Source organism: Apium graveolens, chromosome 1 (genome assembly GCF_009905375.1).
Source record: "Apium graveolens cultivar Ventura chromosome 1, ASM990537v1, whole genome shotgun sequence".
Lineage (NCBI taxonomy): Eukaryota > Viridiplantae > Streptophyta > Magnoliopsida > Apiales > Apiaceae > Apium > Apium graveolens.
Window position 1 is genome coordinate 9846292 of NC_133647.1, and position 72089 is coordinate 9918380.

Consider the following 72089-nt stretch of genomic DNA (forward strand, 5'->3'; position numbering starts at 1 on the left):
TTGGTACACACAGATGTATGTGGACCAATGTCTACGCAAGCCATGGGTGGATTTTCGTACTTCATTACTTTCATAGATGATAGATCTAGATTCGAATATGTGTATTTGATGAAACACAAGTCTGAAGCCTTTGAAAAGTTCAAAGAATATAAACATGAGGTGGAGAAACAAACCAAACACGGTATTATAACTCTTCGATCAGATAGAGGTGGTGAATACTTGAATGGAGAGTTTTCTAGATTATCTCAAAGATAATGGTATAGTCTCCCATTGGACTCCTCCATATACTCCACAGTTGAATGGGGTATCTGAAAGGAGAAATCGAACTTTGTTAGACATGGTTCAGTCCATGATGAGCTATGCGAATCTTCCAGTATTCCTATGAGGTTATGCATTGGAAACCTCAGCATATTTACTGAATAAGGTGCCTTCCAAATCTGTTCCTCAAACACCATAGGAGATATGGAAAGAAAGGAAACCGAGTCTTAAACACGTTAAGATTTGGGGATGTCCAGCTTATGTCAAGAAAGTTGACCCAGATAAGCTGGAATCTCGATCCGTAAAATGTAATTTTATGGGATATCCTAAAGAGACTTTGGGGTATTACTTTTACACCGATCATCGGGTGTTTGTCTCCAGACATGCTACCTTCTTGGAAAAGGAGTTTATCCTTGAAGGAAACAGTAGGAGCAAAATTGAACTTGATGAAGTTTAAGAAGCACAAACTACTACGGATCAAGTGGAAACACCTGTTCAGACTGAACAACCTTCTGTGGACCAGCCCATTTGTAGGACAGGGAGAGTGTCTCGCCAACCTGAGAGGTATTATGGCCTTGTCATTGAGAATGGCAATGAGTTGTCAATCATTGATGATGACGACCCTGTGACCTATAATGAGGCTATGAGTAATGTTGACTCAGAGAAATGGCATAGTGCCATGAAAACCGAAATGGAATCTATGTATATCAACCAAGTATGGACTCTGGTTGAGGCGCCTGAAAGTGTTAAGCCTATTGGGTGCAAATGGGTATACAAGAGAAAGATTGGAGCAGATGGCCAGGTGGAGACCTATAAGGCCAGGCTCGTGGCAAAAGGATTCAAACAAAGGCAAGGGATTGACTTTGATGAAACTTTTTTGCCTGTAGCCCTGTTAAAATCAATTCGGATTTTGCTTGCAATTGCTGCTTACTACGACTATGAGATCTGGAAAATGGACGTGAAAACGGCCTTCCTCAATGGGGAACTTGAGGAGGAAGTGTATATGACACAGCCAGAGGGTTTTCTTTCCAAGGGAAATGAACACCTAGTGTATAAGCTGCTGCGAACCATATATGGTTTAAGGCAAGCTTCTCGTAGATGGAACATCCATTTTGATGAGACAATCAAAGAGTTTGGTTTTATTAAAAACATAGATGAACCATGTGTCTACAAGAAGGTTAGTGGGAGCGCGGTAACATTTCTTGTATTGTATGTGGATGACATAATTCTTATAGGAAATAATTCTTATCAAAGTATGACTATCAAAGAACTTCACCATGAAGGACTTGGGAGAAGCATCCTACATTCTCGATATGAAGATCTATAGAGATAGATCTAGAAGAATGATAGGTCTTACCCAGGGTACATACATCCAGAAAGTGCTTAAAAGGTTTAGCATAGAAAACTCCAAAAGAGGTCTCATACCGATGAGCCATGGAGTGTCCCTTTACGAAAAAATGTCTCCTAAGACACCTGAGGAAAGAGAGCGTATGAGTAAGATTCCTTATGCTTCAGCAATAGGATCTATCATGTACGCGATGTTGTGTACAAGGCCTGATGTTGCTTATTCAATTAGTGTGACGAGCAGATATCAGTCCAATCCAGGTGAAGACCACTAGAAAGCAGTGAAAAACATCCTTAAGTACTTGCGAAGGGCTCATGATATTTTTCTTATTTTTGGTGGTGAATCTGAGTTAAAAATAGAGGGTTATACTGACTCTAGTTTTCAATCAGAAAGTGATAGCAAATCCATATCACGGTACGTGTTTACTCTGAATGGTGGTGCGATTAGTTGGAAGAGTTCCAAACAGTCTACAACGGCTGACTCCACAGCGGAAGCAGAATATATAGCTGCAAGTGAGGCTGCAAAAGAAGTCGTTTGGATGAGGAAATTTGTTTCTGAGTTGGGAGTTGTTCCTAGCTTTGAAGAGCCTATTGTGTTGTATTGTGATAACAACGCAGCAATAGCACAAGCCAAGGAACCTAGGTCTCATAAAAATTCCAAACATGTCCTGCGGCGCTTTCATCTGATTAGGGAGATTGTTGAAAGAGGATATGTCAACGTCAAGAGAGTTGACACACATAACAACGTAGCAGACCCACTCACAAAGCCACTCTCTCAAAGTCACTTTGATCGTCATAAAGACAAGATGGGTATTAGATACCAGAGTGATTGGCTTTAGTACAAGTGGGAGATTGAAAGAGATATGTCCTAAGTCCAATCATGTATGAGGATTTAGGAATAACTTTTATATAGTCTGTTTTGATTTCATTGATATTAATAAAAGACTTGTTTTATTTTTATTGCGGGCTCTATCTATTTAAATGTTTAAATAAGATATACCACAGTTTAGAGTAAAGCTTTTTATGGATTGTGATGAGATCATAATAATGAGACCTAAAAGATGACAACTCTAAACTTAAATAGTTCCTGGTCGTAGGATTACTAACTGGTAATTAATAATCCGCAAAGATCGGTACATACTATACTTGCTTCATTATGAATGATGTATGTTCTCATAGACATTTGTTTGGTGACACTATAGCTAGTATGTAGGTGCTTATTATAGAATAAGTTCACTGAACATGACTCACACAGCTGAACAACTGATGGAGTTCACTCACATGTCAGCAGTTGTTCACATAGTGATAGTTGTACAAGTATCCTTAGACTTGAGGTCATCATAGTCATCTTATGTACACGGAACTATGTTTTGGTTTAGTTCTTAGTCTCAAGGGACAATTATAAGGGCTCTACTGGGTATATGAATTTGTACACGAAGATAGTATATGATCAATAAAGGATCTACCCCTTCCAGTGCAGGAAGAGAATGTTCAATGCTGATCCACTTATGTTAGTTCAGGAATCTCTAGCCAGAGTGAATGAAATTAGAAAGGAGTTTCTAATTTACATTAAATAGAACTAAGCATAGTGAATGGGAATGCAAGTGATTAAATAAGATAGGCTTGACACAAGTTTCATGCCTTGTATTTAATCGTGACATTGCAGGGTAGAAGGAATTAATTGTGCGGTAACTACTCACTGAATAGGTTCTTGGTATTCTAAGCAGTGAATTCGTATTATCCGGATAGTCGCGATATGCTGAGAAGTATCCCTCACGATGTAGAATAAATATGATTAATTAATTAATCATATTTAATGAATTAGAGAATTTATATAAATAATGATAAAATAGTTTTATTATTATTTATTTCTACTACCGGCTTAATATTGAACCTACAGGGTCACACCATAAAAGAGAATGATTTAATGGTGGAGGAATTAATTAATAATGACTGATAATTATTTATTTATGAAATAAATAATTAATTGGCAAATTTAATAATTGACTAAATGAGATTTAATTGATTATAAATTAATTAAGAAAAGGTTCTTAATATTATTAATTAAGAATTTAATTTTTGGAAATTAAATCAAGAGAGAGAATTATTTCTAAAGTGTTTAGAAAAAGGATTAATAATTAAAAGGTGTTTTAATTATTAATGAGAATAATAAAGGGTTAATAATAATAATATTTTATGGAAAAAATTTCAGCTGAAAATTTTGCCTTTAAATATACTATTATAGACCCTATTTTTGCCTAAACCAAAAAGATTTATAAAACTCTAATTCTCTCCATCTCCTCCTCCTTCATTACATCATTTTATTGGTGGATACCGGTGGAGTGCTTCACACTTGAGGAGCAGCTGCTAAGGATCTCCGTTCATCATTTTTGGATCGCCTTTAAAGACCTCCATCTTTCCATTAACGTAAAGCTTCTTAAGGTAAACATACTGAACTACGAATTAAATATTATTTTTCGCATGGATCCTCCGGAGGGTTTCGATTTTTGTAAGATTTAAATTTACGTTTTCGCTGCGTTTATGTGCTAAAAACCCTACAACTTACACTAGAAAGAAGATATCAAAGACCCTTGGGGATGCACAAGGTTCACACACTGTGCAAACTGGTGCTAAAGACACAGTCACTGCACCTTCTCAAAGTCAGGTTGATGTGTCTCCAATAAATGTGGAGTCACAACCAAAATCTTTAATAATAGAAGGACCTGAAACACCAAATTCTCTCACACACTCTTTGGATGTTGACATGATAAACACATCACTTCCAAATTCTCCATCTTTACCTCTCTTGGAGAAGCCAAAAATCCAAGCAAGTGAGCATCATCTTTTAGATGATTTGTTGGCTCACTTGCCATTCCTTTCTGAAGCTGATGAGACATCTGTGCCAAAATTTTCATCAATCTGCACAGAGTCTACAATAGTTTCCACTCCAAACTCATTCATTTTTACTCACTCGATGGATATTGTTCGTCCGCCAAATAGTGATTGTATCCCGACGGATAAGCTTAACAGCAGTTATCCATCGGATAGTCAAACTGCTAACCCGACGGATATTCCTTATCTGTCGAGTGTCTCTGCACAACTTCAAATTTCATCAATTATTACAAGTGCAGAAGACTTAGTAGTAGTGCAATCACTCCTACGATTGAGGGAAGGGAGTGAAATGAGTGAGAGTCTGGGTTGCTCCCAGGAAAAAGGAGAGGAAAAGAGTGAACCTATACAGTCCATTTCTTCAGGACTGGCAAAAGTGTTGTGAGGAGTCCCACCTTAGATGGTGAAGGTGAGGGTGTGAGGGTGGGGAGCCAAGGTAAGACCTTGATGAAACAAAAGAGAGATCATGAGAGAAATGCAGGTACAGGAGTGATAAGGATGGCAACCATTGCAAGTGAGTCAATGAATGTCAATGATACAGAAAGGGAAAGGCTATTTCAGCAAGAATATCAAGCTGTTATAGATTTTATTTCCCTGGATGTTGAGACATTTACTCACCCTGTGACAGCTTACCAAACTCTAGCTGTACAGGGCAATGAGGAGGCTGAAAGATTGCTGAACTTGGTGCATACTACACAATCTTTACAAAGAGCAAATGATGTAATCACTGCTATGTCTTCAAACATTGGCAGTGATTTTGAACTGGATGAAACTTCTTTTGGGGATGCTGGTGGGGATGATGAGGAAGATAGCATGGACATAGGGGGAGATGCAGATGTTTCTGCCTGGATGCTAACAAAAGAATGCTCATACTCACATCTCCAATCAACACTATTCAAGCTAATTCATGATACCCAAGCAGCCATTCAAGCATCTACTAATGCCAGCACAAAGAAGCTACTGACAGCATATCTTGAAGCACTCCAGCTGCATAAAATTCAAGCCCTTCAACACAGTCAGAGTGTGGATGCAATCAAGCAAGTAATTTCTGAAGTCAAGCAACATGTCATAGAAATGATGGATGCTAGACTCCCTGCAACCACCATGACCGAAATTGTTCAAAAGCTAAGGAAGGAGGCTGATCTCAATAGGAAAGTTGAGGCCATGGACTCAAGATTATCTGCTGTAGAGAAGTCAATGGCCAAGATACTTAACAATCAAGAAACTCAGACTGCACTACTCCAACAGTTGGTGGCTGCTCAACTCCCTTCCCCACAACTTGATGATATCAAAAAGGGGAAGAAAACCTCAAGTGGGGGGGGGAGAAACAACTCAACATTCAAGTTAGCAAAGTAATTGTGCCCACAATTACTTGCACTAAGCCACCAACTAAAGACAACATTGATCTGATTAATGAAGCAGCAACCACAATGAGAGCAGCTGAGAAGAAGCAGTTGAGTCTAATCAACTGGGAGAAGATTGATGAGGACATACAAAATAAGTTTGGTCTAACAAAGAAGCCAGAAACATCAGCCATTCATCACTCTCAAGTAACGCAAATCTCTGTGAATGATATGAGCATGAATAATCTGGAAAGAGGCCAGCCATCCTGCATCAAATCTCCAAAGGTTGAACTAATCTTGAAGCCAAAGGTGAACTATCCAAAATCTTCTCTAAAGAATACTTTGGACACAGTATATGAGACACCAAAGCCTGATGAGAAGAAACTGCTGTCAAGATTTATTGCATTCTACAAGGATCCAGCTGACTCAGCATTGAAAAGAAGAATTGACAAGGTTTTCAGGAATGGTAAGGAAATTTGTGTGGTGGCTGGACACCCTCAATTTGCTGAAGTAAAAAAAGAAGAAAAGGCAAGATTGAAACAAGAAAAGAAGCAAGCTACTCTAGATGCTAAAAAGGTCAAACAAAAGAAGGAGCAAGCTGCTATCTTGGCCAAGCTGCAAGCTGTGAAACCTACACAACAAATTCTTGAACAATCATCTGAAACCACTGAATCTAAGGAGCTGAAAATGCAAGAAGAATCACAGTAGAGAAAAAGGTTTAGATAAAAACTTCATGCAAAGGGGAAAGTGAACTTTGATGAAAAGGATTTGGAAGATCAGTTTCCCAAAAAGTCTACATCTGCAACAACTCAAACATCCATGCCCTTTGTGGCACATGAAGAATTCAAGATAGATCCATCCAAGAATTTTCATGGTGAACCGATCATTCCAAAGGATGAGCTAATAGACTGGGATAGTCTACCAATTCCTGAACTCAATCTACCTCAATTCATGAAGCCAAAGAAGATAAAGAAAAGAGCAGTCAAGTCAGTGAAGCCCTCAACTCTCAGATCCAAGTCCCTAACCAAAGCTCAAACCAAAGTCAACAAGGGAGATATTATGTACATCCGTGACATCAAGGAATTCTTAGATCTAAACCTCTATCTAGATGAACTGGACGAAGTTAGAGGGATTGATGCTTACAGGAATCTACCTGAAAGGTTGGTATTCAAGTACAAGGGAGGAAAAGAGATGCAATGGCCACTTCACAGGATCTATCAAGAGAGCCAATCTGTGCTGATAAAGGTTTATTCATCCTTCAAGAAGAACTTTGGATTCAATGTGACAGCTAGAAGACTAGTTCTAAAGAAGATTGAAGAACTGAGGAGTATTAGAGCCAAGGATGCACTCCCAAAGACTCTAACTATTCCTTACACTGGAAGTAGAGTGCATCTAAGACCCTACTCGCTGATGGAATTCATGGATGATAAGGGAGTTAGAAATTTTTTCAGATTATAAGACCAGTTGAGCATCTCTAGCAATGAGACTCTCTTGGAAATGCAAGGAATGCTAAATCTCTCAGAATCTGATGAACTAGAATTGCACAGACAGCTCCAAAATTAGATTGAAGAAAACAACAGAAAGCTTGGAAAGAGATCCAGATCATCAAGGAAATAGATCAATCTGCTCAGGCTAGAGGAGCACCTTGAAAATGACTGTGAGCAAATCTTTGTACATTTTGTTATTTGCAGCACTTTACAGTTTTATGTACTTTCATTTAAATTTGTATTCTTAGAGTATTTTGTTATCATCAAGTTTCTCTTAATTTATGGCTACAATTCTAGTAGACATAAATTGGGGGAGATTGTTGGGAATATGTTGTGAACTGTGCATGTTACACTCATAATATTTCTCTAATCAATCAAGCAAAAGGCATGACTCCCTATCAATTGTTCAAGAGAAGAAAACCAACCTTAAACTTTCTTCATGTCTTTGGTTGTAAATGCTACATTCTAAGGAATCAACCAGATCACAAAGGAAAGTTTGATGCAAAAGCTTATGAAGGAATATTTGTTGGTTATTCTGCTGGAAAATCATATAGGGTCTACAATCTAAGAACCAACATTGTCATGGAATCTGTGCATGTTGTGTTTGATGATAAAAGGATTGATGGACTAACAGATGAGGGACATCATGAAGGACTCAAATTTGACAACATTGAGATATATTGTGATGATAGTGAAGATGAGAATGATGGAGAAGGCACCTCGAAAAGAATTCAAAATCTGCCTTTGGACAATGCACAGAATGCTGCATCCGTTGAAAGTCATAATTCAGCTTCCGTTGATAGAAGCAATGTAGCATCCATTGAAAGACAAAGTGCATCATCCGTTGAAGTTCATAATGAAGCATCCGTTGATCACTGTCTATCAACGGATAATCATTTCACTTCATCAAGTAATAGAACTCCCAATTCCTTTCAAAGGATCAGCAACTCAGGGGGAGTTTCAACCAATCAACATTCTATCTCACATCATGACAATACCGAGGCAACCTCATCTAGAGATAATCTACCATCTCAAAGGAAATGGACCAAGAATCACCCTTTTGGATTGATCATTGGTGATGCTACATCTAAAGTGCAAACTAGAAGGGCTACTCAAGATGTCTATATAGTAGTTTTCTATCACAGGAGGAACCTAAGAGAGTGGAAGAAGCCCTATTGGATCCAGATTGGATTTTAGCAATGCAAGAAGAGCTAAACCAATTTGAGAGGAACAAAGTATGGAAGCTAGTACCCAAGCCAAAGAACAAGAGTTCTATTAACACAAAATGGGTATTCAGAAACAAGATGAATGAAAATGGCATTGTCATAAGGAATAAAGCCAGATTGGTTGCTAAAGGCTATTCTCAATAAGAGGGAATAGATTTTGATGAAACATTTGCTCCAGTTGCCAGACTTGAAGCCATCAGAATCTTTCTAGCCTATGCAGCCCATGCCAATTTCAAAGTCTATCAAATGGATGTCAAGAGTGCATTTCTGAATGGAGAATTGGAGGAAGAAGTTTATGTAAGCCAACCTCCTGGATTTGAAGATCCAAATTTTCTAGATCATGTTTATTATCTATTGAAAGCATTCTATGGACTAAAGCAAGCACCTAGAGCCTGGTATGAGACTTTGTCAAAATTTCTGCTAGATAATTACTTCACAAGAGGTACTGTTGACAAAACTCTTTTCTTTAGAAATGTTAATGGCTCTACAATACTTGTTCAAATTTATGTAGATGATATTATATTTGGTTCTACAGACGATAAGCTTTGTAAAAAGTTTGCTAAGTTAATGCAAAGTAAATATGAAATGAACATGATGGGAGAGCTAACTTATTTTCTTGGTTTACAAGTTAAACAAGTTAGTGGTGGAATTTTCATTAGTCAAACTAAATATATTTATGATCTTTTAAAGAAGTTTGACTTAATGGATTGTTCATCTGCAAAAACTCCCATGACCACTGCCACCAAACTTGAATTAAACAAGGCTGAAAAGTCTGTGGATATTACAAGTTATAGAGGAATGGTTGGCTCACTTTTATATTTAACTGCTAGTAGACCTGATATAATATTTTCTACATGTCTCTATGCTAGATTTCAAGCTGACCCTAAAGAATCTCACTTAGTGGCTATTAAAAGAATTTTCAGATATCTCAAAGGGACTCAAAATCTAGGATTACCCTAGAGAGTCTGGTTTTGATCTAATTGGCTACTCAGATGCAGATTATGCAGGTTGCAAAATAGACAGGAAAAGTACAACTGGCACCTGTCAATTTCTAGGGAATAAACTTGTGTCATGGTTCAGCAAGAAGCAAAATTCTGTTTCTACATCAACAGCTGAAGCTGAGTACATTGTTGCTGGTAGTTGCTGTGCACAGATACTGTGGATGAGGAATCAACTATATGACTATGGGCTAACTGTTGACAAAATTCCTATATTTTGTGACAACACAAGCGCCATTGCCATTACTGGAAATCCAGTGCAGCACTCAAGAACCAAGCATATTGACATCAAGTACCACTTCATAAGGGAACATGTGATGAATGGTACAGTGGAACTTCATTTTGTTCCAAGTGAAAAGCAGATTGCAGATATATTTACCAAGCCACTTGATGAATCAACATTCACAAGATTAGTAAGTGAGCTAGGTATGCTTAATTATTCATAAATTCATGTCCTCATCATAATCTATTTTGTAGTCTGAAATGAATTTATTGCAAGAACAAAGTTGGCTTTGCACATAGTTTATTTCATCAATGGATATTCCCTATCCGTTGAAAGCCAAAATTGTTCTATCAACGGATGTTCATTATCCGTTGAAAGACAAATACATTTCTGGTAGTTTTATCCTTCAATGGATAAAATTGTGTTAATCTTCAATGGATAACCATTTACCTCATCCGTTGAAGTGTCACATCAGTCATTTTTACATGAGTCACAGCCGTTGATTCTTTTACTTAACCGTCGATATATATATAGTTGTATGTATTTGTATTAAAGGCGGTTTTAAGAATTTCTACCGTTTATTTTATGCTCAAACGGCTGTAATTTTCTTAAAAGAACTATTTAATTCAAGAAAGTATAAAAGCCCCCTTGAATTCTTATTTTCACTTTACGCTTTCTTGCTATTTTTCAAAAGTTTTTAACCTCTTTCTCTCCCAAAACTCTCAATCTTTCTCTGCAACCTCTACTCACAACAATGACACCAGTAGTCAAGATTATGTCTCAGTCTGGATTTGTTTATGAAAAGAACAATTTCGTAGCCTTGGTGGAAAAAAATGAAGCCCACTTAGATTATCACGAGATGATGGACTTCATCAAAAACTGCAAACTAAGCTATGCAATGCTGGAAGCCCCAACTATCTATTGTGAGGTAATTAAGGAGATTTGGACAACAACAGAGTTCAACTCCACATACATGACCATTGCTTTATCTCTCAAAGGTAAGGATTACTGTATTAACTGTGATGATATACAGTCTTGCTTTAAGCTACCTGAGAATAATGCCATGACACCACACACTGATAATGATGTATCTGCTATGTTAGATTCCATAGGCTATTCTTTTGATTCTGCTAGCTTAGGGAGCATTAGAAGAAAGGGCCTTAGGAAAGAATGGAGTTTTCTTGGAGATGCCTTTATCAAGGTTTTCTCTGGGAAGATTAGCAATTTTGATGCCATAACTTCATCTCTTGTTAATATGCTCTATATGCTAGTTTCTGATAGGTACTTTAATTTTAACAACTATATCATGCTAGAATTAGGTTCCAGATTATGTAACAAAGCTAATAGACCTAATAACATATACTATGCTAGATTCTTTATGTTATTGGCTAACCATGTTGCTGAAGGTTTGGTCATAACTAATGAGAGCAATAAACTCAAATGCTGGGCACAAGAGAAAAGGGTCCTTGCAGACCTTTTGAGAATTAACCTCAACAGCCAGGTGCCATTGGTATATTTACCAATAATGAATGCACCTCAGGTAAGTGAGGTAAATACTTCTGCAACTCCTACTTCTTCCAACCCCATTGTTTCTTTGCCTTCTAGTGTGTCAATGGAATCTGTGTCTTTGTCCCAACAGATTCCTACCAAAGCCATCAAAACTAAAATTCCAAAACACAAGTCAAAGAAAACCATCTCTGTTGTTTCTCAAAAGACAACAGTTGTAACAACTACCATAAACCCTGAAGGGAGTGAACAGGGTGTGAGTGGTGAGGGGAGGGGTGAACATCAAGAAACCCCCAAGGATAAGGTGGGAGAGGTGAGTGGTACCCTAGCCAGCCAAGCCACAGTCTCTCAAAAGACTGTGGTGGTTTAAAAGGATTCAAACACATCCCTAGTTGTATCCTCCCAAAAGGATGCAGCTATTGAAAATAGTCCCCAACCAGGGACACAGAATAAAAGAGGGAGGGACACTGAAGCCACACATTCACCTATCAAAGCCTTTTCAAGAAGAAAGAAGGCTAAAAAGCTAGTTTCAACACAGGGGACACACACTGCACAGATACATTCACCTGTATCTTTGCCTTCTCAAATTCAGCTTGATGTGGCTCCAGCAAATGTGGAGTCACAGCCTCATTCTCTCATAATAGACACACATCAATCACCAAATTCTCCATCACCATCTCTGGATGTGGATATGATATTCACATCAATTCCTGATTCTCCCTCTTTAAAACTCAGGGAGGAGCCCCACTCAAATCCGGGTGATCATTATCTTTTAGATGATTTGTTGGATCATCAGCCAATTCTTTCAGACTTAGTTGAAGAATCTGTGTCACCTCACTTAAAATCAATCCACACAGATTCAACAATTATGTCACTTTCAATATCTACTTCTTTTCCTTCTTCAATGGATATTTCTCATCCGTTGACAAGTGGTTGTTCTTCGACGGATAAGCTTAACAACAATTATCCGTTGATACCATCAGTTTCTACTTCAACGGATACTCCCTATCCGTTGATAGTCTCTACACATATATCTGAATCAATTCCAAGTGTAGAAGACATGGTTACTGTACAATCACTTCTAGGATTGAGGGAAGGGAGTGATAATTTGAGTGAGAGGCTGGGTTGCTCCTAGGCAAAAGGAGAGGTTGAGATTCAAAATATGCATGCTATTTCTTCCAGCATGGCAAAAGTGAGTGAGAGGAGTGCCACCTTAGTAGGTGAGGGTGAGGGTGTGAGGGAGTGTGTGAGCCAGGGGGAGGCCCTGATGCAAGAATATAGAGAAAATAAGAGAAAAGCAGGTACAGAAGCTATAAGGGTGGATCCAGTCAATGATTGTGGATGATGCTGAAAAGGGAAGACAATTTCAGCAACATTACAAAGCTGTAATTGATAACATTTCCTTGGATGCTGACACTTTTACTCATCCTGTTTCAGCCTATCAACTATTGGCTGCTCAGGGCAATGTGGAGGCAGAGCAGACTTTGAACATAGTGCACACTTCAAAATCTCTTCAAAGAGACAAAGCTGCTATTAATAGGATGCCTTCTTAAGCTGGTGAGCCATCTGAAGAATTTGAAGTAAATTATCATGATGATGACTCTGTTTCTTTGGATGGAAGCATGAACTTAGGGGGAGATGAAGGCCCAAGTTCTGTTCCAAATTTACCTGAATGGGCATGGACAAAGAAATCTACACCAGGACAGTTTGGTGTAGCTTTGGTCAAGCAGGTCATGGCTATTTAAAAGACCCTTCAGGAAACTTCAGATGCTGGTACCAAGGCTATCCTTCAAACTCATCTAGACTCTCTGCATCTCCTGCAGTTGCAGCACATCAGATAGAATTTGAGTGTGGATGAACTCAAAAAGGATATTGCTGACTTGACATCCTATAGTTCTGAGAAGTTGGATTCAGTCATGCCTTATGGTACAATGCAAGATTTGTTGCTGAGACTGAGGAGAGAATCTGATGCTAACAAGAGGCTGAACAAGTTGGAAGACAGAGTTCAAGTCATTGAAAACTCTGTGGTCACCATTCTTCAAAATCAACAATCTTAGACAAGTCTACTATTGCAGCTGGCAAAAGCACAAGGCTTGACCCCTATCCTTGATGATAACAAAAAGGGGGAGAATAAAAGGGAAGGGGAAGGAGAGCCATCAACAAAAGTTCAAATATCTAAAGTGCTAGTTCCTGCCATCACCACTTCTCCAACACCTCAAATCAAAGGAAAGCTTGATGGAATTGATCTAATCCAGATAGCAGCAGCTGAGATGAAAGTCAAAGAGCAAAGGAGGAGAATTGATGAAAGGATGCAACAAGTGTTTGGCTCTACAACCTCAAAATCACAATTTATGAAGCATAGCACAAAGGTGGAGCCAATCATTATGGAGCTCAAGCCAGTAAGGAGGAATAAGGGTGGAGAGACTTCTTCAAAGAATCTGAAACCTATGGGTGTCAAGCCCAACAACAGATCCAACAAGGACTCTACAAAGAACCCTCTAAGCCTTGCTCAGTTGAAAGGAGTGGATTTTCCTCTTCCAAAGCCTAATGAAGACAAAGTTTTAGGTGGTAATATCATAAAGCACAAGGAGACCAAGGATGTGGTTGAAAGAATGAACATGGCTATTATCTTCAGAGAGGGAAAGAGTATCTGTGTGATACAAGGACATCCCAAATTCTCAATAGCCAAGAGGGAAGAAACCAGAAGGTTGAAGGAAGAAGCTGAAAAGCTAAAGGCTGACAAAAGAGCATAAGCAAAGCTTGAAAAACAGCTAAAGTCAAGTCAAGCTGAAGAAAAGAATGAAATTGAAGACAAGGGTGAAGATGTAGGTATGGGGGACATGTTTAGCGATGTGTGGAAGAAAGAAGTGAGGAAAGAAAGGAATGGCAGAAAGGGAACAGAAAGAAGGTCAATGCAAAAAGGAAGATTGTAGATGAAACTGAAGAAACCCAATCAAAATCCAAACCACTACCTTCTATTCCTGAACCCATTGTGCCTGACCCCTTCATAAACATCCATGGTGAAACAATCACTCCTAAGGAGGAACCAATTGATTGGGACACCATCAAATTGCCCACCTTCTTAACCACTTCTCCACCATCAAAGAAACAGAAAAGAAAAATCAAATCAACACCTCCCCTAACCTCAATCAAATTCACTCAGAAACTCAAGCCTAAGCCACAAGCCTCAAAGGATGATTATGTTCACATTTGTGACATAAAGGAATTTACAGACATTGAACTCTATCTGGATGAGCTGGAGGAAGTAAGGGGAATAGATGCCTACAGATAGCTTCCAGAAAGACTAGTGTTCAAATATAAAGGAAGTGAGGAAAGGACTTGGCCTCTTTACAGAATTCTGGATGAAGGCTATTTTATCTTGATTAGAGCCTACTCAGCTATCAAAAGGGATTCTGGTTTTACCCGAACTGCCAAAACTGAGATTCTCAACAAGATTGCCAGCATAAGGAAAACTTGGTGGGAGTCCAATGCCTTGCCTAGAACATTACTCATCCCAGAGTATGGAGTTACAGTTCATAAATCACCTCATTGGTTGATGGAGTTCAGAGACAATAAAGGAGTCAGAAGAATTTTCAGACTTGAAGATCAGCTCATGATTGCCAGTAATGAAACTCTCAAGGATATGCAATCTAAGTTGGACATCAATGAAGAAGATGAAGCTGAACTCTACAGACAACTCCAACTCCAAATAGAGGAGAATGACAGGAGGCTAGGGAAGAAAACAAGGGATCAAAGGAAAAGGAATTAATCTGCTCAGGCTAAAGGAGCACCTTTGGAAACAATGTAATTCTTCAATTCTATCTTAGTATATAAACTTTTGCAGCACTTTTGAATTTCTACTTTATTTCAGTTCATATGTTAATTAAGTGTTTTGTTATCATCAAGTTAAACCCAAATTTATGCCTACAGTTCTAGTAGACATAAATAGGGGGAGATTGTTAGGAATATGTGTATTAGTTTGATGATAAGTTCAACAAAACACATAAGTAGAAATCTGGTGTTTGTAGCCTCAACGGATAAGACCATTCTGGCTATCCGTTGAAGGAGTAGCTTTACTTAGAAATAAGTTTAGTATTGTAGCACATTCATTCTCTGTACTTAAGTTGTAATTCTTAGATGTTGTGGGAAATTATAAGTCATGTTGACTTCTAGTGGATATGCAAATAGGAGGGCTAATTGTAAATATTTCATGCCTTGTAATTTTGTATAAGTGAAGTAGTATCAACTGATATTAAAGGCCTTCAACGGATGAGAAACAAAGCTTCAACGGATGTCTCTAAAGCTTCAACGGATAACATCCATCAACGAATGAGTGCATCAACGGATAAAAGCTTCAACTGCTAATGCTTCAACGGATAAAACCATCAACGAATAAAAGCTTCAACGGATGCTAAGTTCAATAGTAGTTGATAGTGACAATTCATAAGCTGACTGAGGCACATGGGTTGACAGAGACAAACTGGAATGTGGCAGCCTCTAAGGGGAATCAATAAAAAGCAGCATTTCCATTCTGGTGCAAACAAGGAAGTATTCAAAGATTCACAACTAAACCTAAATTGCATTGGATAGAGAAATAAAGAAGAAACATGTGAAGAATCTTTTAATTGTATTCTACAGTTTTGTCTTCACTTGTAAACTTGGTGTTATATAAACCAAGTAGTAGCTAGTAATTAGAGTGTGAATTTTCCAGAGATGTACCCGCGATCGCATCATTATCAGTGAAAGCATCTTTAAGAGTCAGGTTGAAAGTGGATGTAGTAGGCTTGTTATGGGTGTTGTTGTTGCCCAAGTTATTTGTTTTGAGCTTGAGGGGCCATGAGCCTAGCCATTGAGATTTTCTTAGGTGGCTGGCGGCATTCGCGAGCATAGTGACCTTTCTTCCCGCAGTTATGACAACTGATAACCTTTTCCTTATAGCTAGACGCGTAATGTCCCTTCTTTCCACACACAAAATAAGGAATACCTCATTGACAACACTGTCCAACATGTTTTCATCCACAAGTTTTGTAATCAGGTAAAAAAGGTCTTTCCTGAATCAAATTTGTCTTCTGAGGAGCTCGTAATCTAGTCTCATTGCTTCGGTTGTCCTCAAACCTTCGGTTATCAATCCTTTGATCTTCTCTTTTCACAAACGGATTATTTCCCTTGTTTCCATTAAGCTTCTTATCTTCCGCTTTTATTCTGAAACTTCCTCTTGGCCCCACTCTTGTCCTTAGGATACAAATCATTTCCACTTTCCACAATAGATGCCTTGTGCACAAAAGTCGCATAATTAGTAATCTCAAGTACCGCCACTTAATTCTGGATCTATGACCGCAATCCTTGCTGAAAATGCCTAGTTCTCTTTTCCTCAATGTCGATGTGATATGGTAGAAACCTGGAGTGTTCAGAAAATTTATTCTCATACTCCGCAACAAGCATGTTTCCTTGTTTCAATTCCAAGAATTTCAGCTCCATCTGATGTTCTAGATGCTTCCGGAAGTGCTTTTATGGAAACAAAGCAGTGAATCTTTCACTGCCCTCAATAGCTCTCTTTGCTTCCCACCAATAGTTGGCTTCACCCTTTAACATAAAAGCAACAAATATGATTTTCTTGTTTTCCTCTATCTCTACGATTTTGAAAGTCTTCTCAATCTCTCTAAGACAAACTCTAGCTCCAATAGGGTCACTGATCCCTTTAAACTCGGGAGGATTCAGAGACTTGAAAGATTTGAATGACACAGTAGATTGAGTTTGTTCTACTTGTGGTCTTCTAGGTTCAGGCGGAGGTTTTGAGTATGTTATTATAGAAATGCAAGTACAAGAGCAGTAATTGGGTCATTAGCATTTGGAGGAGGATTCTGATTTTGATTCTGCTCTTGATCTTGGTTCTGTTCTTGATGTTGTTCTTCTTTCTGAGGTTTAGCGTTTTCACTTTCTTCTACATCAGGGTATTCGATAGCCTTTGGATACCTAACTATCAGTATCCAATATATATGAGATGAGTGACAATTCATGTAGTGCTCCCTTATATAGAGTTCTGTAAAGAACCATCATTTAAAAAATATAAATTTATTTCATTTTTTTATCATATTAAGTTACAAATTTTAATCACTAAATTAAAAATCGAAGTTACACATTTTTTTTATAAAAAAAATCATTGAAAGTTATTAGTTTAATTTGGTTCTGTAGTAGAATTACACATATCCAAAATTATTTCTTAATATAATCAAATTTAAAATCATCCTTTTTCAATTTTTTTATTAAACTTTATATTATATTCAAATACAGTTATTATCCTATATTAGCATCAAATTTTATATTTTTGAAATAAAACTTCACAATCTCTGATTATATAATATAATAGAATTAAAGGTCCTACATATTCACGGGGTTTTGTTTAAAAAATGGTCAAAATGAGATATCCAACTGTACACATATGAAACACTCAACTGGTCATGAGTATCCTATATAAATTGGGATATCCAATCAACAGTAAAATATGCTGACTAGGGGTGATCGCGGTGCGGGCAGTGTGGTTTTTTGCTCAAACCGCAAACCAAACCGCAAGTGCGGTTTGATCAAATTTTCAAACCGCACCCGCACCGCGTAACCTCAAAAATCGCATAAACCACACCACGAAAATGCGGTTCGGCGTGGTGCGGTGCGGTGCGGTTTGTGCGGTTTAATTAATCAAAAATATTAATATTTAAATACAAATATAATAATAATTTAGCTAAGAAGAAATCTAAAAAATATATATTTTTGATTAAAAATAAAAATATATCGGTAATTTGTAATATGTAAGCTAATATTTATGACACAAAACAATAGTAAATAAGAAATGAATCTATAATATATATATATATATATATATATTATATAGATTTTATAAATTATGAATAAATTTATATGTATATAAAATTGCGATACGGTGCGGTGCGGTTTGAACCGCATTGTTAAAATGTCAAACCGCAAACCGCACCGCATCGCACCGCGCAGTTTGTCAAAAATTTAAACCTCAACCGCATCACAAAATATTAAAAACCGCATTTTGCGGTGCGGTATATGGGGCGGTGCGGGCGGTTTGTGCGGTTTGGTGATCACCCCTAATGCAGACGGTTAAAACTAGCTACTTTTTCAAGAAGGGCTATATTTATCAAATTTATTAAAATAGTTATTTTATTATTTTATGCATTTTGCATGTGTTTTTTGAAAATTAAATTTAATGAAACTTCTAATTTTTTTTAAAAGATGAAACTTTAAAGTTAAAAATCTTAAATAAAAAGTTCAATTATTTCGATAATTCATTTAAAATATAATACATACTACTTTTTTCTTTACAAGTAAAATTATACTCTTATTAATAAGAAATTAAGTTCTTAATTTTAGAAAAATAATGATTAAATTATTATTTACTAGCATCTGCATGTGATTCTTTATTTCCCAGAAAACACATCATCAGCTGCTAGGCCCGCTCTTCCTCATTTGAATTCAAATTCAAAAAAATGTGTAAGTATACATTATATACACACACATTTGCATCCCTCAACCACTCTATTTCCCTCTCATTCATACTTCTTGCTTATATTTTATACAAATATATGTAAAGTTTCAAAATTTATTAAAAGGGGTCAGAGCTAACAACAATGTGAATTGATCTTTGTAAGAAATGGACTGTAATTCAGACAAATCTTTTGTGTTATCAGGATCTGAATCAAAGGTTTGGGCTTTTTTTATTTTAGGATAATTGTTTTTTAATTGACCATTTTTATTTTTAATGCATTTATTTTCTTGATTTTTGTAAATATCTTTGGGTTTTGAATTGTTTTGGTGGTTTTTGAAGATGGGTTTTGTTGGTGATGGAGAAAGATTGGATCTTGGACATAAAAGACTCAAAGTGAATGATCTTGATTCTGTGTTTAGTTCCGAAAGTAAAGGTAATTGCTTTATAATTTTTTAGTTTTTTGGTAAGGTTGAACTGTTGAAATGTGTTGTTAATTGTGCAGTCATGTTTGGTATGTTTTGATGTTTGATGATTAGGAATTTGACAAGTAATTTACATCCGGACGTGGCAATTTCGGGTTTTGAGTCGTGTTTGTAGACGTTGGAATGGGTATAAAATGTAATTCGATGAAAAATAATTATTTGTCTTAAGGTTTCAGTGCTTTATAAGAATCATAATTATGTAGATATCTGTGTTGGGTTTTAGGCTTTTAGCCTCACACACCTTGCTTACAACAAGTTATCCGATTCGATCATATGAGGGTTCATTTTGTTTATGAACAATTTTCTTAGTTATAATGAAAGTGTAATTTTTTCCTAACCAAATATTTCTTCTGGACTGTGATTCAGTGTTTAGGACATGTGGTTTATCTGCTGAATTAGTGATATTAGTTTTTATGTGATTATCATGGTTTGCAATAAATGCAACAGGGATTGTCCCCCATTATACGAAATTTTGGATGAATGGACATGCTGCTGATAGCTACTATGCTGCTCAGAAAGAAATGTTTCGAGTTAATAGAGAAACAATAACCATTAATTCTGATGTTACTCAATTGGTAGAAAGGAAGAAGCGTGCTGACTGTGCAGCACTTGATCTTAATGCCTCAGTTGATTTGACTAGTGGTAGTAATGTAGAATGTGATGATGACAAGAATAATCTGACCTCAAATTCTGATAGGAAAATTGAAAAGTCAAAAGGCTTTGGCTTTGATCTAAATGTGGAGGTTGTTTCAAGTTCTGATAACCATGATCCAGTCTGTCCTGATAAACATATCGAGCAGTTAAAACTGAGAGATGATTTGGAGTGTGGGAGCACGTGTAGTCCATTGGAGGATAAAAATCCCACGAGGGTATGGAGAGAGATGAAGCAAAATGGTTTCATGTCATCTTCTCATGGAGGAATACCAATTCCAAAACGACGTGGTAGGAAATCTAAAGCTGACGTGCTCAAGAAAAAGATGGAAATTGCCAGGAGGGAACAGGTTGATAGGTTCGCAACGATTGCTGCTCCTAGTGGACTGCTCAATGGATTAAACCCTGGGATTATTAACCATGTAAGAAACAGTAAGCAGGTTCATTCTATAATAGAGGCTCTAGTAAGGTCTGAAAAACGTGACAGTTTCCATAATGTAAACAACGTAGAGAAAATCCGAACGAAGACAGAAAGAATTGAATCAAGTGATGACAGCAGAAACCTGAACATTTTAGAAATAGAAGATCATAATCTTTGTCAAGAAAATGGTTTGCTAAATAATGCATCAACAATCAGACAGACAAGTCACTGGGCAGTACAAGACTACAATGCCTTAAGCATGGTACTGAACGACATCTCTGATTGAACTAATTCTTACTCATGTTTCAGTCTAAATTATCACAATATAAACTTTCCCTACAGTTTTATCATCTGCTACTAATTTGTTGCAGAATACAAGTGCTCTGTGTGATGAAGAATCAACAGACTTATCAAGCATGTCTACTTTATCTTTCAAAGGTTTGTGTATACCATGTAACCCTTTTATTTTGTATATATCCGTACTAGGTTTATGTTGCTTGATGCCTGAATGAATATAGTCAAATTATTGTAATTAGTTTTTTTTACAGTTTGACATCAAAACTTATAATAAAGTAAACAGTATAGAAGTGTCGTGAAGTTAACATGTGGACAATCAATGGAAAATGGAGGCACTTAACTATGAAGTTGAGCAGTAGAAGCATTATATAATTGATTCCACAATTATGCTTCGCGTTGAAAATAAAAAGACCACTTCCACAAAGTTTAGATCTATCAAACTATCAATGACTATTGAGAAGCATCAGATCGGTTATCTCTTCGATAACCAATATTTTTCCATCATTTTAATATAGATTGACCAATACACAACTTCTATGAAAGTTAAGAGATACCTTGCCCTATTTGTACTTCGCATGTGGTAAAGGTTAGATTGTAAGCTGACAATTTTTTTTGGATCCACAGCTGCTAATGTAGCGTCTCAGTGGTTAGAGCTTCTTCAACATGACATCAATGGTCGCCTTGGAGGTATGCTCAGCATAAAACACTTGTATTTTATTAAGGGTAGACAGTTATCTTGTCAAAATTGTCTGATGTGCTCTAATAATCTTGCAGCATTAAGACGTAGTAAGAAAAGAGTTCGATCTGTTATTCAAACGGATCTGCCTCTTCTTATATCTAGAGAATTTTCTCATAATCAGCAGAATGATCCTTACACTACAAAGAATTCCGCCCCTAGTTCTTCAGTAAATGCAACAGGAAGCCTGCAGGCCCTGCACAATGCTAGATGGAGCACACTATTTAATCAGATGGAAAATGCACTTTCCGATGAAGAGAGACAACTGGTAAGTCGTTTGGAAATTATTCCGTCTCTGTAAATTCAAGTACATATTTGTTTTCAATGACCTGTTCAGATTAATCCCAAGTCAACCAGCAAAGTTATCAGAAACAGGCAAATATGTAACTTGGGTACCATTAATGTAATGTATCTACTAAGCGTCATGAGTAAGGTTGTTATAACTTGTGATCTGGCGGTGAATCAAAATGTATGGACCAACTTCATCCTAGCAGTTCTTGTAAATCTTTTGTTTTGTGTATTTCATTTTAATACGAAACTTACAATTGTTAAAATCTAAGCAAAAAGACATGGGATCATTGGCTTCTGATGCTTGATTTTTCATCCTTGGCCTATTCATTTGACACATGTTTGTGTTCTAAGTCTAAAATTATTTCCTTTAAGTCTTATTTGCTTTTCGAGCACTTCTTTTGGTTGGCCTGCAGTATATTCTGCCTATATACACACAATGTCTAATTACTACAGTTGATTTCTTGAAAATTAACTACTGTTACCTGGTAGTTCACACATCCTTTAACTTCTTCTCAAGAATGGAGAACCTAACTTGTATGCTTTCTACATTATTATAATTTAGGAAAATTGGTTAAACCAAGTAAAGGAGATGCAGAAGCAGTGTGACTGTGGCCTTTCACAATGTACTGGAAAACCTGGTGTGCAGCAACTAGGGACATCGGACACAGAATACAGGTAAATTTCAATATTCTTTGAAGGAACAATCTATTGTATTAATTGCATCTAAGGCTTGCAAGAAAAATGTGAATAGCGACATTCTCTCATCTTTGTAAAGCAAAATAACCATAATAACACACACACATGGTTTAAATCACAAAATGGCAAATCCGAAGAAGCTGGCTCATCCCACTCAATGCCTTTTAAAATGGATTCACAAGTGAAACACGATTTTCCATTTTGAGTAGTTAACCATGTTATTATGTGTTACCATTCTTTCTTTCTTTCTTTCTTTCTTTCTTTCTTGTTCTTTCTAAATCTATAAGGGTCACACTCATGTTTTACACATCTGACACGCATGAGCAACACATGGTTTACTACACTTGCGTGCTAAAATGACACAGTTCTAAACAACTAGATAACTGCCAAGCTTGTCACAGATCATAATAATAGCAATGTAGAATATCTTTCTTGTACATACAACATGTTATAAGTGACAATTAAAAATTGTAATCTCACTATCTAATCGTGTTTATGCAGGATAGATAATTCTAATGACTACGACAGAGTTCTAGCAGTGAGGGCTGCTGCAGCTGCTTTTTATTCGACATGCAACATTTCACAGTCAGATGGAAACTTGCCCTGCTTTTGAGATTTCCAGCTGCAGCTCAAAAATTCAAGTTACAGATAATTTTAGATTCTGATTCAAGTGTTTCTACTTGCATAACATCTTAGTGATGTCTTATTGACTTTCTAGAGAAGGCCTTTTGTAGCTTTTGCTTTCCATTACTTGTAAAAATCGAAAAACTGCATACATTGTTTTTCTCAATATTTTAACCTCAGGTAAAAGCAAAACTGATTGCTGCATTATAGATCAGTTTTTTGTTATCAGACATCACTCTCTTTGTTAGGACCTTTCAATTTTCTAAATATATTGATATCAGGTATGTATGTCTTTAACCGAAGTGAATGGAGTTAAAGGACTTAAAGCTGTTAAAAACCAAACATTTTGAGTAAATGAGAACAAATATTTTTGATTAGTTTCAAGTTCAACTTTAAAGATAAAATAATTAAAAGTTGTTAATTTTCTTTAGTAAGTCGATTTCTCTGAAAATTTATAACTGTATCATTATTTGCTAAAAAATTATAAGATATTAAATATAATTAAATTAAATAAAAAAGACATACACATTAAGGAAATATTTATAATTGAATAAATATAACCTTATCAAAGCAAAATATGAACTTTTGCAAAAAAGTTTTTTTATTTGTTTCTATAAATAAATTGTGAAAATATCTAATCATATATGTTAAAAATCATATAATTACAATATTTCCAATATACAATAACACAGACATGTTAAGTACAATGTTCTAATTTTAGAATCAGATTAATCTTCTACAAGATGGCCTAAGTATTCGATTTCCGATTAATCCTTCTATGTTTTTCTTTATCGGATACATAAAACAATGTATTAAAATTAAAATATTTTATTTATATAGATATGAATAATTATAAAATTCATGATATAATAAATATATATTTGTTAACAAATATAATCATAATAATATTTTAAATATTTATTAATATTAAAATATATCCAATTTTATAGTGAACAGATATTAGTTCTAATTCCAGATTTTGACAAATATTTCCCATAAGCTAATCTTTTTACCATAAGGGTGGGATAAACAATTAGTGGTCCAGGAGAAAAGCGAAAGAACAATGCAAACACACCATGTTGTTTCATTTCCACGCGGGTATATATGTATATACATTTCTCATCTTTACACATTCTTGATTTTTCCACGCTTTTACTTTTAGTCCATTACATAACTTGTGAACCTGTTAATACCACATGTTTGTTCAAATGCTTTGGTCACTTTCACTTCTGTCTTTTTCCATTATATCAACTGTTGGAACACTACAATAATTCACTTAAAATGTCTGTAATAAGTAACCCCATGTTCCACTTTTTCCTTAACATCAAAGGGTTAGTCTTAGTTTAAGTACTCTTGTTGTTGTCATAGAAGTTGATATAATTTTTTGAAAATTTGATAATTTTGGACAAGGGTTTAAGGGTTTGAAGGGTTTGTAGGGTTTAAGGGATTCATGGTTTCTGTTGTAAAGAATTTGAGGGGGTCACCTTGTTTTGGGTTTAATTTGGAGAAAAGATTACCTCGGTTTCGAGTTCGAGTTAGTAGTGTTAGTGAAGGGAAGTCAGTTTTAGTTGATGGAGTTGGTGTTAATGGAGAGAAGAGTAAGGTTTTTGGTGAGGGGAATGGTAGGGTGGTTTTGAATGGTAAGAGTGGGAAGGATATTGGTCGGAAGAAGTTGGAGCCTTTGTGGGATGATGGGTATGGGAATCGGACTGTGAAGGATTATCTTGAGTTGGCTGAAGAGTTTATTAAGCCGGATGGTGGACCGCCAAGGTGGTTTTGTCCGGTGGAATGTGGTGAACCGATGGAGAATGCGCCTGTTCTTTTGTTTTTGCCGGGTACTTAATTGTTTGATTTTGTATAAGTAACTTGTTCAGATTTTCTAATTGTTTATTGACTAATTTTAAGTATGTTTTTATCAATTTGAATGTGTGTCCATGTATATGGTAGTTTTACGATATATTTGATATGTGGGTTTCTAATGTTGTTGGCTTATAGTGTTATTGATGCATGCAGGGATGGATGGCCTTGGGATGGGCCTCATATTACACCACAAAGCTCTAGGAGAGTGAGTCAATTTTCAAATATTTATGTGAAGTTCTATTTATCGAATCATGCATTTATTGACCTTATATAGTACTCATGACTCGGTAGACAAGTTTCCATTGACTTGCTTGATATCATTGGAGGGTTACATGACGAGTGTTACATTGGTTGTTTATTTAATTTGCAATCTGTTCACTACATTCATGAATTTGATTATCTTTTTCATTATTTGGACGATTGAACTCCTACTAGTGCGTCCTGGTTTCACACTATCCTGCATTTCTAATGCTGCAACGGTTAAGACTTTAGTGCAGTGTACAATAGACAGCACTTCACCGTGGTACTTCATAAGAAAAGTAATACAACCAACATTATCAACAGTTTCTAAATGACCCGATTAACAGATGATTTATATCTACAAGACTGTATTACATTGGAGCTTAGATGTCATTACAGAGTGATTAGGTTGTATCTTGTAGAAGAAAAGAATGCTTATTCAAATGATCAGCCAAAAGCTTGACACAAATTGCAGAGGTATACAGAATGCTGATTGCACATCTTGTTTTAATTTTCCTTGTTAAGCGCAAAGAGCTTATGCTGATTGTGTATGTACCGGGTACTTAAGTACAGTAGCCTGTTTGCCACAAATTATGACATAGTAGTGCAATGGGTTTCTCCTAGTTAAGTCTTTCTTTTTACCATAAAGCATAACCATGTGATATAACACATAAATGTGACCCATGATTTACTTGGAACTTGAAAGTCAATCTCAATATGGGCTCTGATTTCTCTTGTTATATGTAAAGTATGACTGTAATCATAGCAGTTGATCGTACTCAGTAGGTATTAATGTATTATTGAAGAAATAGACCATGAGGCCATGACCTTATCAAAAATCCCCGAGTACCTTTTAGAAGAAGAAGTTAAGAGGGTGTTTTGTGAATGTGCTGTGTGGCTATTAAAACTAGATGAACTCTAACCTAAATCCTTATCCAAAAGTTTGAATAGGATGGTGCTATTATATCTTAACTTGATTCAGTTGTTAGTTCTTGTAATTCAAGCAAATCTTATAAATGATTAGATGTAATTATTCAATATCTGAATACAACATTTTGGGTTAAACATTTAGAAGTGAGTGTACACCCTAGTTATTTTAGCAAAGATAATCTTTGTAAGTATTACTAATCTTAATTAAATTGTTGAGTTACCTATACAAAAGCCTAAAATATTGGGAGAAACATGGTCTTCTTAAGCTATTGTTATTATAGTATAACAAGCTTATAACCAGTGCGATGCACACTTTTTTTAGTATTTTATAAAATAAATGTATATTTTAACTTTAAGAAACTATAGTTGAATTAATACTAATAGATTTATCCAAAGATGGTCTTCTCAGTATTGGTAGTTTTTAAGTGTCAAATAATTGAGCTATCTGGGTGAAGAATGAATAATATGTTGTTTTTAGTTGCCAATTAGCAAACCTGACCTCTTTATGTAGTTAGCAACTATTATATTAGTAGTTAGTTTCCAAGCATAGACCTCTTGATCTTAGTACAAATGTGCCAACCAAAAATAGTGACGACCTTTATGCTCACTGTATATAATACAATGTGTATGGCTGTCGCCAAATGAAGAATATTTTGGTAATGTAAATCCATCAATATTCTTATATTAATATACTTATAGTGAAAGAAAGATTCTTAATTTATATTATTGTATAATCCATTTAGTTTTATTACAGGATGTATCAAAAAGTTTTATCTTAACGAAACTAAATCGTCCAGTCAGTTAATTAAGAGTGTTCATAGCTCACAAAGAATTCATTCCTTAAAATAAGCTTAAACCATTATCATTTATAATATTGGTCATTGGAGGTTATTAGAAGTTATTACCTTATTTGAGTTGTACAATCCCTTTTAATGTAGCCATAATACCATTAAAAATTCTACGAAAACTATAATGACGAGTATTGTCAATTGTATTATAGTTGTCAAACATAATATTTTTTATAGGCTATGTTGTGATTTATATATATGGGATGTCCACATATTTTATGATGCCAAACTTGTCTAATAAAGCATAAGTAGGGTGTTGTATTGACTTCGTGGGTTACAAGGATTAAATTTGAACAACGAACATTTATTCTGTAAAAACTTTGAGGCAGGTATCGTTGTAGAAAGAGAATGCTGGAATGTCCATTTTTTACATTGTCACTTAAAAATCGATTTCACTATCAAATTATGTATTCCATATGTACTTATTCGTTATTACACACGCTGAGGCTCGGTAGCCAACTGTACTTAATTCCTAGATGATTAGAATAAAAAAAATCTGCTTTTTAATTTAAATCATGCCTATTATTAAGATTATGATATAATATATGTGCTAATACCTTAGTCTCTTCCCTCACTTTAAAAGGCATATAACCTTGTGCTTTAACGCAACTAGGGAAAATAAAGTACGTAGCTTCTCATTTCTCTTCGAGAATATTAAGTATCAAAATCAATAGGAGTTCAGTGACTAGCTTTTTTGCTTCCCTAAAGGACCCAATAACTTAATTCATTATGACTTGATGTCTCCAATTTTTTCTTGTTGAAATATGAAATATTGGATGATGCCTGTTCTTGATAACGGATGTTATTGTTAGTAAACATCAATTATAATCCAAACACATTCCTGCTACAAAAGGTGTTGGATGATGAAAGTGGTCTAACTCCAAACCTAATACAAGATGTTTTGTAAACAGAGCATTTGAAGTTAGATGCTTGCATATTCCTGTTCGTGACAAAACACCATTTGAAGGTATTAATTTTTCTTGACTTAAATGCATACTTATTTTCTTTTGAGTTGTTAACTAAATGATATTTTTACTGATTCACAAAGAAACAATGTAATTTGTTATTTTGTTTTGTGTTACTATGTTAGAAATTGACTGCATTTACAATGCTTTTATAAATTTATCATCATCTAGTGAGGTAACAAGCTCATAACTCCTTGGTTCACAATATATTGGTCAAATATTATAATGAACATTAAATAGGTAACTTACAAGTAAAATGAACATAGAAACAATGAATTTAGTGGTGACATATCAAACTTGAATATTATTCATGACATGTCACATGAAGTTTAATTGAGCTAATTTATCATACTGGTTGAGATTGCTTAACTAATTAATTAGCGACCAGTGACATGAGACATCCTTTGGCGAAGCCTGTGGATGTAGCTTAAGAATGGAAAAGAAGGATTCATGATGTACTCCCTCAGTCCCTTCCAATTGATTACATTTCTGAGGAAGTGTCCGGCACGCATTTTAAGGTGCATAAAAAGTATAGTTATGTAACTTATTTTTACAATTTTCTTTTTCTGAATAAAAGTTGAATGTTTTAATTTTTATTCAGAAAAACAAAATTGTAAAATATAATTACAGAACTATACTTTATATGCACCTTAAAATGCGTGTCAGACACTCTCTAAAAAATGTAAACAATTGAAAGGGACGGAGGGAGTAATAATTAACATTGAATAATAAACATTTAAGTTGGGTGGATTAATCACACATAACCGCTAGCCCTAAGGTGTGATTTGGTGACTTAATCATAGAAGAACTATTAGACCTGACAATATTGTAAATTACACGAACATGAATGTACATGATGATAATGTTAGATATGGGTTCTCACTTTGGGTACGCAAAACATCATAAAAGTAGACGAGATAATTTATGTATATTTTTAATAATAAGTGTTTATACTAAAGATATGGATTTATATGTAGAATATATATATATATATATATATATATATAAGTTTTAATAGAATTTGTATGATGTAGCACAAAAGTAAAAAAAATAGGATTATGTAATTATCGTAATAGTTCAAGATTGGGTAGCGAAAAAGGCTCTTGTACCAATTGATCTAGGATGATTCTGAGAAAGGGTACAAAATGGTTGCAAGGAGGGAGATGGACTTGTTTTGGGTAGAATCTGCATAAACACTCTTAGCCTTGTGTTCAAACAATTTTTAATTATTAATTTATTTTACCTATGTCAAATAATGATGATTACAATTTACAACTGTCTAAATATACATCAAAAAACTTGGAGAAATGAGTACAATCGTACATAAAAAGAATTCTAAATATTGACTATAAGCTAATATTTGCATAGATATAATGAAAAAATATTTTTAATGTTATCGATAATGCTATTTATAATTTGTCGGGTAATCACTTAACAACCTTTAAGTACTTGCTCCACATCGTTTCTTTTGCGGGCTTCAGTCTTTGATAAATTCTGACCGAGGCTTGATACCTATATTCTGATTTTTCAAAGTGTCCGAACTCTGAATATTCTGTGGCCAGTGTAATACTTACAAGAGAGTAATTGGTGCCAACCATTACAACTATAGTGGCGGTTCCATTCCAGATGATCCAGTTTTTGGATGCTTTTGTTTTGTTATCACTCCTTTTAATTTAATGTGTGCTCGGTAACTACTAGATATCTAGAAGTCTAGATATTGATGTAATAAAGAATGGTTCGGAGTCTTTACACTTAAAGAATATGGGCATTGTATGTGCATCCATACGTCAAGTCTAGTGTTTAGCAAAGAAAAGAAGCTAGTATAGATAGCTGCTCTTTGTTTTCTTGTGCTTAAATAATATTTAATTAGTCAGTTTTGAATTCAACCACCAAAATGTCTGGCTGTGTTTAACATTATCGTCTGTCGAGTTTCGGGGTTCTCTCTTAACTCTGTAAATCTACTTCTTTTAGATAATTTCCTGAGAATAAACTGATAAAACCTTTGCTGAATTGTATAAACATCTTTTACATGTGCTGCAAGTTCTATGTAAGTTCTGTTTTGTTATGCTATCTCTATTGATATACATGTGAAAAACATTTTTTGTGTGTGTGTTTATCAATGCTCTTGTTACTTCACAATTTGGCTACACTTACAGTTCATACTTGATGATCACTAATTTTGTGGAATGCGTAATGATATAAATATTTTTGTATGAAGATTTGGTGACATTTGTCGAATATTCTTTGAGGAGTGAATATGCTGCCTCTCCAAATAAACCAATTTATCTGGTGGGAGATTCTTTTGGTGGAAGTCTAGCACTAGCAGTTGCTTCTCGCAATCCAACCCTGGATTTGGTGTTAATATTAGCAAATCCAGGTTAGCTTTAATATTTTCTAAATGCTCTTTAGTATATAAAAGATGTTACATCTGTATAATATTTGACTTACTGTCAGTATGTACTAACTACTTGTTTTTATATTATCGATTTTAGCCACTTCATTTGGCAGGTCACAGTTGCAACCTATATTTCCGCTGTTGGAGGCGCTTCCTGAAGAACTTCAAGTAGCTGTTCCTTATCTTCTTAGCGGCATTATGGGTAATTTGTAGGTTGATAAAACAGTTGCAATTTTTTACATAGAATATATAAAATATTTTAAATGATAGTTTTAAATATTTAGGTCATGCTTATCTTTAATTTGAATATGATTAAGTTTATTAACTATAAACCCCAAATATTATGTACACCGAGGCTTCTCTTTCCTTCCACTTCTGCATATCGAGGTAAGCAAGTATTTAAGTAGTGAGAAATGGACTTCTTTGCTTTCAATTAAGTGTTGATCCTAGTCTCTCTTCTCATTTTTCTCAGTGTTTGTAATTATTTCAACTACAGCTTGGATGTAGCTAGTCTTGAAAAATTTGGTCATATTCTCTTGTTGGGAGTTAATTTAAATTATTTGCAAACAGCTAGATTCGGGCTTGTTCTTTTACTAAACTTCTATTCGTAATAAAACTTGGCTATAATAATAACTGATTAAATAAATCCTAATCTTCCATATATTTGCACTGATCCTATGATCCATGACTGGTGTGTGTTTCGTGTGAATTCAGTAAATATAGAGTTCTTAAATAGTTTAAATATACTCATTCCATGGATCTCTTTCAATATTTTGGCGTGTACAAAATAAACTTACACAGTTATCTAATTTATATTTGTGACACTGGGATTTTAAAATTGTATGCATTTCCAGTAAATCTTACTGTATTACGCAGGTGACCCTATGAAGATGGCAATGGTCAACATTGATAAGTCACTTCCTCGTGCAATCATTACTGAGAAAATGTCCACCAACCTTACTGCTTTGCTACCACTTCTGTCCGTAAGAACTACTATCAATCATCAAATCTTTAAATGTTAGGCCACTTTCATGTTTTTTGGAAGTTCCGATATTAAAAATAAATTCATAGTGCAAGGGCGGAAAATTTACTAGATCTAGAAATATTTCTTTTAGTGTGACACGTATTCAAGTCGTGCACAACCTTTTTTGTGTTATTATGTATCCAGTGTGCTGTGTAAGAATGTTAAAGTCATTTGAGTATGAAGTCAAATTCTTGCTAGTTTTTGAAACTATCTTTGTTTTGTACAGGTGATTCTTTCTTTTTTCACCTCTTTTACATTTTACCTTACAGTCAATGTCTGATATCATACCAAAAGATACTCTTCTTTGGAAGTTGAAGCTTCTTAGGTCGGCTGCTTCCTACGCAAATTCACGTCTCCATGCCGTAACAGCTGAAGTATTAATTCTTGCAAGGTTATTTCTTCAGAACTTGGGCCAATATATTCCTAAATTTATCTCTGTTAACTTTTTTGTTCTGGCAAGCTCTCATTTACAAGGCAAAGTATTCACGGTCCAAGATTGACCTCTATATATATTTGGAGGCTGCATCATTTTCTTTAATTTGTGGTCTTTACTGCTAATTTTATGTTATTTGATTGCCGAGCAATTTTTATCATTATTTTCGAAAGCTGATAATAATGGTGTGAAAATAGAATATCTTATGTTTTATGTTTAATTATTATCACATGCATGCATCTATATGCTTAATTTGTATTTAAGGAGTACCATATTTTTGCTACAAAAGATCTTTCTAGCATATGCAACTGTGCTACAGAAATAGATTCATTTCAAATTTTTCCTACAGTATATTAATAGGGAAAAAATGCCTGTTTGGTCGTCATGAGGGTCTATGATTTGGCAAGTCCTCTATATACGGGACATATTTAAAGTACGAGGATAAGTAGATTCTTGACTGTTTCCACTTTTGATATACAGGTGTCAGTCTTCTTACCTGTAGGTAATATTATATTATTGTATGTAAAACAATAGATGAGTCCTGTATATGGGAAACAAGAAAATAATTGCAGTCGAAGGTGTAAAATGTAATTGAAGCAAATCTTAAGAGACAGTACACAAATTTTTTTACATGGCATTACATTTACATGTACCTCTACAGCTTCAGTATCTCTACTCTTGTACCTCAAGCTGGAGTACATAAATTAATCATGCTTTGTACCTCAAGCTCTAGTTGATGTAGGTGACACTTCCTGAGTCTATGTAGGTCGAATATTGTCATCAAACTCAGAAATGGAGAATGGTCGAGGGGAAATGGAGAATTCTCAATGAATTATTTTTTGAAGTTATCAATCCCTGGTCATGATCTAGGAATGATGAACTTTATCCTTTTTTTTGAACTTAGGGAATAAGCAACATTATTTTGCTAGTAGTACGATGGCTACAAACAAGTAGGAAACAAAATATAGGGGCAATTAAATGATAATATACACCTGAAAATAGCAGACGAGCAAGGAAAAACTTGCCTAGGTTTTACCGATCACCTTAGTCTTAAGTTACATAAAAATGTAACATGCAGGAAAACTGTGGTCAACAACTATAACAAAGAGTAAACAGATACAGTTTAGATGGTCGTAAAAGTACACAAGTATTTTTCTGTGTCAGAACCTTTTACTGTGGCATAAAATTCCTTAGCAAGGAACTTGTCTATCGACAAAACCAAGCCTGGCAGTTACCCTTTACTCTTTGTAATAAGCGGTTGAGGATTTAAGTCTATCGACTTTGCAAGTCCTCTAGATTCATAATCAATGCGGAATGTGCAATACCAGTTGAGCGCCTAGTCTCCTCAAAATCAGCCACATTAAGAAATCAGTGGTATCCAAAAGGCTGAACCAAAGGTGCTAAACATACTTATCAAATTGATACAAATTCAAAGATAAATGAACTGAAACATACGTCGAATACCCAAAGCCTAGTAAACTGACAATCTTTTTTTTCCCAATTTTTTTTGCACCATAGCCAAGCACTTATCTGTTGCAAACAAGAGTTTAAGAATCCTATTTTTATCTATATTTATGAATACTAGAAGATGATAGAAATAGAATCCTTAAGATCTTTTGTTGATTTTGTATCTTGTGCATGTTAGCAGAAGTGTACATGTCTGTGTTTTTTATGCCAAATCAAATTACTTGTTAATTAGAGCATTTGGAGGGCTTCTGGTTTTTATGCAGTTTTAAACATATTCTTTTGTTATTGTGTTGCATGTTGCTTCTCGGATTACTGTTTCATATCTGAATTTCATTGTAATTGAAAAATATGGAAATCAAAAATGAAAAAAAACGTTTACTGTTTTCTTTTATCATAGTATTTCATGGTTATGAACCTTACATATCAGAGAGAATTAGGAGAATAAAAAAATCTCATGTTCTGTTGATAAATTGTAACTGAGAACTAATTATGCTGCAATACTTCAGTGGCAATGATAACATGCTTCCCAGTAAAGATGAAGCACAAAGGCTTTCAACTTCCTTGAGGAACTGCAAAATTTGTTACTTCAAAGACAATGGACATACTGTTTTATTGGTAGGCAATCTTTATGTTCTCTTTTACATGTTCCCTCTCTTGTTATTACTGGAGTAACAAATATAAATGATCTCATATATCTCATTTATTCTGTGCAGGAAGATGATGTCAATTTGTTGACTATTATCAAAGGTAACTGCAAATATCGTCGTTCACGGAAACATGATTTTATTAAGGATTTTATACCTCCTAGCATGTCAGAATATAAGAAGGCGGTTGAAACATACGGGTAAATATTTTAGAATTTGCATTATGAATGAATTTACTATTTTTTTTAACTTCATTAGAAATTTAGAATGCTTATGATTTTTCTGTTACTAAATAATTTCAAGTTCTGTTAAACATGGGTATACGGCTAAGAAGTGAGTATACTTCCGTAAATACGATAATATGGGATTTAGGTTTGGAGTAGGGGGGTACGCTTTTCAGATCGGATCGGTTTTGGGGTAAAAGTCGAACCAAGCCGCGAAGAGCGGTTTTTGAAAATTGTCATCTAAATGCGGTTGCGGTAACCCCGTCAATTGCGGTTGTGAATTTGTGATTATTGCGGATCGGTTTGTGGTTCAACCACTTATTATAACATAAATAATAATTTGCCAAAAGAAATAAATTCGAAATATTAATAAATTTAAGTTTAAGTTAATTGATAAGTTTACATTTAAAATAAAATACAAACTAATGTTCAGTACGTAGTAAGGATACTAAGAACATAATAAAATAAGCACTGTATGCAGAAATTAGAAACATGAAAATTAAGTTGCAAATTTTGCATCTTAGCAACTAAGGTGAAGCTACTTCAGTACGAATAAAATATAAACTTAAGTATAAACGAAAGTCAATTAATCTTAAAATATTAAAGAATAACGTTTTAGAAATAAATATGTTTATTTATTAATTTATATGATATCTAGTATATTTTTGAAAATATATTTTATTATAAATATGTCGTGTTTTGCGGTTGCGGTTGTGATTTTGCAATTTTTAAAAATTTAAAACCGCATCCAAACCGCGAATAACCGATTGTTAAAATTTAAATCTGCAATCAACCCGCGTTTCACGATTATCCGTAAAATACGATTCGGTTGCGAGCAGTTGAGCGGTTCGTCTTTACACCCCTAGTTTGGAGGATACAACATATGTATAAATCATAAATATAAATCTGATGTGGTGAATGCTAAAATCCATTAATAAAATTAAAAACTTAATGCAAACTGAATCAAATGCATAACTTAATCATCTAGGAAACAAGAATTAAAGTTGGAGTCGTCATTTTTGTAGGAGTGAATCTAGACATCAAAACGATTTTTTTGTCTGGCTAATTAATATTAATAGTTTTCTTTCATTAAATTAGTTAATAACCAATTTTGAAATGATTTCTGATTAAGCTTGTGATTGGGCGAGTATCCAAGTACTCCATACAGGGGTGCTTGTTATTGCACAAGTATTGAAGTACTCTATATAGGAGTGGATTGGGTACACCAAGCCCCACTGCTTCCTAGGTATATGATGTATCAATCTTCAACTTTACTGGTTGATATATACATGTTGATTGAAATGGTCCACCGCTAAAATTCTACTTTCGAATATGTTATAATATTGCTCTCTTTCTTCAGTGGTGGCTAATTATAAAATTCTGGATTTAATGAAATGTAGGTCATATCGTTATTATGTTAGTCCAGTAATGCTCTCAACTATGCCAGATGGAAAAATTGTGAGAGGCCTCGCTGGGGTTCCAAGTGAAGGCCCTGTGTTATTAGTTGGTTATCATATGCTGATGGGAACAGAACTTGTTCCTCTTGCATTAGAATTCTTGAGGGAAAAGAAGGTTTTAGTCCGGGGTCTAACACACCCAGCACTGTTTACGCAACAGGCTGCAAGCAGCTCTAATGAATTTTCCTTCTTTGATTTGATGAAAGTATTTGGTGCATTGCCCGTCACACCAAGTAACATATTCAAATTGTTTTCGTCAAAATCATATGGTCTTCTTTATCCTGGTGGTGCACGTGAGGCTCTCCATCGCAAGGTTTGACAAAATATGCTTGTTCCTTATAATTGTTTTTTGCTGTATAGATATTTCATTTTGCAAAACAAAAACAAGTCTCAATTGGTTTGTTTTTTTTTGTTTTAAAGAATAGCAATTTGAAAGTTGATGCAAATTGTTATTTTTGTAGTGCAAACTTGTTTTATAATAATTAATATGAGCATATGATTTTCCACGTACTGAAGTTCCGACAGTTCTGACGCCATCGGAAAAAATCGTTTACAGGTCAATTGAACCGCTCTCTTTTTTTGTTTGTGGAACATAGAAATTACTTCCAGGGATGTTTGTATTCTCTTTTGTGAGATTTGTTTATAATGAATCAATTAGAATTTCCAACCCTTATACTTCAAGTAAGTGATATTATAACTGTGCTGTTTTATAGAGAACCCCATTAACTTTGTGCATGAAATCGGAATCCTATTTTCCAAAGCTTCATATGAGTGGAAATCTTAGACTAACAAACTTAGTGTTTCGTTGATACAACGTAGACTAAAATCAACTTTATATTTTTCAGAGTCAACTGAAATCATGTATTAAATATATAGAATTTAATTTCACAGTTGTGCAAATTCGCATTCTGTGTTCGATTATTAATCTTGTTTTGGCCATCTGTGTTTTGTAGGGTGAGGAGTATAAGTTGTTTTGGCCTGATCAACCAGAATTTGTAAGAATGGCAGCTAAATTTGGGACAACCATTGTTCCATTTGGAGTAGTTGGAGAGGATGACGTAGCTGAAGTAAGCACCTGCCTTTGTCTCTTTTAATTGGTCACCCACAAAAGACCCTGATAGTCTTCTATACACACTGGCAAATGTTAGTAATAATAAAGATTATAGCCAGTATGCTATACATACATGTTGTAAATGTAACTGCGCAATGCGTCTGGATATCCTCTCTTAATAGTTCGTCAACAATTTAGTCATTCAATTTGGGGAACATAATACAAAACTTATTCTTACTAGTTGATGCTTGTCTCTTGTAATTTGTAATTGTTCTTGCTATCTAACACTTTTATATTGTACAATTTGCAGCTAGTACTCGATTATAATGACTATATGAGAATTCCTGTCATCAATGACCTTATAAAAAAATCTAACGACGAGAGTATAAGGTTAAGGTAAGTGGTGAATTACGTTGTATTTCTCCTATTTTCTTTTTTAACAACTGGTGCTCTATCGTGCTACATTGTCAATACCATCCTATTTGTAACTCTGTGGACATCCTTTTTTCTTGCAGGACTGATATGGGTGGCGAGATAGCAAATCAAGATCTTTACTTTCCTGGCCTTCTACCAAAGATTCCTGGACGCTTTTACTTTTTGTTTGGTAAGCCAATAGAAACCAAAGGGCGGGAAACTGTGCTGAAAAACCGAGATTCAGCAAACGAGTTGTACTTGCAGATAAAGTCTGAGGTAGAAGACAACATAGCTTATTTGCTTAAGAAAAGAAAGGAGGATCCTTATCGAAATATTGTTGACAGGACTATATACAGAGCATTTGATACGTCAATAGATGAAGCACCATCATTTGAAGTCTGATTCTTGTATAAATGAAGCACTATGATTTGAACATTGATAGCTAGATAGTTGTATAGATGAGGAACCATCATTTGAATTAACACAATTTAGAATGCAAATCTATATATTCCAAGTTGAATATGTTGACCTGCATCAGCTACCAATCTCGTATGCGTCAGCTACCAAGCTCGTATTGATTATGCATCTCAAATTCTCGATAGGAGATGGATAATCTCAGTCTGCAGGTAGTAAGCTGCACTGAAGTTGTAACTCTGATGCATACATATTTCATTATCTGCATCTGGTAAGCCGCACTTAACTTGCAACAGTAATGTATGTACTGCAATAGTACTACTAATCATTGTTTTTTTATTTTGAGACTTGCCTTGCAAGCTCAACAACAAATAAATTATTCTTGAAACTGCTTTCTAAATTTGTCCCGAAACAACTAGTCTACTATGAACAGTACTAAAATTAAGCGTTGTAATTTGTATGAAATTTCTGGTACCATGTGTCTATGTTTAAATTTTTTTGCATGACTAAGAACAGAAAATTGACTAAAAAATAATGAACCAAACTACAAGAATATTGTTAACCGTAAAACACCGAACGGAAATTACACATCATATAATTAAAAAGATTTAGAATATATGTAATACATTTTAAAGTTTATACTTTTAATTTATAAAAATTAATTTGTAAGACTTATAAGTCTAGTAAAATTAAAAAAAGAAAGAGGAAGTGAGTATATATTTCCTTATCATATGATTAAAAATTAACATAGAATTTTTGTACTAAATAAAGTTTTACTTAAGAGCTGATTAATATGTAATACATACATAAAAGATGCTCATGGTCACTGATGTAGTGTATGACCTATCAGAGTTATATGGCTCCTGCAAATTACAGGTCATAAAATTGAGATTTATAAGCAGTTCCGCAATTTTGAGCCTTTGAATGAACTGCTTAGGCTGCTGCTACTTTAAAATTCCTTCTTCACTTACTTTTCTGAATTAGCTCCTTTGTTGTTCTGCTGCAAGAATTTACCACTCACAGATTTTGATGTTCTGTGGTGTTTCACGGAGTTCGTTGCAGACCTGAAGGTGCCTCTAAGTTACATTGTGAGTTCATGATCCAAATTAAGCGGCCTGTTAATGATTCAATCCAGCGAATTCAATTGGTTCTCAAGTTTTAATGGTATTACACCATGTTGTCAATTCCGCACGGCAACCTCTTACAACTAGGTATGCCCTCAAATATAAGAGGGGCATAATAGGTAATACACATCAGATTATTACAAAATATTCTCACATATCATAGTCACAAATCTGAAAAGAGGCCCAGATATCACTATTTTCAGACAAATGACCCTCATTGCCCCATTTTCAACCCATTCTTTTCTTTCTTTCTTAACGTATTATGTACATAGCTTTAAATCACATTTTGTGACTCTAAACAACGTTTGATGTTAGTTTTTAATAATATAACACAACTTAAAAATACATATTCATTCACTTTTAATTTATATTTTTATATTTTTTTATTGGGTTTCAAAAATATTAAAATTTAAAATAATTTTTTAAAATTCAAGTGTGGATCCTAAGTCAATAATTTTTAATTTTTAGGGTTCAATAATTCTCTTACAGGTTTAGAAATATTAAAAAATTGAATAAAACACATCTAATTGGACAATTTTTAACATTTACGGTTCAACAGTTTCTTTTGAGTTTTAGAGATATTATTAAATAAATTAATAAAAGATACACCAATTTAGAGTTTAGGATTTAGGGCCTACACCCAATTTAATATAAGATTTAGGCACTTTTAGGCCCTAAATTCTAGGAACAAGACTCTATTTATTAACCGTTTTTAATATTTTAGTTTTCACCGATTCACATTTTGGATTTTAAAAATATTAATATATCTATAAATATATGAATAACATACGAATAAAATATTCCTTAAAATAAAATTTTAAACTTCAAAATATAACATTATATAGCATTTTGAATAAAAAAATAACAAAAATAAAAAAATATGCAAAACATTGTTCTATTTACGTTTATCTTGAAAACAAAAGTTGAGAATGCGTTTTGGTGATAAACAAAAAAACCCAAAAAAAATAAAAAAGTATTGAAAATGTGGGCAACTGCGTTTTCCCTTTTTAAAAAAACATGAGATAATTGGAGCATTTTTTAAGAAAATGATAATTGGGGCTATTTTCTTCCGAATAATAACATTTGTGGTCAAACACCCAACAAATAATAATGCTGCTACCAAGGATAAATATTTTTTTAAATTAAATAGGTGCATAACTGGGGCCTGATTTATCTTCATAACATGTTTTGTTTTTGTTCAATTTCCTTTACATGTTTATTTTTGAAAAATGTTAAATTCATAGCAATTTTTTAATTTTCGGAGCAAAAATCATGTATAAAGACTAAAATGCCATTCATGGATATATATATAAATAATTTAAGTAAAAATTAATGTAAAGGTAACTCAGTGTTTTGCTCTCAATATTAAAACCATGAATTTAACATTTTCCTTATTTTTTTTAGCATTTTACTTATAATTTGTATTCAAAATATAATTATTGTTTTCCCATTCTTTTAGGAAAATATTTAAATCCGGATTCGATTGATTTGAATTTTAATCAGATTAGGTATCCTAATTCTTTTAAGAAAATACTTAAGTCAGGATTAAGCTGATTTAGACCGATTAGGTGTAGGATTAGAAACTCATGACTATATATTACATACGGTGAACTTCAACAACCAAAACTTATATTTCAGAAATTAAAATTCCCGTATCCCAATTCTTTTAGAAAAATATTAAAATTCGGATTTGACTGATATGAATTTTAATAAGATTAGGTATGCCAATTCTTTTAGGAAAATACTTGAATCAGGATTGGGCTGATTTAGATTTAAATCATATTAAATGTAGGATTAAAAACTCATGTCTATATATATCACATGCCGTAAAGTTCAACAACCAAAACTTATATTTCAGAAATATGAATAAGATGGTAAGATCAGCAGAGCAAGGTGACAATCATGCTTATAGTTATTTTGAAAATCTTCCGGACGAACTTGTCATACTATTAATTTTCACAAAACTCGGTACCAACGACAAACTTAGCTTTCTCAATGACATAAGATCATTAGGTCGGTGTTGTTGGAAACGAAATGGACTTCACAAGTATTAAAACTTGATTTGAATAATAAAAAAAACACACAATATATGTGTAGGAGAATTTTATAACTAACCAAACACACTCTTGTTTATATTTAATAATAAGAATAAGCTACAACTTATTTCTAATACATGGAGAGAGAGAGAGCTACGACTCTGTTTCTTTTTCCCTCAATTACTACACTTCTGTGCTTTTTACTACAATACAATTTAACACCTAGAAAAGTTGTATTTATAGGTCACACTTGCTTGTTGAATGAATTTTTTGCCTTACATCATTGTCCAGCTATTTATATTAATGTAGCCCCCTTATTTTTAGGCTTTGAACAAAGACCAGCCACCTTTCTGAGTTATCTTGTATTTGACATACACGTACATATAAATCACAGTTGTACTGCCTACCTTCTTTTGTGGCATTAAGTTCATGTCTTTATTATACTTACTGCATGCATGCATATTCTTGTGTGAAAACTTGACCTTATATATGAACGGACTATCGCCCACCATATTTTCAGGATGCTATATCCCCAACTATTTTATTTACTGTCTTGAGAGAGTTTGATTTCTAATACTCCCCCTCAAACTCGACTTTCCATCCCGAGCTTAATTTTTATTTTCTGAAATACATCCGGCTTCAAAGGCTTTGTATATATATCTACCAAATTTTCTTCGGTCTTACAGTGCACCAGTTTCACAATTTTATCATTTACTTGTTCGCGAAGAAAATGATATTTTATGTTGATGTGTTTGCTGCGACTGTGTGAAACCGGATTTTTCTCTAGAGAAATAGCAGATTTATTATCCACGCAAATTGTAACCGGATCTTCCTTTGCAAGATTTAACTCGCCCAATATGTAGCTTAGCCACATAGCTGACATGCGCACGCTGCTGCTGCGATGTATTCCGCCTCACATGTTGAGAGAGCAACTATTTGTTACTTCTTTGATGACCACGAAAATATTGCTGAACCGATATGAAAAGCATATCCTGATATGCTTTTCCCGTCATCCAAATCACCACCATAATCACTTGCTGAATAACCAACTAATTTCGAATCTTGAGAATGCGTGTAAAACAGACCATGATTAAGTGTACCTTTTATGTACCTCAAGATTCTTTTAGCTGCCATGAAGTGATCTTGCTTCAGTTTCTCCATATACCTACTAACCAATCCAACTGCATACATAATATCTGGACGAGTAAAAGTTAGGTACCTCAGACTTCCAACTAAACTTTTGAACAACGTCGGATTTACCGACTCCCTTGTTGAATCAACTCTGAGCTTTATGCTCGGTTCTGCTGGTGTGCTCACTGACTTGCATTCTTCCATTTTGAACTTCTGTAAAATCTGCTTCGCATATTTTTTCTGATACATAAAAATCCCATATTTGTTTTGCTTCACATCGACTCCAAGAAAGTAAGACATTTGACCAATATCTGTCATCTCAAATTCGTTAGTCATAACCTTCATAAAATCGTTGAACATACCAGGGTTATTTCCGGTAAAGATCATGTCATCCACATACAAGCACACAATCATTATATCTCCCCCTGAATTTGTCTTCGTATAGAGGGCATGCTCGTATGGACTCTTCACGAAACCATTTCTCTGAAAATATTCATCAACCCTTGCGCGGAGCTTGCTTCAAACCATATAAGGCTTTCTTAAGCCTATAGACTTTGTTTTCCCAGCCATTCTGAATATATCCGGGAGGCTGCTCAATATAGACTTCTTCTTCAAGATAACCATTCAGAAATACTGACTTGACATCCATCTGAAATATCTTCCACTGGTTCTGAGCTGCAATTGCTGTCAGAAGCCGTATGGTATCAACTCTTGCAATTGGAGCGAATACCTCATCATAATCAATGCCATATCTCTGCTTGTAGCCTTTAGCCACCAACATCGCTTTGTATTTCTCCACTTCTCCATCTTGATTCATCTTGGTTTTATAGACCCACTTGAAACCAATTGCTTTGTGTCCTGAAAGATTTGTGAACTCCCATGTATCATTCTTCTCGATTGCGCCAATTTCTTCATCCATGGCTTTGTTCCATTTGCTTTCTTCAGAAGCTTCTTCTAATGTAACTGGATCACATTCTGCCATTAAACAAAATAGAGAATAATCAAAAGATGTTTGTACCGGACTTGTTGCTTCATAGATATTATCCAGACTCCGCATCTTTCTCGGTTCTCCCCCTGAACTGCGGCTTCCTCCCGTCGATGGTGTCGATGCAAGAGTTTGTTGAGTCGGACTTTGTGGAGGAGTTGGATCATCATCTCCATCATCTTCAATGTTGGAGTCATCACCGTCGTTATCATCATCGTTAAAGAATAAACCAACAACTTTTCTTTCTTCCTCGCTCCATCTCCAGTAATCTGATGCATCGAATTCAACATCTTGAGAAATGATTAAATTCTTTGTAAGGGGATTATAAAGTCTGTATGCCTTGCTCCTTTTGTCATAATGCATTTCTCGCCTTTATCATCCAGCTTCTTCCGTTTCTGATCGGGAACGTGGGCATAAGCAATACACACGAAAATTCTGAGATGTCCAACTGATGGTTTGCTCCCGCTCCATGCTTCATTTGGAGTTTTGTTTCTGACACTTTTTGTTGGACAACGATTCAACAAATAAACTGCACATAGCACAGCTTCCGCCCATAAAGTTCTTGGCAAGTGCTTTGCTTTTACCATACTCCTTGCCATGTCAAGAATAGTGCGGTTCTTCCTTTCTGGAACGCCATTTGCTGAGGAGTATATGCCGTTGTCAACTGATGATTAATTCTATGAGTTCTACAGAAACTTCTGAACAAGTTTGAAGTATATTCGCCTCCTCTATCTGATCTAAGTGTCTTCAAATACTGGCCACCAAATGATAATGCAATCGATTCCCTTAGAATAACCATCACCAAATGAATAAGCCAATGCCTTTAAGAATGCAATGACTTAAAACAGAGTTCGAATAAATCCCACAAACCAACTCACAAACCAGAAACATGCATGTGTGGAATGCTTAACGGATATCTCTCGATACTAGATCAATAACTATAACTTATCTATCATCGAAACAATCAAAAGTTTATAAACAGAATAGACAATAAACACATTATGACTCACAACACCTCCTTTCTACTAGAGTTATACAAGGATTCACACTATTATTGAACACATAACAAAGATGCTTATTTGACTGTGCAATGAATGAGGTCCCAAAAGACTTATGCAATAATACCCATGTAGCGAGCGTTAGGTTAGCGGATCCCAGACTATAAAAGCCTTAGGTCACTAGGCACAAAGTCCCCTAGAACTTAATAACTTGAGTATTAAAGAGCTCACTCTTGATCAATTATACATAAAAACATACTTTTTTTTCTTTTTTTTTCCAATAATTTCTGAATGAGTGCGTTTCGCTCCATCTCATTCAACCCTAGACTACTCATAAAAATATGAGCCGGCTACTAGCCATTTGACGCCTAGCCTTACAACAACTAGCAATGAAATCCAAGTTTTTCTCCAGATAAAAAAATCAGTATTTTTACGTCATTACGAGAATATCATAAATCCTAAATATAACCAAGTGATTAAATCTCAACAACAAACAAGTATGATCATGATCTAGATTAAAAGCAACCCTATAAGACTTTGTGAAAATATTTGTTTCTGGCATGCACAATAATTCATTAGGACTTAAACATCCCTCTATTCGTCATCACCACACTCAAATCAACATCAACTTATCAAATAACATAGTTCATCTTAAGGGATCATGCTAAATATGCATGCAAATGCAACTATATGAAATCACATAAAAAGAAACAAACAAATATGTCCTATATGAATAATCATGCAACACTACGAATGAAATACAACTACATGCAACATGAATCTATATGAACTATATGGACACACACAAACTAATCCTTACATTATCACCCCCAAACTTAAAATTTTCAATGTTCTCATTGAAGGCAATAATAAGGATTTCAGGCATACCTAGTCTTCGGAAAGATCACCCTCCTCGGGTGATGGATTAGGTGGCCAATCAACCTCGACACCAATGGCTCGGAAAATAGTGCCCAATGCCTGTGTCAAATCTGCAACAAACACCATATGTTGCACATGAGAAGAACCCTCTATAGGCACTGTAGGATTCGTTCGGCTACCCTCTACATCATCAAAAATATATCCCAATTCCTTATCATGGGGTGCACCTAAGAATGCATAACTCAAGTGATCTTGTAGTGGGTGAAGCTCAAGTGTGGAAACATCTTCAATAGACGGCTCGAGACGCTCTTGAGAAATTTTTAGCTCTGATAACCCAAGAGAATCGAATGACATATCTAACTTCCTCTTCCACGGAGGTGCAATTAAAGCCTGCAGTTGCTCTGCTCCTTCCTTGTCATCAATAACTTATTTCCCCATTAAGGATCTCTCTAAGGTCTCTGACTTTGGCAATTGCTCAAGTTCCGAATTCACGACAGAGTCTACCCACTCTAATTTAAAGCACTCCTCTTTAGCTGTGGGTAATTTTATTGCCTTGAACACATTAAAAGTGACATTTTGATCGTGAACCTTCATCGTAAGCTCTCCTTTTTGTACATCGATCATAGTTCGGCCCGTAGCTAAGAATGGTCTCCCCAAGATAATGGGAATCTTCTTATCCTCCTCAAAGTCAAGAATTACAAAGTCAGCAGGGAAGATAAGTTTATCCACCTTGACTAAGACATCCTCCACTATACCTCATGGATAAGCGATGGAACGATCAGCTAGTTGCAATAACATGTATGTTGGTTTCGGATCAGGCAGGTCAAGCTTCTTGAAGATAGACAAGGGCATCAGATTGATGCTAGCTCCCAAATCACATAAACATTTATCGAACGACAAGTTTCTGATGGTGTAAGGAATAGTAAAACTTCCAGGATCTTTAAGCTTCAGAGGTAACTTTTGTTGCAGCACAGCACTACATTCCTCCGTAAGAGCAACGGTCTCTAAGTCATCGAGCTTCACCTTCCGAGAGAGAACACCTTTCATAAACCTTGCATAGATAGACATCTGTTCAAGAGCTTCAGCGAAAGGTATGTTGATATGAAGTTTCTTGAACACCTCCAGAAACTTCTCAAACTGCTTATCCAGTTTTTTCTTCTATAGCCTCTTCGGAAAAAGAGGTGGAGGATAGATCTGTTTCTCCCCTGTATTACCCTCAGGAGGAGTGTGTTCCAAAATAGTCTTCCTTGGTTCCACCTCTGCTTCCTTCTACACTTTTTCTTCAGCCACAACTGCATTTTCTGAAACTTAGATTTTTCAGGCTCTTCGTCTTGCTGAATTTGGGGACTTGCGACCTTTCCAGACCTCAAGGTGATGGCGTTCACCTGTTCTTCAACTTCCCTCTTGCCTGGATTTGTTTTTGTATCACTAGGAAGCGTTCCTGGTGGTCGATTCAATAAGACATTAGCAATTTTCCCTATTTGGTTCTCCAGAGTCTTGATAAAAACAACCTGGCTTTGGCATATAAGAGCCTGGTCTTTGCACATAAGCCGCAACTTCTCCAATTCAGATTTTTCATTCGAAGATAGACATACACCATGAGTTTATTGTTTTGGTGTAATTTATTGCTGAAAACAAGGAGGGCTGAATAGCTTATTTCTAAACTGCTGGAACGGCTGTTGCATCGCATTCTGATTGTTGCTCCAACTGAAGTTAGGATGATTCCAGTTGTGAGGATGATAAGTGTCTGGAACTGATTGCTGCGATCTCTAAAAGTTGCTCACAAACTGAGCTGATTCACTAGATATAGCGCATTGCTCCGGTGCATGCGAACGCACATAGCTCACAAACACTGGTTATCTGATTAACACCCAAGTTAGCCAGAGAATCGATCTTCATAGACAACTCCTTTACCTGAGCAGTGATAGCCATAGCTGTATCCACCTCAAGAACTCCTGCTACCTTGCTCTGTGGCAATCTATGGGCTGGATACTGATATTCATTAGCAGCCATCCGTTCAATTAGATCATAAGCTTCCTCATAGCTCTTTGCCCATAATGCACCGCCTGATGCTGCATCGAGCATGGGTCTGGACTGTGCTCCCAACCTAATGTAAAAATAAGTGATGATCATCCAATAAGGCATTCCATGATGAGGACACTTCCTAAGCATCTCCTTGTAGCGCTCCCAAGCTTCACATAGTGATTCTCCCGTTTGTTGCCAAATTGAGTAATAACATTCCTGAGTGTAGCTATCTTTGCCATAGGGAAGAATTTAGTGAGAAACTTTTGAGCAAGATCTTCTCAAGTAGTAATCGAACCAGCTGGTAGAGAGTGTAACCATCTCTTAGCCTTGTCCCACAGAGAGAATGTGAACAGTCTCAACTTCACAGCATCTTCAGAAACACCGTTGAACTTGAAGGTGTCGCAAATCTCAATGGAATCCCTAATGTGCATATTAGGATCTTCAGTTGGAGAACCCCCAAACTGAATTGAATTCTGCACCCATTGAATTATGCTAGGCTTGATTTCAAAGGTATTAGTTGTGATAGCTGGCCGGACAATGCTAGATTGAATGTCATTGATCTTGGGTTGAGAAAAATCCATCAAGGCTTTCGTTCGTGCTGCTAGATCTCCCATTGTAATGAGTACCTGAAACACAAATGAATAAACCGTGAGAGTAAAAGAGTCCGAGTCACTGAACTTTAACGACCACTGATGACAAGCACATAAACTAAAATTAACACCGAGTCCCCGGCAGCGGTGCCAAAAACTTGTTAGGGCGAAAACACGCGCTAAAATTCACGCAAGTATACACATTCACAAGTAGTATAAGATATAAATCAGATTCGTTCCCACAGAGACTGGTTTAGGTTAAGTTCAATTTATGCACCTATGCAATAATGTATGGTTATCGCTCAATGCTAAGACAAATAACAAATTGGGTTTTGATTAAACTAAGAGATTAAACTAACAATTATAACTAAGAGAACAAGAATGGTTGAATTAATATATATATATGACAAACATGGGATTCTAACTTCATAATATACTTCATTCAATAGCCTTATCCTTCTTAACCTTAGCATGTGATGGTGATGACACTAATCAGATAACACGAAACTAGTAAACTCCAACTTTCGTTGTACGAATACCCTACTACCAAGCATCCACAAAAGAGATAGAAGTTGAATATACACCAATTATGCTTAGTCCTTATATGTCTATAAGAATTGAAAATATAACGGTTTTATGCGCAAGTTATCTATCGTGATTACATAGGGCAAGTAAGATAGTTAAAATTACCTACGAATCATGCATAAAAAATACATGAACCTATGCTAGCATGGCAAGTTCTAAACCTCTATCGCTTCAATAGAGATTAACACGCTATCTTATATGTTAGCTATATACATAAGACGAATAAGCACAACCAATACTAGGATATCAATCAATCACCACACACCAAGATATCGAAATAAATTAATTATTGAAATCCATAAGTAAATCCGCTAGAATCCCATGATAACGATTAGCCCATAATCGAATTCATCATCAACATGGGTTCCAATGAAAGCATGGTATAAACAAGGTCTTAATTAACTGAATAATAATTAAAGTACGAATTAACGAGATCTAGGTTCAACAAGAACGAAAACGAGCATCCAAAGTTATAACTAATTCAAAGAATCGCAAGTTGAAAACAAGATCTTCTTTTTCAGAGTTGTTTTGTGCTTCTAGGTCTTCTCCTTGGTATCCCAATCTTCCCGGATGATGAAAACCCTTTTTTTAAGTATATATAAGCCCATATTGGACCTGGACCCTTAAAATCGTCAAATTCCACTCAAATAGGGGTTTTCAGCGAAATCAGCGAAGTCAGCCGCGCATCAGCATGCAGGCGTATGCACCAGTAGGCGGGCGCCTGCACCAGCAGGCGGGCGCCTGCACCAGCAGGCGGGCGCCTGCAGCCTTTCTGGAAAATTCTGATGACTCTTATTTTGGCCATAACTTGAGTTCTACTCGTCAGAATTAGGCGATTCAACTGCCCACGCGAAGCTAACGAGATTCTCTACAACTTGAAAATGACCTTGGCTTCCAAATCTGATAATTTTTCATCATATTTCCTTTAAAAGATCCTTTCTTCATTTAACTGATACCTGAAATGCAATAACACAAAAACGCATCAAAATACCAACAACTTGAGTCCAAAACACCAATTTAAGCTTGTAATAAAGCGTTCCAGGTGGATATAAAATCCACTTATCAGAAAGGGCCATTTTCTAACACCTTGAGGTTTTAGAGTAAATGGTTCCTTAACATGGTATCAGAGTGCAGGCCGACAGAGGATTCTGGTTCGATCCCTGCCACCCCCAATATTTATCACAATTTATGAGGGACACGAAAGGTAAATTTTTGCCACAAAGATGGGCTCCCGCGATCCACTCTTTGACCCATAAATGGGCTTTCGAGTGAGGGAGAGTGTTAGAATAATATATGATCCGGGAAATGGCCATTCTCTAACACCTTGATGTTTTAGAGTAACTGGTTCCTTAACAATAGTATACCCAAAAATATTCTTGTTCTTCTGGGAAATGTCAAATGCATACTAAGTACTAACATAGTTTAGGTTCCTGAAATACTAGAATACTAAAATTCCACCCTCGGATTGTAATGTGAATACCAATGTGATGCAAAATTATGGGATTACTATTAGAAAATATAAATTTTGAGACATGTTGTTGATATAATTTCCTAAAACTAATTGTTGGAGGTTGTTCCTTACAATGAGAACTTAAACTTTCATGTTTGGATCTAAGTCATTTTCTTAGTGTAATTCACATAGAAATTGAGGTGAAGTTAGCATCCTGAAATGAGTTTGTGAATTTTGAGACATGTTTGAGACATGTTCTTGATATAATTTCCTAAAACTAATTGTTGGAGGTTGTTCCTAACAATGAGGACTTAAAACTTTCATGTTTGAAATTAAGTCATTTTCCTAATGTAATTCACATAGAAATTGAGGTGAAGTTAGTAGCCTGAAATGGGTTTGTGAATTTTGTCTTATATTGATTAAGTAAAAAGGGGTGTAGTGCTTTATATAGTATCGTATGGAAGACTAGTATACCAATTACTAAGGCATGTGGGTGTGCATGGTGTTATTTTTTTAAGGAATTCCCGTTTCCCGTCTTTGCATAAATAGAACCTGAGAATTATCACAGACAATAATATGAACAGATCAATAATAATCAAGATAGATGAATACCAAGATTTATACGTGAAAAACCCCCTTAAGATAAAGAGGTAAAAACCACAGGACCAACTCCGAATATTTCCACTATAATGATAATAATGGTTACAATATTCTCTCTCAAGTTTACAAAGTAACACTTGAGGTACAACCGAATAGTAATACAAAGATTCCCTATTCCTTCGGTACTGGACCGGATAACCTGAACAGAACAGTCCCTTCGGTACTGAACCGGATAACCTGGAGAGCTCCCCTTGTTGCAGCCGCAACACCTTGATGAACTCCTACCGCTGTAGACCCTGAAGGCTATAACTGGACCAATACTCACACTAACTCACCTGAAACGAGGCTACAACCCGACCAATACTCACACTAACTCACCCGAAATGAAAGAAGAGATAAACACGAGGACCCCTATTCTGGCCAACCTGAAACTACCACAAGGTAATTTTCCTACTAGACGTACTATCTAACATCTATACACTTAAGAAGTGAGGTTGAGAAAAGAGTAAGGTGCATTTTGTGAAGTGGGGGGAGGAGGGTATTTATAGGAAGAGCCTATGGCACAATGGGGTAATTAGGTGGTAAATTAGGGGTAGATAAATAAGAGGAAGGTGGGAGGAAAGTGGGATAAGATGAAGTGGTATGTTTGGAAAGTTTTGTGTGTGGGGGTGGGGACCCAAAACTAACAATCTCCCCCCTTTCCGATGTCACAATGCTTCACTTGCATTCCATGCCTACGCCCCGTTTGCACAGCTCCAACTTTTCTCGCGAAACCACCTTGGTCATCATATATGACGGATTCTTATCCGTGTGTATCTTCTCTATCTGGATCAGCCCATCTTCGACCTGTTCCCGCAACCGGTGATAACGTACATTAATATGCTTAGTACAATTATGACAAGTAGCATTCCTGCTCAAGTCAATAGCACTCTGACTATCACAGTATAACTCAAAGTTATCATGTTTCAGACCCAGTTCTTGGAGAAACCGCTTTAACCAAACCAGCTCCTTACCTGCTTCACAAGCAGCAATATACTCTTACTCGGTAGTTGACAACGCAACACACTTTTGTAACTTGGACTGCCATGCTACAGCTCCCCCCGTAAAAGTGAAAAGCATCCCTGACGTGGACTTCATCTCATCTGGATGTCCTGCCATATCAGCATCTGTAAATCCTTCTAAGACCGGTTCACCATCTCCGTACTTCAAGCATAACCCAGAACTGCCCTTAAGATATCTGAGAATCCACTTCACTGCTTCCCAGTGCTTTCTTTCAGTATTTGAAAAATATATACTCACAACTCCAACAACATGAGCAATATCTGGCCTTGTACAAACCAATGCATACATAAGACTCCCCACCGCCGATGAGTAGGGGACTTCTTCCATATCCTCCTTCTCCTTGTCTGTTGATGAACACATTTTCTTATCCTGCTTGAAATGTCCCGCCAACGGTATGCTAACAGGTTTAACATCATCCATATTGAACCTTTTCAGGACCCGTTCAATATAACTCTGTTATGACAACCATAACTTCCGAGATGTTCTATCACGAACAATCTTCATCCCTAGGATTTGCCTTGCTAGACCCAAGTCCTTCATATCGAAGAACTTGGACAAATCCTCTTTCAGCTTGCGGATCATGTTAGCATCTTGGCCGACCACTAACATATCGTCAACATAAAGCAGCAGGATAATGAAGTTACCGTTAGGAAACCTTTGCACATAAGCAAAGTGATTGGATGCAGTTCTCTTGAACTTATGATTCCTCATGAAGGAATCAAACTTCTTGTACCACTGTCTCGGCGCTTACTTAAGCCCGTATAAACTCTTCTTGAGTTTACACACCATGTAATCCTTCCCTTTCACTTCAAATCCCTCCGGCTGGTACATGTAGATCTCTTCCTTCAAATCTTCATGAAGGAATGCAGTTTTCACATCTAACTTCTCAAGCTCAAGATCCATGCTAGCCGCCAATCCGAGAACTGTTTGGATATATGTCATCTTTACAACTGGAGAAAAGATTTCATCGAAATTAATGCCTTTCTTCTATGCAAAGCCTTTAACCACCAAGTGTGCTTTATATTTTACAAGCTCTTCATCATCCCATTTTACTTTTAAGACCCATTTATTCTTTAAAGCCTTCCCTTCCTTTGGAAGTGTAGTCAACTCATAGGTTTCATTCTTGTTTAAAGAATCCATCTCTTCCTGCATTGCTTTCAACCAACAACTGCTTTCTTTATGAGTCTTGACTTCCTCAAAGGTCTCGGGCTCCCCCTCATCAGCAACTAAGATATACTCGGATGAAATATATCTCATGATGATCTTCGTTCTCTCGTAGAACGACGTGGCTCAATTTCTCCAACTTCACCCTGAGGCGGTAGCTCCCCCTGCTCCGTGGCCTCATCTTCTGCCATATCATCTCCATCATCTTCTAATGCATCTGAATTTCTAGCTTTCCTTGGTTGTCAAGTTTTACCAAAATTCTCACAATTTTGAGACTCATGGAATACCATATCTCTGCTCCTGAATATTTTTTTTAATTCAGGATTCCACAACCGATAACCGAACTCCGGATCCCCATAGCCAACAAGAATGCATAGAGTTGTTTGATCTTCAAGCTTTGTTCTATGCTCCATCGGGATCTGTGCAAAAGCCTTGCATCTAAACACATGCAAATGAGAATAAGAGACATCCTTTCCCAACCAGATCTTCTCCGGAATCTCAAAATCCAGAGGTGCCGATGGAGATCTATTGATCAAGTAGCAAGCTGTTCTTACAACTTCTCCTGGTTAGGAATATGTTGTGAACTTGATGATAAATTAAACAAAACACCTTAGTAGAATTAACTTAGTGAATTTTATAGCACTCGACGGATGATCAAATATAGTCCCGACAGATAAATTTTATAGTCCCGACGGATGATAGATTAACATCCATCGAGTGAGTAGCTTATGTAATAATAAGAACTGTAGCACATTTCTGCAAACAACATGTGTAAGTCAAGTAGATTGCTTAGGGATTTGTAAGTCATGTTGGCTACTAGATTGATATGCAGAATAGGTTGATTAATTGTAAATATGAAATGTCTTGTAATTCTGTATAAGTGAAATAAAGTCAAGTGACAAATAGACACCCGACGGATAATCTAAAAAACTCCCGACGGATGATCAACAAAGCTTCCCGACGGATGACAAGCATAGACCCGATGGATGATCAAATTCAAATAACTGTTGACAGTGACAACACAGTCACATGCGTCGGGTGTTTGCAAAAGGAATGTGGCAGCCTGTTAAGCAGGAATTTGAGAACAAAGAAGCATTACCATTTCCATGCAATTGTGAAGATATTCAAAGATGCTGGAATAGAGTAGTGAAGTAGCATGAAGTTAGACTAGATATGTTTTGTTTTATTATCTTGTCTTATTATTATGTAAACTTGGTGATATATAAACCAAATATAGCAAGTAGAACATCTATCGAACTAAGCAGATACATTTTCAGAGAAACATATAAAGCTATATATTGTAAAACATTTCTCTGTAGTTTAGCTGTTCAAACTTGTAAGCAGCTGTGAGCTATTCAAGCTTCACAGGGTTCTCATTTGATATATATATATAGATATATATCTGATGGATACTTTCAAATCCACTAGAAAGTTTTAAAAGCTTTTATTTTTATTACTTAGTGTTTTGATTTCTATCATCTTTTTATTCCACACAACTGCTAATCAAACACTGTTATATTTATCAAGTTAGAACTGTTTTAAAATCTGAAAAAGTAGTTAGAATTACATTCAACCCCCTTCTGTAATTCTTGTTGTATTGTTAGGGAATAACAATTGGTATCAGAGCAAACTCTTGAAGTACAAAGAGTGTAAAGATCACAACAAACAGCAAGATGAACAAGAAGGATGTTGGAGTAAAAATTCCATTTTTGGACAAAGATAATTATCACCACTGGAAGGTGAAAATGCACCTACATCTTCTTTCCCCAGATGAGGCCTATGTGGATTGCATAGAGAGAGGTCCTCATGTACCAATGAGAGCTGCAACTGGCAATGAACCATATGTTCCCAAACTTAGGCATGAATGGTCAGAACCTGATATTGAGTAAGTCAGGAAAGATAAGAAGGCCATGAACATATTGTTCAATGGAGTTGATGGTGATATGTTTGATAACATCATTAACTGTAAAACAGCCAAAGAGGTTTGTGACCCAATCCAAATTATTTGTGATGGTATTGAGCAAGGGAGAACAAGATGCAGCTAATGATTCAGCAATATGAGCATTTCCACTGTGAAGAAAGTAAGTCTCTCACTGATATTTTTAGTAGATTTCAAAAGCTACTAAATGCTCTGAAGTTGCATGGAAGAGTCTACCAAACAAAAGACTCTAACCTCAAGTTCCTTAGATCTCGTCCAAAAGAGTGGAAGCCAATGATATTCTCATTGAGAAATTCTCAGGATTACAAGGAGTTCACCTTGGAGAGACTGTATGGCATCCTGAAAACTTATGAGCTTGAAATAGAGCAAGATGAGAGGATGGAGAAAGGAAGGAAGAAAGGAGGGTCCATAGCATTGGTTGCTGAGTTAGAAAAGGAGAAAGAGATGAAGGTAGAAACTGTTGAGTCTACATCAAAGGTCTGTGAGAGCAAGGGTAAAGGGCTGATAGCTGAAAATGAAGATCACTTGAGCCAAGATGACATGGATGATATTGATGAACATCTAGCATTTCTATCCAGAAGATTTGTTAAGCTCAAATTCAAAAAGAATTTTGGAGCAGCCAAGCCAAATAGAAACATGGTGGATAAATCCAAATCAAATGTTTTAAATGTGGCCTGGCAGGGCATTTTGTCAGTGAGTGTAGAAAGTCTGATTCTAACAAGAAGAAGTTTGAGCCTGTTGATTATAAACATAAATACTTTGAGTTGCTCAAACAAAAGGAAAGGGCTTTCATCACACAGGAGAATGACTGGGCTGCAGATGGTTTGGATGAAGATGAAGAAACAAACTATGTCAATCTAGCCCTAATGGCCAAATCTGATGAAACAGAAACAAGTTCTTCAAGCAATCAGGTAATCACCACTAACCTAGCACATTTATCTAAAGTTGAGTGTAATGATGCAATACATGACATGTCCACATTTTTATAAAATTTGCGTGTTACACTTAAGTCCCTCACTAAGGAAAATGCTAAAATTAAAGAAAACAATTTGTTTTTAAGTGAGAGGAATAATGTGCTAGAGTCTCAGTTTATTGAATTTAAAAAATTAAGAATTGAGTGTAAGATTGCTAAGGATGAATTAACTGAATCCTTGAAGAAAGAAGAGATTTTAAAGAAGCAGCGTGAATGAGAACATGAAGTGATTAAAGCATGGAAATCATCCAGAGATGTCCATGCTCAAATCACTAAAGTTCAAGGTATTGAATCTTTTTGTGATGCAGCCTGGAAGAAGAGTAAAGAGAAGCTTGAGTCCAATTTGGTTGAAGGATTGCTGACAGATGTGGACTCGACGGATGATGAAAATCATCCGTCGGATAATCAGAAGGATTATCCGTCGAGTGACAAGAAGCCACATCCGTCGACTGTGAGTAAACCTATTAGCAAAGCTAAGCTAGCTAAGTTGAGTGAGAAATATGGATCAGTTTTTAAGAACTTTATTCCAGGAGAATCAAGTCAAGTCAAGAAGGAAAAGAAAGTTAATGTTGGTCATCTGTCTATTAAGCAATTAAATGACAGATTAGAAAAGATTGAGGTTAAAATAGAAGCTAAAAAGAAAAACAATAGAAATCGGAAAGTAGGAATTAATAAACATAACAACTACACACCTGAAAAATATGCACCCAGAAAAATCTGTGTTAAGTGTGGTAGTGTTAATCATTTATCTGTTAATTGCAAACTTGCTATGCCTACTTCCATGTCTGCACCCTCTTCTTTTCCCAACATTACTGCCATGCCTACCATGCCTATAAATGCTATGTCTGCTCAGAATATGAATACACAATTTGCTAATATGCCATTTGCACCTAATCCTTATTATGCTGCATTTAGTATACCTCAAATGCCATTTAGCATGTCTTACTGGAATAACATGTTTGCAAATAGCATGCTTTTTCCTGTTAATCAAAATGTGCATGGCAATTCTGTTTTAATGACTGGTTTCAAAGGTCCAACTCAAATAACTAAGGATTAATCAGAAATTTCCAAGTCAAATGAGATCAAACTTAAGAAACCAAAGAAGAAAGCTAACAAGGTAGGACCCAGGGAAACTTGGGTACCAAAATCAACTTGATTTGATTTTGATGTGTGCAGGGAAGCAGAAAGAATCTTTGGTATCTGGATAGTGGTTGCTCAAGACACATGACTGGAGATTCTACGCTGCTCATTGAGTTCAAGGAAAGAGCTGGCCCAAGTATTACTTTTGGAGATGACATCAAGGGTTATACTGTGGGATATGGCTTGATTTCAAAAGAAAATGTCATCATTGAAGAGGTTGCCCTAGTGGATGGTCTCAAGCAGAATTTGTTGAGTATCAGCCAGCTTTGTGATAAGGGCAATTCAGTAACCTTCAATTCAGAAGCCTGTGTTGTGACAAACAAAAAGAGCAACAAAGTGGTTCTCACTGGAGTGAGAAAAGGAAATGTGTACCTAGCTGATTTCAACTCATTCAATATAAAATCAATCACTTGCCTTCTCAGTAAAGCAAGTCAAGATGAAAGTTGGCTTTGGCACAATAAGTTGTCCCATCTAAACTTCAAGACCATGAATGAACTTGTCAAGAAAGAACTGGTTAGAGGTATTCCTCAAGTGGAGTTTACTAAGGATGGATTGTGTGATGCCTGCCAAAAGGGAAAGCAGATCAAAGCATCATTCAAGAAGAAGCTTGATTTAATAATTGAAGAACCTTTACAATTGCTATATATATATTTGTTTGGACCAGTTAATGTGTTGTCCATCTCAAGGAAAAGATTTTTCCTAGTAATTGTGCATTATTTCTCAAAGTTCTCTTGGACATATTTCCTAAAGTCTAAAGATGAAGCTAGTGAAATCATCATCAATCACATAAGGCAAGTCAATAATCATCCTGATTTTAAAGTAAGAAGAATCATGAGTGACAATGAAACTGAGTTCAAGAATTCTGTGATGAGATCCTTTTGTGAAGAGAATGGGATTATGCATAAGTTTTCTGCAGCAAGGACTCCTCAACAAAATGGAGTAGTGGAAAGGAAAAATAGATCTCTTATTAGAGCTGCAAGGACAATGCTTGAAGAATCAAAGTTGCCAACATATTTTTGGGCTGAAGCTGTGAATACTTCCTGCTACACTCAGAATATCTTTTTGGTTAATCAAGCAAAGTGCATGACACCCTACCAATTGTTCAAGAATAGGAAGCCAACTCTAAATTTTCTTCATATCTTTGGCTGCAAATGTTATATCTTAAGGAATCAAACTGATCAACATGGGAAGTTTGATGCTAAAGGAAATGAAGGAATTTTTGTTGGATATGCTGTGGAAAAGGCATATAGAGTCTACAATCTAAGAACCAACATTGTTATGGAATCAGTACATGTTGTGTTTGATGAAAAAAGATTGAAGGACTGCAAGATGGAGATTTCCATGAGAGCCTCAAGTTTGATAATATGGAGATGATTAGTGATGACAGTGATGATGAAAGTAATCAAGAAACAGTGAATAAGTACAATACAGAAAAATCTACAATTAATGAAGCACATAATTCAACATCTGTCGAGTTACAAAATGCTTCATCCATCGGGAGGCAACCTGCCTTATCCGTCGAGAGACAATAACTTCATCCGTCGGGACACAAAGTGCATCATCCGTCGGAACATTAAGAGAAGCTGAAAGTCAGAATAGATCACCTACAGAAAGTTCCCCTTTCTCAAATCAAAGGTTCACAAACTCAGGGGGAGTTTCTCATAATCAAAACTCAGTCACACATCAAGACAACAATGAGGCCTCTTCATCTAGAGCTAATCTACCTCAACAAAGAAAATGGACTAAAGATCACCCTTTTGAGCTCATCATTGGTGATACATCTTCTAGAGTTCAAACAAGGAGAGCAACTCAAGAAGAATGTCTATATAGCATCTTCCTATCTAAGGAAGAACCAAAGAAGGTAGAAGAAGCTTTGTTGGATCCTGATTGGATTTTAGCTATGCAGGAGGAGCTAAACCAATTTGAAAGGAACAAGGTATGGAAGCTGGTACCCAAACCTAAAGGAAAGAATCCAATTGACATCAAGTGGGTATTCAGAAATAAGATGGATGAAAATGGCATAGTGGTGAGGAACAAAGCTAGATTGGTTGCTAAGGGCTACTGTCATCAAGAAGGAATATATTTTGATGAAACCTTTGCTCCTATTGCAAGACTTGATGCCATCAGAATTTTCTTAGCCTATGCAGCTCATGCCAATTTCAAGGTCTACCAAATGGATGTCAAAAGTGCCTTTCTAAATGGATATTTGGAGGAGGAAGTCTATTTTAGTCAACCTCCTGGTTTTGAAGATCCAAATTTTCCAGAATATGTCTACTATATCTTGAAAGCACTTTATGGACTAAAGCAAGCACCTAGAGCCTGGTATGACACTTTATCAAAGTTTCTTTTGGAAAATCACTTCACAAGAGGTATTGTTGATTAAACTTTATTCTTTAGAAATGTTAATGGCTGTAGTATACTTGTTCAAATCTATGTAGATGATATTATATTTGGCTCTAAAGATGAAAAAATTTGCAAAAAGTTTGCCAAATTGATGCAAAGTAAGTATGAAATGAGCATGATGGGAGAACTAACTTACTTTCTTGGTTTACAAGTTAAGCAAGTTAGTGATGGAATATTCATTAGTCAAATTAAATATATTCATGATCTTTTAAAGAAGTTTGAACTAATGGATTGCATATCTGCAAAAACTCCCATGACCACTACAACTAAGCTTGAATTAAACACTACTGAAAAGTCTGTTGATATTTCAAGCTATAGGGGCATGGTTGGATCACTTCTGTACTTAACAGCTAGTAGGCCATATATAATGTTTGCTACTTGTCTTTGTGCTAGATTTCAGGCTGATCCTAGAGTATCTCACTTAGTAGCTATTAAGAGAATTTTCAGATATCTCAAGGGAACACCAAAACTTGGCATTTGGTACCCTAGAGATTCTGGTTTTGATCTAACTGGTTATTCAGATGCAGATTATGCAGGTTGTAAAATAGACAGAAAAAGTACAACAGGAACCTGTCAATTTCTAGGGAACAAGCTTGTGTCCTGGTTCAACAAAAAGCAAAATTTAGTTTCTACCTCTACAGCTGAAGCTGAATATATTGCTGCTGGTGGTTGCTGTGCACATATTTTGTGGATGAAAAAACAGTTGTTGGACTATGGTCTACAAGTGGATAGAATTCCCATTTTCTGTGATAACACAAGTGCAATTGCCATCACTGAAAATCCGGTACAACATTCAAGAACAAAGCACATAGACATCAAGTACCACTTCATTAGGGAACATGTGATGAATGGTACTGTGAAACTTCATTTTGTTCCAAGTGAAAAGTAGCTTGTAGATATCTTTACCAAGCCACTTGATGAATCCACCTTTTCAAGGTTGGTAAGTGAGTTAGGTATGCTTAATTATTCTTGAATTATTTCAGATATTTTTGCAAGTTATAATGCAGCCAGAAACTTATTTGATTTTTCTGTAATGGATGAAATTTTGGCTAAGTCAAAATTTACATCCCGACGGATGTTCGTTATCCATCGAGTTTGATCATCCATCGGAATATTATTTGTTAATAAAAATCAATTACTTTTCTGGATTATTTTATAACCCGACGGATAATTGATTTATCCTCATCCGTCGAAGTGTCTCAATCTTAGCCGTTAAAACTCTGAACGTTATCCATCCGGTATACTTACAATTTGTAAGTATAACACGACGAATAAGTGACAAAATTTTTACAGTTTATTTATTTTTAAATGGCTATTTTGGGCTATATTGATTGGTTACTTTACTTCACTTTATTATTTTTGACAGTTTATTTCTGAGATAGTATAAAAGCATAATTCATTTTTATTCTACTCTTTTATCATTCTCAAATCAATTGCTCTAACTTCCTTTCTTCTCCAAATTAAATATTCTCTCTGCAAATTTCTCATTCTCTAACAATGGCACCAGTAGTCAAAATCATGTCTCAATCTAGATATATCTATGAAAAGAACAACCTTGTAGCTCTTGTGAATAAGGAGATTCCTCACTCTGGAGACTTTCACAAGATGATGGATTTTGTGAAGAGCTGTAAACTCAGTTATGCTATGCTGGAATCACCCACAATCTACTGTGAAGTTGTGGAGGAGATATGGACAACTGTCGTGTACAACTCATCTGACAAAACCATAACTTTTACACTTAAAGGTAAGCAGTTTTGCATCAATAGTGACATTGTCAAAGAATGCTTTAGAATTCCAGATAACACTGCTACTGTTCCACACACAGATACTGATATAGTTAACATGCTAAATTCTATGGGCTATGGACTTTCTACTTTTAAGTTAAGTGAAATTAGGAGGCTAGGTCTTAGAAAGGAATGAAGCTATCTGTGTGATGTGGTAACTAAAGTATTTTCTGGTAAAATTAGCAATTTTGATTCCATTAACATCTCCATGCTTAACATGCTTTATATGCTAGTTACTAATAAGTACTTTAATCTCAGTGACTTGATCATGTTTGAGTTAGGTTATAAGTTAGGAGAACTTAATAAGAGAGGTAAAAGTGTCTATTATGCTAGATTATTTATGATGCTTGCTAACCATCTTATTGAGAATATTGCTGTTGAGAACCCAACCAACTTGCTAAATTGTTGGGTGTAAGAAAGGAGAGTCATTGCTGATCTCATCAGGGCAAGTCACCACAAAGATGTGCCCCTCTTTTACTTTCCAATCATGGGGGAACCTCAGGTAAGTGAGGTAAGCACCATTGTCTCCACTCTTCCAACCTCACACATTTCTTTGCCTTCAAGTGTAGCTATGGCATCTGTGTCAATGACCCAACAGATGCCCACCCAAGCTACCAAAACAAAATCTTTAAAATCCAAAGCTAAGAAAGCCCCCTCTGATTTCTTTCAAAAGAAATCAGTTGTTAAAACTACTAAACACAAAGAGGGGAGTATGAAGGAGAGTGAGCAAGGTGAGGGACATGGTGAAAATCAAAGAAACCCTAAGGATAAGGCTGGTGAGATTAGTGTACCCAAACCTAGCCACACCACAGTTTCCCAACAAATTGTGGTTGTTAATAAGGAAATAAGCTCTAATCTAGTTTCATCCTCCCAAAAGGATGTTACTATTGAAACAAGCTCCCAACCAGGAGCACAGGCCAAGAGGGTTAGGGACACAAGTTTACCACAGACTTATGCTAGAAAGAAAAGATCAAAAACCCTTGGGGATGCACAGGGAACACACAGAGTGCAAACTGGTGCTAAAGACCCAGTCACAGCACCATCTCAAAGTCAGATTGATGTGGCTCCAATAAATATGGAGTCATAGCCAAAATCTTTAATAATTGAAGCTCCTGAAACACCAAATTCACCCACACATTCACTGGATGTAGATATGATTCATACATCACTTCCAAATTCTCCATCTTTAACTCTACTGGAGAGGCCAAAAATCCAAGCAAGTGAGCATCAGCTTTTGGATGCTTTATTGGCTCACTTGCCAATTCTTTCTAAGTCTATTGAGACATCTGTGCCCAAATTTTCATCAATATGCACAGAGTCTATAATAGTCTCCACTCCAAACTCATTCATTTTTTCTATCCCGGTGGATATTATTCATCCATCGAGTAGTGATTATATCTCGACGGATGTGCCTAACAGCAGTCATCCGTCGGCTAGACAAACTACTATCCTGATGGATATTCCTCATCCGTCGGGAGTCTTTGCATAACTTCAAATTCCTACAATTGTCACAAGTACAGATGACTTAGTAGTAGTACAATCACTCTTAGGACTGAGGGAAGGGAGTGAATTGAGTGAGTGGCTGGGTTGCTCCCAGGCAAAAGGAGAGAAAATGAGTGAACCTATGTAGGCAATTTCTTCAGGACTGGCAAAAGTGAGTGATGGGAGTCCCACCTTAGATGGTGAAGGTGAGGGTGTGAGGGTGGGAAGCCAAGGGGAGCCCTTGATGCAACAAACGAGAGATTATGAGAGAAATTCGGTACAGGAGTGATAAGGGTGGACACCATTGCTAGTGAGTCAATGAATGTCAGTGATGCAGAAAGGAAAAGACTATTTCAGCAAGAATATCAAGCTGTCATAAATTTCATTTCCCTAGATGTTGAGACATTTACTCATCCTGCTACAGCTTATCAAACTCTAGCTGTACAGGGCAATGAGGAGGCTGAAAAGATGCTCAATCTAGTGCACACAACTGCTTCTCTACAAAGAGCAAATGATGCAATCACTGCTATGCCATCCAATACTGGCAGTGATTTTGAACTGGCTAAAGATTCTTTTGGGGATGCTGGTGGGGATGATGAGAAAGACAACATGAGCATCAGGGGAGATGCAGACATTCCTTCCTGGATGCTAACCAAAGAATGTTCATACTCACATCTTCAATCTACACTATTCAAGCTCATTCATGACACCAAAATAGCCATTCAAGCATCTAACAATGCCAGCACAAAAAGACAACTTACAGCACATCTTGAAGCTCTTCAGCTGTATAAGATTCAAGCTCTCCAACACAGTCAAAGTGTGGATTAAATTAAGCAAGAAGTTTCTGAAGTAAAATATAATTTCATAGGGAGGTTGGATGCTAGACTTCCTGAAACCACCATGACTGAGATAGCTCAGAAACTGAGGAAGGAAGCTGATCTAAATAGAAAGGTTGAGGCCATGGACTCTAGACTATCTGATGTGGAGAAGTCAATGGCCAAGATACTTGCTAATGAAGAAACTCAGACTGCTCTGCTCCAAAAATTGGTGGCTGCTCAACTCCCTTCCACCTAACAACTTGATGCTAACAAAAAGGGGGAGAAAGGCTCATCAAGTGAGGGGGAGAAACAGCTCAACATTTAAGTCAGCAAAGTAATTGTGCCAATAACTGCTTTCACTAAGCCACCAGCCATGGACAGAATTAACATCATCAATCTGGCAGCAGCAAAACTGGAATCAAATTACAAATTGCTAAAGATTGATGTTGCAGAAGCTGAGAAGGAACTAAAATAAAAATGGAGGAAAATAGATGCATAAATTCAACAGAAATTTGGACCAATTAAGAAACCAGAAAAAATCTTTAATCATCACTCTCAAGTCAAGCAGATTTCTGTGAATGAAATGAGTTTGAATTATCTGGAAAAGGGTCAAACATCCTGCATAAAGTCTCCAAAGGCAAATCTGGTCCTGAAGCCTAAAAGAAAATACTCAAAGTTTTCAGAAAAAAATCCTATGGATACTGTGTTTGAGACACCTAGGCCAGATGAGAAGAAGCTGTTGGCTAGGTCAATTGCATTTTTCAAAGATCCTACTACTTCAGCACTTAAAAGAAGAATTGCCAAAATCTACAGAAATGGTAAAGAAATTTGTGTGGTGGCTGGACACCCTTTGTTTGTAGAAGCTAAGAAGGAAGGGAAGGAAAGAATCAGGCAAGAAAAGAAGCAGGCTACCTTAGATGCAAAAAAGCTCAAACAAAAGAAGGAGCAAGCTGCTATCTTGGCCAAACTTCAAGCTGTGAAGACTACAATAGAGATTTCTGCACAAACATCTGTAATTGCTGATCCTCAAGATCAGAAAGTGCAAGATGCACCACAACAGAAAAGAAGATTCAGATACAAGCTTCCCTCTAAAAGAAAATTGGACTTTAGTGATGAGGAAATGGAAGATTATTTTCCCAAAATGTCTACAACTTCAACTCAGACAACTAAACCCTCAGTGGTATTTGAAGAATTCAAGGTGGTAGATCCAACTAGGAATATTCATGGTGAGCCCATAATTCCAAAGGATGAGCCAGTAGATTGGGCTAGTTTGCCAATTCCTAAACTAAACTTCCCTATCTTTAACAAGACAAAGAAGACAAAGACTAGAGCAATCAAGAAAGTGAAGCCTGTGACTCTTAGATCCAAGACCCTAACCAAATCTCAATCTACAGTCAACAAGGGAGATCTGTTATACATCTGTGATATTTAGGAGTTCTCTGACATAAACCTCTACTTAGATGAATTGGAAGAAGTAAGAGGGATTGATGCTCATAAACATCTTCCTAAAAGGCTGGTATTCAAATACAAGGGAGGGAAAGAGATCACATGGCCACTTCACAAGAATCTTCAAGAAAGCCAATATGTTCTGATATAAGTCTTTTCATCCTTCAAGAAGAACTTTGGGTTCAATGTAACTGCAAGTAAACTGGTTTTAAAAAGAATTGAAGAGCTAGGGAGTAATAAGCCAAAGATGCACTTCCAAAAACTCTATATATTCCCTTCACAGGAAAGAAAGTGCATTTAAGGCCTTATTGGCTGATGGAATTCATGGATGATAAGGGAGTTAGAAGATTCTTCAGACTGGATGACCAACTGAGTATCCCTAACAATGAGACTCTTTTAGAAATACAAGAAATGTTGGATTTATCTGAAGCTAATGAACTTGAATTCCACAGACAACTCCAAAATCAAATAGAAGAGAACAACAGGAGGCTTGGGAAGAAATCCAGACAAACAAGGAAATAGATTTATCTACTCAGACTAGAGGAGCACCTTGATAATGATGGTGAGCAACTTTTTGTACACTTTGTTTTGTTCAATTTTCAGTAAATTTTGTAGCACTTATCAGTTTTATCTACTACCTTTCAATCTGTATCTTTAGGATGTTTTGTTATCATCAAATTTCTCTTAATTTATGACTACAATTCCAGTAGACATAAATTGGGGGCGATTGTTAGGAATATGTTGTGAACTTGATGATAAATTAAACAAAACACCTTAGTAGATTTAACTTAGTGAATTTCGTAGCACTCGACGGATGATCTAATATAATCCCAACGGATAAACTTTACAGTCCCAATGGATGACAGATTAACATCCATCGAGTGAGTAGCTTATGTAATAATAAGAACTGTAGCACATTTCTACAAACAACATATATAAGTCAAGTAGATTGCTTAGGGATTTGTAAGTCATGTTGGCTACTAGATTGATATGCAGAATAGGTTGATTAATTGTAAATATGAAATATCTTGTAATTCTGTATAAGTGAAATGGAGTCAAGTGACAAATAGACACCCGACGGATAATCTACAAAACTCCCGACGAATGATCAACAAAGCTTCCCAAGGGATGACAAGCATAGACCCGACATATGATCAAATTCAAATAGCTGTTGACAGTGAAGACACAGTCACATGCGTTGGGTGTTTACAAAAGGAATGTGGCAGCTTGTTAAGCAGGAATTTGAGAACAAAGAAGCATTACCATTTCCATGCAATTGTGAAGATATTCAAAGATACTGGAATAGAGTAGTGAAGTAGCATAAAGTTAGACTAGATATGTTTTGTTTTATTATCTTGTCTTATTATCATGTAAACTTGGTGATATATAAACCAAGTGTAGCAAATAGAACATCTATCGAACTAAGCAGATACATTTTCAGAGAAACATATCAAGCTATATATTGTAAAACATTTCGCTGTAGTTTAGTTGTTCAAACTTGTAAGCAGCTGTGAGCTATTCAAGCTTCACAGGATTCTCATTTGATATATATACCTCTGGTGGATACTTTCAAATCTACCAGAAAGTTTTAAAAGCTTTAGTTTTTATTACTTAGTATTTTGATTTCTATCATCTTTTTATTCTGCATAACTGCTAATCAAACACTGTTATATTTATCAAGTTAGAACTATTTTAAAATCTGATAAAGTAGCCAGAATTACATTCAACCCCCCTTCTGTAATTCTTGTTGTATTGTTAGGGAATAACACTCCCCAAAATGACTTCGACAACTTAGCCATTTTCAACATGCATCTGACTCGTTCAGCAATGGTACGATTCATTCTTTCCGTAACACCATTCTGCCGTGGGGTTCCAGGAACTGTCCTTTCATGCCGGATACCGTGCTTTGCAAGGTACTCTTGAAACTCTTTTGAAGTGTACTCTCCCCCATTTTCACTACGAAGGCACTTCAGTTGTTTCCCTGTTGATCTTTTAACCATGGCGTGAAAATTCTAGAAGTACTCAAATACTTGATCTTTGGATTTGAGTAGCTCAACCCACACCTTTCGAGATGCTTCATCAATGAAGGTAACAAAGTACCTGTTTCCGCCTAAGGACTCCCCCTCAAACCGACCACACACATCAGAGAATACTCTTTCCAACACCACCGACTTTTTCTTCAATGGGCTGCTAAAAGATACTCGATGTTGTTTCCAGAATAAACAATATTCGCAGGGCTTCAATATAGTATCTTTAGCAAACGGAATGAGGGATTTTTTGGCTAAAATCTGCAGCCCTTTCTCGCTCATGTGGCCAAGCCTCTTACGCCATAAACTTGCTGAAGTTTCATCTTCAATTGTGTTCAAACTATTTGAACACATCCTCACTTGTGTCATGTATAACGAGCCACAAGTGGAACCTCTTGCATCCTCACATGATGGTACTCTGAGTCATCAATCCATCGACGGGTAAGACTGATAGTTTTCATGTTTATCTTCTTCCAAGCCGCATCATATTTCTCTGCAGGCTTGACCCCTTTCAGCTCCACTGGATCAAATAAATCTTTAATGTAAAGAGGATCTTTGATTCTACTTTTCCACAACGGATAATTTGAAGCTGTTAAACATATCATTATACTGGATGAACTCTCCATTTCCATTTACCAAAGACTACAGAAATCGTCACTTAGAACCGCATAAGTTGGCCAGGAAAGTGGATATATTTGGGGAGCTTTCCGTATAAATACGACGCAGAATCAGAGAACCACTGCGCAAAAAGCATTTTCCTAGTCACCAATAATGTGGGCTCCAGCTCTGACACCAATTGTTAGGAATTCCCGCTTCCCGTCTTTGCGTAAATAGAACCTGAGAATTATCACAGACAATAATATGAACAGATCAATAATAATCAAGACATATGTGTTCGGTTTCGAGCACATAAACGCAACGAAAACAATAATTAAAAACGTAAAAAATCAGAATCTTCGAAACCCACCGCAGGATCCATACGAAAAACATATATTTAATTCGTAGATCAGATTGTTTACCTTAAGAAGCTTTACCAATTGGTTGACTAATGGAGATCCAAAGCTTGTTCAATCACCACGCATCTCGCTCTCGCGATCTACGCTATATCGGTATCCACACGAATGCTTGAACTCAAGGATTGGATGTGTACTAGCACAAACTCGTTTCTTCTTGCTCTCTCCATCTTCTCTCTTGGTGGCTAGGATTTTAGTAAAAGTCTTTTTGCACACCAAAAAATTAGCCATACAAGAGATATTATATAGAGAGTAGAAAAACGAATTATAACTCTTAACTAATTAGGAGTTATTATTAATTTGAAATTCCTATTTGTATTATAATTAAGTCTCACTTAATCATTTAACAAATAAATTTCATAATTAATATTAGTAAATTTGAATATCATTATTTATCTAATTAATTAAGTCAAACTTAATTAATATTATAAATAATTCAAATTACTTTAATTTAATTTAAATCCAATTTAAATTAAATAATCCTTCAAGCATTCTTTGTGTGTGACCCTATAGGTTATTATTACATTGGGAACGAATTTTAAATCTAATTTAAAATCGTAAACAATGAGCGGCATCTAGTAATACATCATTGCTACCCAAGTAATAATAATTGAATCGGTGATCGATTAAACCTTTCGTGAATAATGTACAATATAATATAATCCCTTTAACCATATATTATAGATTAAACTAGAGGCATGTAAAGTGTCATCCTCATCAATGTTTAATCCAGGTTTCCTTGATCAATGAGTAGACTATCATATCAAATCAACATTTGAGCGTGGCCATACATTTCATAGTCTAGCTCACACAAGAGGCAAATAATATCACTCCTAAAATAGAAGGGTTAAATCCCATCTAGATCATTCATATTTCTCATACGATTCATAATATACCCAATGTCCACTTTTATCATTACCTGGTCAAGGATAACTTTTAATGGAATCAATGTATATTAATTCTCGTATAGAAATATAATGACTTCAGGTCTAAGTACCATTACATCATTATCACTGTGAGAATTACTTATGACACAACAGACATGTAAAATCTCACATTGGGTCTGTTCAGCACCATGTACATATACATCTGCCTGTGTTTTTGACTTTAGTATCATCATACCTATGATCAATGAGATGTGATCGTGAGTCAACAAACACACCAGTCTTAATGCATTATTATTGTCCCTTAATAATAATACTCGACTAGGGACCTTTAGGAATATTGTACTATTCTCATAATCTCATTTTTAAGTCACGTACTTAGAGATATAGAATTGCATATCATATTCCAAGGACATTTATTATTCTAACATTTATATCGCAGTAAATTAAGAATTAATAAATTATAAAGGGAATAATCGATAGAACATAAACATTAACAATCCTAATGTCTTAAACTAAAACATCATAGTGTTGTCTCTAGGGCACAAACACTAACAATCTCCCACTTGCACTAGAGCTAATCACCCATGTATCTAATACTCATGGAACTAGTATGACCATCGTGCTTCTGCTGCGACAAAGCCTTAGTCAGTGGGTCTGCAACACTATCATTACTATGCACTTTACATTTATATCTCCTTGATCATTTATCTCATTAATAAGGTGATATCGCTTAAGGACATGCCTAAACAGTCTCCTTGGCTGTTTTGAAAATATCAATATATTCGGCTTCCATAGAATCATCAATGTTTTTGCTGTGTTCAAGCTAACATCAATTATATTTAGACAAAACACAAACCAGGCATAGACACATAATTATCCTTGTTTATCCATACATTAGGTTAAGAAACTAGTATCAGTGTAACCCTTTACAATTAGTTCCTTATCTTCTCCTTACACCAAAAATAAATCTTTAGTCCTCTTTAAGTACTTAAGAATATTCTTGACAACTATCCAGTGACCCTCACTTGGATTAGACTGGTATCTGTTCGTCATGCTCAAAGCATACGAAATATCATGACAAGTACATATCATTGCATACATTATAGATTCAATTGCCGAAGCATATGGAGCTTTTCTAAGACGGCCCATGTCATCTAATGATTTAGGGCAGTTATCCTATGAGATCACTATCCCAAGAGACATCGGGACATATCCACTCTTTGCCTCCTGCATCCTAAAATGATGCAATAATTTATAAATGTATGTACGATGACTAGATCGATTAATCTCCTTAATCTATCTCTATAGATCTTAATCCCTAATATCTAGGTAACATCACCTAAGTCTTTCATCGAGAAACTATTTCTCAACCAAGTCCTAACAGTCTGTAGAGAAGGCATGTCATTTTTTATTTGTTATATGTCATCTACATATAATACTAGGAATGTCACATGGCTCTCACTAACCTTCTTGTAAACAAATGGTTCATCTTCATTTTGAATAAAGCCAAACTCTTTGACCGTTTTATCAAAATGAATATTCATTCTTCTTGAGGCTTGATTCAATCTATAAATAGATAGAAGCAACTTACAAACTATCTTAGCAAACTTTGGATTGACAAAACCCTCAGGTTGTATCATATATACATCCTCTTCAAGGCTCTCATATAAGAAAGCAGTTTTGACATCCATTTGCCAAATCTCATAGTCAAAGTAAGCAACTATTGCTAACAAAATCCTGATGGACTTGACCATAGAAACTGGTGATAAAGTCTCATCATAGTCTATACCATGAATTTGTTTGAAACCTTTTTCCACTAGTCGCACCTTATAGGTTTGTACTTTACCATCCATGTCAGTTTTCTTCTTGAAAACCTACTTGCACCCTATAGGTTTTACCCCTTCGAGTGGATCAACTAAAGTCAATACTTTATTTTGATACATGGATTCCATCTTGGACTCATGGCCTTCAGCCATCTTTCAGAGTCTGAACTATTCATAGCATCTTGGTAGATGAGAGGCTTATCATTATCCGTAAGCATCACATCACCATCTTTAGTCAAAATAAATTCATAATTTCTCCCGAGTTCATGGTGAATCCTACTAGATCTACGAATAACCTGTGTATCCTAAACATGATTACTTTCAACATTTTGATGTACATCCTGATCTTATTCCAACTCTTGTTCAATATTATCATGCGGTTCTCGATCTTCATCAAGATGTATTATCCTCCCACTGATTTTCTTAGAAAGTAGTTCTCCCTCAAAAAATACAGCGTCCCGAGCAACAAACACTTTGTTCTCAAAAGGATTATAAAACTATACCCTAGTCTCACTTGGATATCCCACAAAATAACATCTATCTTATTTTGGTCCAAGTTTGTCAGAGGCTAAACATTTTATAAACACTTCACGTCCCCAAATTTTCATAAATGACATGCTATGACATTTATCAGTCCATATCTCATATGGAGTCTTTTGAACCGCTTTACTCGGAATTTGGTTAAGTGTATATGCAGTCATTTCTAGAGCATAACCCCAGAAACTGAATGAAAGATCCGCTTGACTCATCATCGATCACACTATGTCCAATAGAGTACGATTTCTCCTCTCAGAATCTCTATTCCATTGAGGTGTTCCAGAAGGAGTAAGTTATGATACACTATCACACTCCTTCAAGAAACTCTTGAATTTGAGACTTAAGTATTCCCCTCCACGATCTGATCATAAAAGTTTTATACTTTTCTCTTGTTTGCTTTTCTACTTCGGCCTTAAATTCTTTGAACATTTCAAAAGAATCGGATTTGTTCTTCATAAGAACCGCATATCTATATCTACTGAAATCATCAGTAAATGTTATGAAGTAGTATAAGACACCATTTCCATTATATGCATTCGACCACATACATCATTATGTGTAAGTCATAATCGTTCGGTGGCCCTTTCAACTGATCAGGTAAAAGAATCTTTAGTCATTTTGCCAATGAGACAAAGTTCGCATCTTTCGTATGATTCAAAATCAAAATTATCCAAGTATTCATCTATATGTTACTCAGAAATGTGTTTCTCATTAATATGGCTTAACGACAATGCTAGAGGTAATGTTTGATTTGAGTCAACTTAGAACATATAAATTGTTAACTAATTGTGCAACATTATAAGTCTTATCATTGAAATATATTAAACAACTACTGTTTATTAAATTATAATGAAAACCTTTCTTGTCCTGACAAGAAATTGACTTAATGTATCCGCTAAAGGCAGGCACGTAATAACAATTTATCAAGTTCTCAATCTCGCCTTATGGGCAACATTAGGTATCGAGTTTCTTCAACTAGAGCAATAACTTTTATTCCAATTCTAACCCTATACCTGAAGCTTGACCATTGCTAGTCTTCTTCTTTAGATCTTCCAAATTAGCTCGACAATTTAACTTCCATTCATCCAGTTATTTCCACATAAATGACAATCATCTCCTTTAGCAACACCACTATCAGGCTTCAAAAGCCCTTTGGGATTGGACTTTGGTTTGGAACCGAATAAGATCAAATCTTCACCTTGCCTGTCCACTTTCCTTTCCCATTTGCATTCCATATGTACATCATTAATATGGACATAATTCATGCCTTTACCGTGTTATTTTCAGCAGTTCTAAATATGCTTAACAACTTAGTGAGTGTTCCGTCTATCTCATTCCTTTTGTTCTTAACAAAATGAGAATATAAGTTGTTCAAAGATCATTTGATTAAATCAAGTTGAGTCTTTAGACCATTCTTGAAACCTAAAATATCAAGGTACAAATGCCTATCACCTTTAGAACATGTGGTCCAACCGGATATGATTCTCCCATTAATGCAAAATAATGGTGCCTTATTATTGTCAAATCTTTCTGACGAGCCTATCCTTCAAACATCTTTTTAAGGTGCTCAATCATATCATAAGCATCATTATGCTCTTGTTGCTTCTAAAGCTCAGCACTCATAATTACAAGCATGAGACATGAAACATCAGTTGCATAATTAATTTGCTTCTGGTAAGCATTTTGTTCTGCACATATTTCATTCTCAGCTAGAAGAAATAAGGGAGGGGTTTGAGTGACATCCTTGAACCCGAGGACAATCCTCAAGTTCCCATGTCAATCGAGGAAATTATTTCATGTCAGCTTGCCCTTCTCAAGGACTATTACATAGAGAAGTTATTTG

General features: G+C 35.8%; 2 protein-coding genes and 1 non-coding gene across 3 annotated transcripts; all 3 read left to right on the forward strand.

Moving 5' to 3' along the window:
* Positions 1-18817: 18817 nt before the first annotated feature.
* LOC141660645 (uncharacterized) lies at positions 18818-23193 on the forward strand. The gene is made up of 8 exons (XM_074467634.1): positions 18818-18997; positions 19121-19214; positions 19711-20597; positions 20707-20773; positions 21257-21319; positions 21407-21636; positions 22222-22334; positions 22857-23193. Exons 1-8 carry the CDS (start codon positions 18947-18949, stop codon positions 22966-22968), a joined length of 1617 nt encoding a protein of 538 aa, XP_074323735.1. The 5' UTR covers positions 18818-18946; the 3' UTR covers positions 22969-23193.
* Positions 23194-24183: 990 nt separating this feature from the next.
* LOC141660651 (phytyl ester synthase 1, chloroplastic) lies at positions 24184-37453 on the forward strand. The gene is made up of 13 exons (XM_074467640.1): positions 24184-24814; positions 24993-25044; positions 27769-27824; positions 30041-30199; positions 30315-30419; positions 31094-31200; positions 31511-31632; positions 33648-33756; positions 33855-33985; positions 35410-35779; positions 36420-36533; positions 36828-36913; positions 37033-37453. The coding sequence occupies exons 1-13, from the start codon at positions 24430-24432 to the stop codon at positions 37331-37333; spliced, it is 2097 nt and encodes a 698-aa protein (XP_074323741.1). The 5' UTR covers positions 24184-24429; the 3' UTR covers positions 37334-37453.
* A 9188-nt stretch (positions 37454-46641) lies between these two features.
* LOC141683671 (small nucleolar RNA R71) lies at positions 46642-46747 on the forward strand. The gene has a single exon (XR_012560399.1). It is a non-coding gene; the product is annotated as a small nucleolar RNA R71 (small nucleolar RNA).
* Positions 46748-72089: the final 25342 nt, after the last annotated feature.

Bases quoted from the DNA above. Each gene is read 5' to 3' on its own strand.
- LOC141660645 (XM_074467634.1), top strand. From the start codon at position 18,947: ATGGACTGTAATTCAGACAAATCTTTTGTGTTATCAGGATCTGAATCA. The intron at 18,998-19,120 runs GTTTGGGCTTTT...TGGTTTTTGAAG, and splicing joins TATCAGGATCTGAATCAAAG to ATGGGTTTTGTTGGTGATGG. The intron at 22,335-22,856 runs GTAAATTTCAAT...GTGTTTATGCAG, and splicing joins ACATCGGACACAGAATACAG to GATAGATAATTCTAATGACT.
- LOC141660651 (XM_074467640.1), top strand. From the start codon at position 24,430: ATGGTTTCTGTTGTAAAGAATTTGAGGGGGTCACCTTGTTTTGGGTTT. The intron at 33,986-35,409 runs GTAAATATTTTA...AATGAAATGTAG, and splicing joins AAGGCGGTTGAAACATACGG to GTCATATCGTTATTATGTTA. The intron at 35,780-36,419 runs GTTTGACAAAAT...TGTGTTTTGTAG, and splicing joins GTGAGGCTCTCCATCGCAAG to GGTGAGGAGTATAAGTTGTT.